The following is a 72089-nucleotide window of genomic DNA, read 5'->3' on the forward strand; positions in this document are numbered from 1 at the left end:
GCATATTTTTTATGAAAAGTCTCATTATTGGTAACAGAGAAATTTGTTTTTGTGTCTTTATCTCAACAAGAGAACCACCCACGATGCGCCACCAGCTCCTGATGTTGCCACCATTTTCCCCAGAGCAACAGATGTTTGTAGCAGCTCTCCGGCACTAATTATCCATCCCAGTCATCCTCTCTGTGTAGTACGTGCACGTGTGTGTGTTGAACTTTCTGTTATGCTTTAACTCAACAACGGTAGGATTTACCAGTAATTATCCAGAAACACACCCCTCTTGCTTCTGCCATTGTCTTGATGTCTCTGCAACATAGCCGTCATTAATCAAGCGATTCAGCGCAGGCCTGAACTGGTTAACCCGCACCGCCCAGCCCTGGTTACTGAGGAAGTTTTCAATTCCCTCTGGTCAATCACAAGCATACAAGAGTGCAACAATGGGATGGTTATGAATGGAAATTAAAATAAAACACAACTATTCAGTGGATTCCAGCATGCGATTTTAACTTTTGTTAGGTGTGGACAAAGAGTTAAATTCGCTGAGTAGGAAGGGTGGAACTGAAAAAACTGGATGGAAACAACACATAGGTTATTTCCTTAGCTTTAATGCTGAAACCTAGACAAGCACAGCACATTGCTGTTTTTTTTACATCTGACCTAGAGCAAGAGGTCAGACAGTTACGAAAGGGGCAGCCCATGTTGCATTTGTGTATGAATAGCTGTCCATTCAGTGGCTCTTTTACAGTCTCTTGAATACAAGTGTTGGCTCCCTTCTGGACAGAATGCAGAGTGCTTGCACTTTTGGCAGCCTTGTTAGGCATCTGTGGTCTCCTTTTTTTTTTAAGGGGACATTTATTGGCAGATCTGTGTCTGGCAAAAATAAGTGTTACCATTTTACTCTTATGAAATGTATTTCTCTGTAATACATTTTTAAAATCACATTTCAGATTATAGTCTAAAATGTTATTCTATTAAATAAATTATTATGTACTAAATCAAACCATTTTAATCAATAAATTTTAATTTTAAGGTAAAATATCTGTAACAAAAAATCTGTATGTGCATAGTCATTCAGTTCTCAAATTTGTTTGCAGCAATAACCACTTTAGGTCCTTTGTGCCATATGACATTTCGATGCGTTTCTGGCCCATTCACTCAGTTGTCCAGTATATGCTTTAGGTTGCTTAGGTAGCCAAACAAATTTCTAAATTGATAGAGAAAATCAAATCAAAATCATCAGAAATCAAAACTTCTTTTTAAGTAATGGCTTCTTTTATATCAGTCTTTTATTTAGTTGCACAGGGAGTTGAACATTTTTAGGGACCACACTAATTCACTATTGTTATTATTGTGTACCTTATTTTGTAACAAATTGTTTTCAATTGAATACAAACTGTTATAATTGATCTTCTTTGAAATGAACTTTAGTTTCATTTTCACAGCTGTCCTGCCCTACCAAAAAAAATGACTGTATTTTTGTATTTGCAGGTTAAGGCCATAAAAAAAGGTTTTATTAATTATTACTAATTAAAATAATTGTATAATATATATGCTTATTTATAATATTAGTATTTGATGACTAATTTGATTCAGTGCCTTAAAATAGATTTTTTTCAGTCTGATTTTTTTTTAAATCTAATTATTTTAATTTCTAATTTAATAAAAAGTAAGCCTCTGACAGTAGAACATATTAATTGCAGTGCTTAAAAATGGGGATTCACTTTTCTTCATCAAATAGCACTTTTGAGCAGTTGGTTGCAAATAAATGCACACTCAATTGCTATTAATGGTTACCTCGAAATATGCCATTTATTTTTCTTCCCAGAAATTAAAGAAAAGAAAGGCACATTATTATCTCTGCTGTGTGTAAACGGTACCACTGTTAATGATCGACAGCTAGAAGCCTAATAATCGAGCTTTATCTTCCTAATGAACGGAGATTAATTATAACCTCAAGGTCTTGTCTGGGAACTCACTGACAGTGCTGAGAGCATTACCAGACTTCCCATGAGAAAAATAAGACTGCAAATAACTTAAAATTCAATTGTTTAGACGACTTACAACAGCAGTCTCAGGTGTGAAAGCCATGCCTTTGAGCTATTAAATAATATTGGCATCGTTCTCGTTTTTGAGCCAGTAATGACTTTTTGTACTGCACTTTCTTCGACGTTGGCACGCTACCATACAGTGTCAGATCGTTATTCTCTCCAAAAGCAGCCCTCGTGCAAATAAACGTTTTTTCGACTTTAGTTAGCAATCTGAAAAAACAAGGAACAAGCAAATAACCGGCAGAAGATTACAACTGCAGCAATGTTCGTTTGCGTTGCTTGTCGACTTATTTGTGCATTAGTAGGCTATAAGTTTGCGCCTGATAAGGAATAGGGGTGAACGGGTGGTCATGCAAACACGACGCATTACTAGTGTGAGAAAAGTAAAGGCGGCATCGCACCTGCGAGCGCGCGGAGTGGAAAAGGTCAACCTGTCCGCCATTGTCCCTTTGCCAAGGTTAGTGTGAGTTAGCAATGAACCTTTAAGTAGGCGATCTATTCCAGCATTCAGGAGAAACCTTGTAGTTTCTCGAAGACTGGAACTGATGTATAATTATTCCTCTGTAGCTTCGATGCTGTTAAGAATTCAGTCGAGCAGTGTGAAATGTGATCTGAATGTGATTAGACATGCAACTGTTAAACGATTGTCTATTCAGAACCAATACAGGCTATCTCTGTAGGCCTATTTTGTTTGGAATTATAATAAAATGAAATAGAAACAATTGGCTATATTTCAGATTACGTTATTTGTAGGCCTACGTCATTTGAGAGTCATCTAATTTGCAATAAAAACAAACAAACAAACAAACAAACAAACAAACAAACAGGATTCAATTCTCTTTCAATAGGCCTAGATTTTTTGTTATGATCATGTATGTAGGCCTATCTGTTTGAAATGTTTATATTTCTATTTAATAATTTGAGTCTATTATATCAATAACCTGAGTCAAACATATTTTAAACACGACGAATTTAATTACGAAAAAACGAATATAAATAAAACATTTTTTAAAGGCTAAATATTTTCATAACATAGTGTGACACCCTCTTTATACAGTGAAATAATAAGATATATATATATGTATATATATATATATATATATATATATATATATATATATATATATATATATACATATATATATATATATATATATATATATATATATATATATATATATATATATATATATATATATATATATATAGGGTATATACATACATACATATAGCCTATTGTAAAAATATTGTAAAAATACAAAAATACGCTATTGTAAAAATACAATTTTCCGTAGGCTTTATCAATCCCACCCTCGCTTATATTGTTTACGTTGTCGTTTTTTTATTTTTATTAATATCGTTCTTATTGTAAACTATTCGGTAAACATAAATTACTTTTACAAGATCAATTTTTGAACAAATCTTGTGTAGACGATAGCCTAGCCTATATATGATCGACTGATAAGTCGTAAGAGATCTGAATTTTATGGCTTGATGTTGAAATAAATGCATGTGCAGTGAATTAATTGGAATGTATTGTAAGAGTCTCAAATATAAGGGCATCCAAATGAACCAATCAGAGAGTGTTTAGGAGGAGCATGCTAGAGCGCGAGACAGTCAAAAACAGATGCCTGCTCGCGCTCCAGGCATAACGTTGCGTTACGGGTATTATAGAGCAACAGAATATCCACCACAACTGTCATAAAGATTTAGACAACATCACCAACGGTCAGGTCAGTGGTGGTCTAAGTAAAAGTTAATTGTAAATTTAGGCATATAGTGTGAAGAAAAAAAAGGAACTCTTAAACTCATTAACGTATTTGAGCTCCTATAGCCTATACTTGACAGTTGAAGTTCGGCTCCATGGATAAGTCGAAGAACTTTCGAATAGACGCTCTGTTGTCAGAGAGCTCTCAGCGGATAGTTCGCGAGGATTCCACGGGACTGTGCAATGAAGGTACTGACATCGAGCCCGCAATATGCAAACGGACACAAAACTCTCCTACTCGCGCTTTTCAGCTTCAGAACCAGGCATTCAAACCAGGCATGCTAAACATTTCTCACCCGGGATTAACGTCACTTTCTCAAGGGTCTATGCCAGGAATGTATCCCTCACCTATGTACTCCATCACGGCACTTGGAGCGCAGCATCCCACCTTCGCGTATTCTGGTTTCGCGCATCCGTACCCGGACCATCTGAAAGCAGCAGCCGTGGCCGGTTCATTTCCGTTAGAACACTGGCTCCGGGCTGGACTCATAATGCCTCGCCTGGCAGACTACAGCGGTATGTGTCCCTTCTCCATAAGGTTTTCTTTTTAAATAGCCTATATTTTAGAATTAAAAAAAATATGTCGAGCAATGAAAAAGGTCAAATTTATGCCACTATAATGCATGTAATTGTACATTTTTTTCAGCTATGCTGAGTTTCTATTAAGTTTGCTATACATTGTTTGCTCAATGTTTCAAATATATTTAGCCTACATTTATAAAACGTTTTGTATCCAAAAATATAGGTAAAATAACATTACATAAATATGTAACAAATTAATGTTCTCTGCAAAAACAAAATGAACTTGCATGCCATAAATATTTTCTAGCATAATTGAATCAGTATTTACTGCTAACGGAACTATAATGTAAACTTTTTTATTTCAAGTCTTTATAGCATCATAAATGACAACTCCATTAAAACAGCCTTCATCGAAAGGAAAACTATAAAGAAACACTTAAAACGGTCTGAGCTTCATCAATAAAGTTATCTGGTAGCATTTATTGAATTTTCATTAAGTTAATGGTGCTCTCTGGTGTTTTATTGTCCCGCTAAAGCAATATCTCCCAGTCCTGTCATCAACAATAAACCGTAGTAAAGCTGTTATCATTATCTATTAGGGGAGGTGAATATGTTCTTGTTTGCTGCGTCTGCTTGGTGTCTGTACCGTATGTCTTTGTTTTTTGGCACAAGTCTTACACCTCCTTTATCAACAAACTCTCTTTTCAGGGGCACCTCAATCTGGTTTGATTGGAAAGTGCCGGAGACCACGGACAGCTTTCACCAGCCAGCAACTGCTAGAGCTGGAAAACCAGTTCAAACTCAACAAGTACCTATCACGACCCAAACGCTTCGAAGTGGCCACATCTCTCATGCTGACGGAGACACAGGTGAGGAGAGAGCAAAACAATCTCAAATGTATATTTTTGTACAATCTGCTTACGACCCACTGCTGGTTAGGTTTAGGGGCGGACCTTCATACTTTTTTAAATCAAAATTATGTTTTTATACAAATCACATTTTACAAATTTATATGAAATCATCACTTCATAAAATCGTGTCCCATGAAATTGGATTGGGAGAAAAAAGGGATAAGGGGAAAAAAATATTAAAAATCAAAAACATCATTCAAATAAAAAGCTCTTGAATATTCTCAAAAGGATCAACATTTATGTAAATGATTGTGATGTTTTTCTGTATTTTCCAGGTGAAGATTTGGTTCCAGAACAGACGGATGAAGTGGAAGCGCAGCCGTAAAGCTAAAGAGCAGGCTGCACAGCTGGAAACAGATGGCTGTAAGACGGGCAAGAGAGGAAACAAGCCCCAAGACCTCAGTCGCTGCAGAGCACACGATGACGATGAGGATCTGGATGCAGAGGAGGAAGATGATGAAGAAGAAGAGGAAGAGTTCCGAAAATCCATTAACGTAGGTGTGAGCTTAACTCACCCTTCGGACTTCCTGCAGCACAGCTCCGCTCTGAGCTACAGCTCTCATGGCTCTTACTCTGACGACGACCTGGAAGAGATCGGAGGAGACCGAAAGATCAGGCTAGGGTTATGAGGAATTATTGGCATCTGTATATTCTGCATGTCCATTCATGAATTGGACGGCTAACTACATCAAGGTTTAAAATCCAACACCTCAAGACTGAAAGCTGTTGATGTCAAAATTAAGTTCATTGGCGAGGAATATTCAGAAGGACGCTTAATAGTCAAAAATTCTTAAAGGGATAGTTTACCCAAAAATTTAAATTATCCCATGATTTACTCCCCCTCAAGCCATCCTAGGTGTATATGATATTCTAATTTTAGACAAATACAATCAGAGTTATATTAAAAATGTCCTGGCTCTTCCAAGCATTATAATGGCAGTGAATGGCAGCCCAAAATTTGAAGCCCAAAAAAGCACATCCATGCATTATAAAAGTAGTTCACACGGCTCCAGGGAAAAGTGGATCTATGGGTTTGTGTAAGAAAAATGTCCCTATTTAACACGCTATAATGTGTGTCGATTCACTTCATAAGGCCTTTATTAAACCCCCAGAGCTGTGTGGATTACTTTTATAATGGATGGATGCACTTCAAATTTTGGGCTACCATTCACTGCCATTATTATGCTTGGGTTAGCCATTTTATTATTTAACCGGAATTGTATTAGTCTAAAAGAAGAATGTCATATACACCTGGGCCAGGGTGAGTAAATTATGGGATCATTTTCATTTTTGGGTGGACTTTTATAATAATTCATGAAAATGGTCTTCCAGTTTATTTGCACTTAATATTTTTTTTCTTGAAGGCTGCTTGTAAACTGCAAATGTACACTATTTTAAACTAACTTTTTTTCTTATGTGATCAAACTCTTTACATTTTGGTTGAGAAAAAAAAGCTGTTGAACCAAATGAGGAGGCCTTTCCACTAAAAGTCACAGGCTGACACCTGTGCTCATTGGTCTCTTGAACACATTTCGTTTGAGTGGATGCTGAGGAACAGAAGATTGTCCAGAGGTCATCAGTGTCAGCCCTTTTCCAGTAACCATTGACTAAGAAACACTGAGGAACTGCTAAATCCTCAGCAAATATTGAACAAGGGCAAACTGTGAACGGTTCGTTAGTTAGTCCATTAGTTTATGTCATGTTATTGCTGTTGGTGTCTTTAATGTTATTTAACTGTTATAGATTATATATCTAATTTATTTAACTGATATCAGGACTCTGTGTGAAGGATTGTGTGACCTTCAAAAACTGCTGGTAAAATATGTACTCGGAGACAAAGGGAAATAAACAAAATTGAAGATGATTTTCAGGTATTCTCTCACTTGCTGTCATTGAACCTTTTTTCAAGATATGAAAATGCTGCATACAATATTTTTTAACAAATATAAATATATATAGCCTATAGGCTTTCGCATTTGCAGTGAAAGGTTTAAAACTGTAAATGAATATTACCCCCAGCCATCCTACATATTCATCGCCCCACTCTCCTCTCCCTTTTAACCTCTAGCTGACTGAGATGGTGATTAAAGCGCAGATGAATCTATAGTGCATTATAAACAACGTGGGGCCTGATATTTATGGCCTCAGCCTCTCAAATATGAATTACTCAGGGGGGTTTACTGATAGGCAAATAATTAAGTTAATGAAGGAAAAGTAAAATAATCTACTCCTTATGCTGATGTCACCAGGCCATTTAATTTGAAAAGATGAATTACCTCAATGACCAAAAGAGAATTTTTACAGGGGTGTGGTGTAAGGCCAACAATTAAATATTAAAGCAGAGAAGGTGCAGTGTTCCATCTCGGCCAAGCAAGAATTGGACATATTTATATGTTGATTAAATGCATTGCAGTGACGGGAATAAATACCCTGCCAAACCAAAGGAAACTCGAGCACTCAAAGAGGCAAACTGTGAACATTTATCACTCATTTGGAAAACTGCACCTGCATTTCGATCTCACCTGAGGCTACTGTTGAAAAAAAAGAAAAAAGTCTCTCTGTGTGTATAATGTCCCTTAGCTGTTTCCGTCGGCGTTGTCATGGAGCTCGAACACAACTGAACTGGGAGTAAAACTTTCAGCATGGCGAAACAAATAAACCGACACCTTTCTATTGATTTTTCTTGTTTTGTTTGAGATATAACTGCATTAAATAAATCTACTGCGGTAAGTTATGTTTTTAGTAGGCTGCATAACGTAAAAATAACGCGAGTTTTGTGATTGTTGTGGTATAAGGAAATGTTAGCGCGTGAATTTAATACTTGATAAACTGTTTTATTGTTTAGCAATCGAATTTATGATTGATTTGACCAGAATTACAGGATGTATGCAACTTTAACGCCTTGTCAACCAACGCTTGTTATAAATCTAAAACTGAAAACCCACGCTATCTTTATCAATAACATTTCATTTGATGATCCTCTGAGGCAATCACCTTAGCTGTCACTGATTTCCATAAGGCAAATCACTTAAGCTAATAAGAGGTAAAGAAATGAGTGACAGGGTCATACATTTACACCAGCCTCAGTTAACCTCAGTCATATAACATATCCTGCTTTTCCAATAAATGTAAATATCACTTTAGTATGCAGCTGTTTAAAGTAATAGTATTGCCTAATGCATGGACTTTATATTGGACTTTATATTTTCATAATATCAGTCAGACTGTGAAAATTTAGGTAAATCTCTGAAAAAGTCCCAAATCCTTCAGGTAGGCTACTACAGCCATGTCTGGTTAATCTAATTTGATATAAAAGGTACATTTACTATTTTAATTCCGCGAATACAGCACTAATGACCCCTGTTGGTTTTGTTTTAGTTGCAATGTTGACGGATAATCCAGTGAATCCTCTGAGCTCAGGCATCCCCTTTGGAGTCGCACTCAACCCACATAGAAATGTAAGATGTGTAAGGTGTTTTGAAAGTTAAAAATAAGTCTGCTATTTTTGTGCAGAAAAAGATGTCACACTAAATGGAAGTTGATAATGGAACCCACAACATTCTCAGCCAAATTGTAGACAGGGAAATTTAAGTTATAAAACAGTTATAAAACACAACACATATAAAGTACTGGTCAAATGTTTTTGAAAGAAGTATCATATGCTCATCAAACCTTTATTTATGTAATCAAAAATACAATTGTTTTTTTTTTTTTTTTTACTTTTTAAAAAACTTTTTTATTGATCAATAAATCCTGAAAAAAGTATCACATGTTCCAAAAAATATTAAGCATTACAAATGCTTTCAACACTTACGTTTTACAATTTACATTTTACGGTATATTAAAATAGAAAAAAGTTATTTAAAATTTATAGTATTTAATAGTAATAATATTTCATTATATTACAGTTTATTATTCTATATTTTTGCTCAAACAAATGCAGGCTTGATGAGCATAAGAGACTTGTTTCGAAAACATAAAAATAGTAATGTTTTCCTGTATATAAACATAAAACACTGTATTTTTTCAGAATAAAAAATACCTTTACAATTTGTAGTTACCAGTGACATCTAGCTTCTATTTCTTATTCATTCATGCTTATAATTGGTCTTACTTAATCATGTTTCATTTGGTCTGCTGTTTTTAATACATTGACAGATTTTGTATTGCCTTTCTGCTATCTGTCTGCTAAAATACTTTGCTGAAATACACTGCCCTCTGCTGGAGTAAAAAGACAATAGACATTATGATTAGACTACTTTGTTTTCAGAGGGTCTCAAGCCTCAGATCTGGGAGGCTTCAGAAGAAAACCAAAAACTGCTTCTTTGGGGTGGAGACCTGTGCTGAACTGGTCTGGGAGGGCTGGGAGCCAGGACTAGAGTATACCAGATCTCTGTTCCTTACAAGCATTCATAGAAAACTCCAGAAACTCACCTTCAGGTCAGTCCAATTAAAACGATACCTCATTAAATTACTTTTTACATTATTTAAGACAGGTTTACTGGCAAGACGTCATTAGTTTGGGGACATTTTATGGTTTCAAATAATGAATAGTGAAATGTTATTGTAGTTTTAAATAACTGTTTTCTATTTGAATATTTTTTCAAATGTAATTTGTTCCTGTGATGGCACTAAACTAAATTTTCAGCATTATTACTCCAGTCTTCAGTGTCACGTGATCCTCCAATAATCATTCTATGCTGATTTGCTTCTCAAGAAACATTTCTTATTATTATTTATTAATGTTAAAAATAGTTTCTGGTGCTTAAAATGTTTGTTGGAACTCCTATACATTTTTTTCAGGATTATTTGATGAATAATAAGTTCAAATGTAAAAAGAGGAAATTCTATTATCTTTCCTGACACTTTTAATCGATTTAATGCATCCTTGCTTAATAAAAGTATTAACATATTTACAAAAATCTTTCTTGATTCCAAATTTTTGAACATAGTGTTAATACTGACATATTTGTTTTATTTGATCAATTACAGACCTCCTGAGTCCAAGTTCTTCAGCACACCATTTCCTCAATCCATCCTTCTGAGCCCAGGAACATCTTTCTCGCTCCCAGTTACTTTTAAGCCTCTTGAGAAAGTAAAGTTTTATTTGCTTGTGGTTCTGATTTGTTGTATCATTTTAAAACTTGTTATATCATTGAGATCTTATTTGCATGACTAGAAGACCTGTAATGTATTGACATTAATATGCACATCAATATATATATATATATATATATATATATATATATATATATATATATATATATATATATATATATATATATATATATATATATATATATATATATATATATATTCTTACCCTTCTTTTTTGCCTTGCTCTTTCCAGTGTGAGTATGTGGACACTATAGAGTTTCAGGGTAAGGAAGGCACATTCCAGGTATCTCTGAGAGCTGTGATTCCTCATCATGCCCTGGAGGTTCCAGACACGGTGATGCTGCCTCCCTGTGCTGCCCAGCACAGCTCCCAAACCAGTTTCCTCTTCCGGAATTCCAGGTAAAGATGTGTTTGCCTAGCTAAAGGGCATACGGCTTCCACCTAAGGAATATTTCCACTACTCTGTATCTCACAGTATAGTAGTACTTTGGGTATTATTTTATGGGAAACTAGGTGGTCACAAAGGTACCTGATTAATAGAGAAAGTGCAAAGAAAATGCAGAATTTTAAAACCTGTGAATGCACTTTTGTTTGTTTTTTTGCTAGTAAGCTGCAGACAGGATTCAGGTGGTTTGTGGATCCTCCATTCCAGCTGTCCCCTGAGACTGGACAGTTAAAGCCTGGAGAAGAATGCAGGGTTACAGTAGAATTCAAACCCCAGCAGGCTGTATTGTACCAGGCTGAGGCCTGCTGTGCTTTTGGAGATGATGGGGAGAGCAGCTGTACTGTACTTCTGCATGGTCTGTGTGAGTACACTAAGCTTCTGTTTGACTCCAAACGTCAATTAAGGCCATTTACACAGACAAGGCTTAGATTAAGCCAGGATCAGGCCTTAATTCAATTAGGGCATTTAAGTAGATTTTATAAACATGCTTTAGAAAAAAAACACCTGGTATTCGTCTTGAGACCAAAAAAATGGCACTAACATATTTTCAGATATGTCAGCACAAGTTGCTTTTAGTTAAAACACCCCAAACATACATTCTAGCTTAAGCCTTGTCTTTGAAACCGGCCATAAATGTCATAAGCCACGTTTCCACCGCAGGAACTTTACCCAGGAACCAGGAACTTTGGGTGGTACTTGGTGTGTTTTGACCACAGGAACCAGGGTCTAAATGAAGTTCTGGGTAAATATTTCCCACTCCAAACGGCCCTGCTCGCAAGGTAGTACTTTTTCAAAGTTCAGGAACTTTCGAGGGCAGAACTTGGGCGCTGAACATGCTGATTGGTTTAGCATTTTATTTCAGCTGGCATTTTTAAAAGTCTTTTAAAGTTCGGTCTACGTTCAGTCTTGCTCTCTGTCTGATGGCGTGCGTTCGTCTCAGCCATCTCACGTGCAATGTTCGTAATAGCTGATAATAATATACATTGTCATTTTAAATCTAGCCTTACAAGCTTTCTGAATATGCTGCATGCTGCTGAATCTGCATATTAGTGCTCTTTTCTGTCGTTGTTAATTACCTCTTTAGTAAACCTATACATAACCAGCAAAAGCAGCACAGCTTGAATCTCTTCCATACTCGTAATTAATTGTTTTACAGTCTATTTTTCACCATGTAAACGACCTGACCGATTACTTTTAAGTGTGCATCCTTACATGACGTGACAGCGCACGCCGCGCTCATGTTGACAAGAGAGGAAAGTTAATTTTTCTGAGGGGTAAACTTTTTATTTTGTAAATTATGAAGATAATGTTGGAATAATGACACAGCGTATATTGTCCCAGGCAGTTTTTACTTTAACTGCGCCTGACAGAAGATTTTTTTTTTCTGAGATGATTATTACAATTTACAACAAATAAATAGCTTATATAATACTGTATTAGTCCTGGTGGCCGTTAAGAGTTGCTATGGCTACAGTCAACACATTCCAGCTGCTGGGGAAAACAGCGTTGACAATTTTGATGCGGCAGACAAACTGCATGTGACAAAATGATTGCGATTGAAAGTCATCACATGCAAACACCATATCGGTTTAGATAACGTCTCATGTAAACAGTCCACTAAATCTTTCAATCGGTATAAAAAAAAGTCATAATTTTTTGTTCATTTTTGCGGTCGCGCAAAAATGATTACTGTCCGTCACTGACTTGGAGGAGCAGTCACACGCAGTCCTACATCACCGGACTAATTTGCCTAATCTTCACGGAACTTTAGATCGCGGTGGAAACGCAGACAGTTGCAGGTCTGGGGGGAGAAAAATTTCCTGGTACAAATTGTTCCGGGTAATTTAGGTGGAAACGGGGCTATAGAAGATAATGGGTCCTATTATACACCTAGCACAGTGCAATGCCAGGTGCGACGCAAGTGTTTTTTGTTCAGGCCGATGCAGTATCAGCCACATATTTTAAATAGCAAATTAAGTGTTTGTTGGCACATTGCTATTTTGAGGCGACTGAAAATGACTGTGCCATTGCCGACAAAAACCTGGTCAGAATTTTTTGTGTTTTTTAAAGGGCGCGTTGGTGATATGCACCTGTAGGCGGGTGCACAATGTGCACTCTGCTTATTACTCACAGGGATGCGCAGCAGCACACAAACATTTTTAAATATTAAAAATAAAAGGATTCCTCTCTGGAGAAGCGTTCAGTCTTTCCGCTCGCAAATTCCACCATGTAAATAGCATATCCGTCATAGTGCAAGCACACCTGGCTTTTAAAGGGAATGGGAGATGAGACTGATTGCTTTTTTTGCATGTTACGCCCAAAACACACCCATGATTCATTAAGAGGTACAACCCTTCTGGTCCATGAGCCTGGCAATGGCAACGTTTATTTGTGATTTATTTTTTTTTATTAGCAAAAGTGGATTCAGACCACCTGCGCCATGCACTTTATACCATCCACTCAGATTGTTAAAATAGGGCCCGATGATGTATAAAATTTGGTTTTGCAACATTTCAAAAAGCACATTTAGGCCCGGTTTCAAAGGCAGGGCTTAGATTAAGCCAGAATTAGGCTTTATTTACATAAGGACATTTAAGTAACTTTTTTTAAAGGGGTGGTTAAACACGATTTCACTTTTCTACCTTTAGCTAGTGTGTAATGTTGCTGTTTGAGCATAAACAACACCTGTAAAGTTACAACGTTCAAAGTTTAAAGCAAAGGGAGATAAATGTTTTTAAAGTCGGCATGAAACGTAAGTTGAGATCATCTTTTTCTCCTTATTGTGACGTATAGCCGAGTGAAACGTCCTTCGTCCTTCGGGAAATGATTGGATCGTTGAAAGTTGGGCGTTGCTAACAAAATGGAGGCAGATTTGAATGCCCTCAGCGACAGGCATCTGAGAGGCACAGAAACGAGATAGAGCGCGATAGCCCCGCCCCGCGCAATAGTACATGACCGGGAGAGAAGAGAAGTCATTTAGAGGGGGGAGGGGAGGTTAATGTATTTGATTTAAGATTATAAGGGTAAATACAAGCCTGCAGTCTCCCTCTCATTTACTGAAGCTTTCGCGCCTCGATCGCCCCCCGGTGACCGGTCCCAGTATAGCTGCCCCTCTGTGTTTTCTAATGGACGCGAGGAAAACTAAATAATAAAATTACACTTCAAAACATTTTCCCCAAAGTTAGTTTATGTCACTGAAGGCAGTTATCATCACGATGATTTCATTTCAGGTGTTCGTTTTAAAAATAAGTTTAGTTTGAGTTAGTTATTTGATGCTATAAAAACGGGGGTTGTGACGTCATGATTGACAGCTGAGACTGACGGCTTCTCTGAGTGAAGTTGTCACTGAGGCACTAACGGACTTTTTTCGGAATTTTTGGGAGCAGATTAGAGCTTTAGCTTTAATTTCTACATTTCCATAACTGTTTATTTCACACCAACATAATTAATTGTTCTGCATCTGCGAGAGTGTGGGCGGGCTTTTGATATCGCGACTGTACTTCCTGCTTTACTTCCTGCGCTCTACTGCGCAACTCCGGTCCCGAAATCGCTACTGCGCAGACTCGGTCCCAAGATGTCCGCGCAGTGCAAGGCCTCCTGAAAGCTTCAAATCTGCCAAGCGGAAACGGATGATGTCGAGTCGTCCATATTTTTTTACGGTCTATGGGAAAATACATTTTTAAAAATTAATGAAGTGCACAGATAAATAATTTATAGTAAACACTACAATATTACCTATAAAAATACAAATTGTAAAATTTCTTTAAAGAAATCAATTTCTACTAGTTTTAAAAGCCAAATTCCAGAAAAATTACACTACCCATAAATCCTGAAGATTCACTGCTCACAGAACCACAGCAAACAAAACAGGACAAGAGAGTGTACTCCTATAAAGCATTGTGAATGACTAGTCAAGTTAGTTTCCCTACACTCCCAAAATTAATATATATTTGTGAAAAATGAATTAATCATTTACACACATTTAAAAGAGATTTTTTTATTAATTGTAACCATTCACAAAAAAAAAAAAAAAAAATTATATATATATATATATATATATATATATATATATATATATATATATATATATATATATATATATATATATATATATATATATATATGTATATATATATATATATATATATATATATATATATATATAAATTTATTAAATTATGTAATTTTAAGTGCTTTATGGGATAATAGTTAATTGCCTCTTAAAGTACACAGTCTTGTACATTTTGTTTGGCTGATTTTCACATATTTTTTCCTTCAAATAATAGTTTACAAAGCTGAGATTCATATTTGGTTAGGTTCATGGCAAAGAAATACTTATCGATTTAAACAAAACAAAAAAACTAATTAAGTCCCCTTTAGCTGTCACTATTGCACTATATTACAAAAATAATGACTATTCATTGGTTAGCCAAACATATAATGCTGTTTCAAATTCATGCCATTGTTTGAGCCATTGTTGCTATGCAGGAGGAATGTTACTACTGCAGAGCTATAGCGTTACATAGCCGCTCCATATTAAACTGGGAGAAAATATTTAATGTCAAAAAATGACTCACATCACATTTAAATTCCTTTCCAAAGCCAAGTATCCCCACCTCCAAATCGGCTCCATGGGACAGGAGGAATGCTGTAAGGTGCTTGCGTTTGGAAGTGTGGCAGTAGGAGACTCTCTTGAAAAGCACTTTGAGATCTACAACCTCTCCACTGTATGTTTCCTACCACCCTGCTTTCTTTGCTGATTGAATATTTAGACATTACTCTGATATTTCTCTCTCACTCTCTTTTTCCATTAGGTTGGCACAACATTCAGTCTGTCCTGGTTGAGACGACCCCCTCTCCTGGAGTCTGTATTCCATTGTGAGGTGCATGAGGGGAAAATCGCACCACAATCAGTGTTGAAAGTCCCTGTCTGCTTCTGCCCACTCACAGTGGACAGCATAAGTGTAGACTACCTCTGTCTTACCTGTCCTGGGGCTATAAGCAAAGACCTGCTCAAAGTGTCAGGCACCTGCATAGGTACAATACATAGCCCTACAGTAAGAGCTTTCCAAACATCTGCTTATAAATATATTAAATGTGGTTTGATTGTTTTCTTCTGTCCACTATAGGTCCAATAGTTTCTCTAAATACCTCTGTACTAGATTTTGGCTGTGTTGAGGAGGACACAGAGGTCACACACAATGTTCAAATCATCAACTCTTCTGCAGTATTGGCTCATTATCAGTTTGATGTGGACACTGGCACTAGCAGCCATAGTGTGTTCAGTGTTGATAAGCCTTGTGGCTCTCTGCCAGGCAACAGCAAACTTACCTTGCATGTGAAGTTCCGACCACATCACCCTATAGCTTATCATAAGAAAATGATCTGTTTGCTGCTGCACAGGGTATGTTTGTCTGTCTATCCATCTGTCTTGTCTGTCTGCTTGTTGGTTGAATGTCTACACTTTCTTAACTCGTTCTCATTTGATTGATCGTGTAGTTCTGCTTTTCTTATTAAAGGATCCACTGTTTCTGGATTTGATTGGCACCTGTCACTCAGAACAAATGAAGCCAGCCATTTTAAAGCCCAGACACCTGAGCGTCTACAGATTAAATCTGCTACGAGGGCTCACTTGTTACCCTCCTGATTTACTGAGTGCCTTACTGGAAGAACACAGATTAAAACTGGATGATAGCGGTGCATTGCAAATGCAGGAGGTGTGTGTTTGTCCATATGCACTGTGGTGTAACATACACATTTTCTCACATCTAAGAGTTAAGTCAGATTTCCTTTGGTTTCTCTTAAATTCTTAGACCAACACCCTAACCTAATCTCTGTTTCTCTGTTTCTAATTCACAAAAAATGCCCTTAGATTCCAGCAGAGGACACTCACAATTCCGCAGCTCCCTTCAACCCACGTAGTCCTCTGGAGGAGTATTTCCATGTAAATTCAGCACCTGAGGCGGAAACAGAACTTTACAACACCTCAAACCCCACCCGATTCCCTGTTCCCCATGTTACAGTTCAGCCCTCTGAGCTCCTTTTTTATGATGGCCCAGCATCTAAGTCAGTCTCTATCACCAACCACACCAAGGGCAAGATCTGTCTGCTGTGGTCCAATAGAGCCGAATCCCCTTTCTCCATCTCTCCTCTCTCCTGTGAGCTGGGCCCTCTAAAGACCACAGCCTTCAGAGTGACATACAGTCCCAGCCAGCAGAACGTCTTCCATGCAGCACAGCTTGAGTGTTTCACTTTTTACAAGGTAATGTGAGACTAAAGGGATGTTCACACTGACAGTAATCCACGGTGAAAGAGGGACCTGAAGTCATTCATTTTCAACTAACGAATTGACGAAATGTCTTTAAACTGAAAACTATATGCAATTAAGATCTGGTGACTACCAATGTTAGTGAAGACAATGAGAAATTTCTTTGTCCACATTCAGTGAATTTAAAAATTGTGCATAGAAAACCATCACAAGTTTTATTTATGAATAAATTAATGATAGAAGTTCATCTTGTGCATAATATATTATGACTGCCAATTAAATGTGAACGCATTTCCCTAATTTTAGCCAGCACGTGAAGAACATATTTTTTTACCAGCAATATCAGTTACTAAGGAATGTTAAGTAACTGATACTAAGGAATGTTAGTTTGTGATCAGATTTTAAATTAAGACATTCATGAATGTTAAAGCAGTCAGCAGTATTTGCAGTCAACAGTACCCTGCTGAAAAAATCCAGCATAAATCAGCATGAATTCCATGTTGGTTCAGGCTGGTTTATGCTGGTTAGAGCTGGTGTAACAGTAGTTTAGTGCAACAGTAGACCTTTTACTTGACTTGAATTTAGTTTTTGTCATCCCCAGGTTCTGAGGGATCATAGAAATGTGGAGGATCAGACTCTGTGTCCACCATGGTGCCTTACAGTCAGGGTGAGCGGTCAGTCGTTTCAGCCTGGAAAAGAGCACTTCATCCCCAACTTCTCTCTTCAACACCCTCAAGTTGTGAGTCTGACAATGGTGACATCTTTTAAAATAATGGCTGTGTTTAAAAACTGAAAAACACTGCATCTGCAGGCAGCATACGGAGGTAGGAAGGCACATCTGAATCTAATGCTCATACCACATCCTGTTTACTGAGATACCTTCATCTGATCGATATCTCAAGGACGTACAGTTGAATCCTTCACTGCTTGCAAAGTAATTTCCTGATAGGGCAGCAAGGCAACAAGTCAGCTGCCTAAGCTTTTGGACGCAGCCAATATGTATTGATAGAGCATAAATTAAAGATATTGTATGTAAATATACTTTTTACACCATCCATCTCCCTGCAGGTATTCCCTGCACTGAAACAGGCATCATACCGCAGTATTCTCCTGCAGAATACTGGAGACCTGCCATTAATCTTCAGACTGGACCCAGAGGAATGTCCATCCGTATGTGTGCTGCCATCTAGTGGTCTGCTGCCACCTGGCAGCCACCAGATCCTCACATTCAGATGCACTCCATCTCCAGATCACCCTTTCAGTATCCCTCTGACTTTACAGCTGAATGCCAGCCCCAATCACACACAGGTTAACAATGTTAACAGAAGTATATAAATAATATTATGTAGAGTTTCCAGAGTGGTTAAAGCCAATTGGGTGAGTAATGAAACATTTTGAGCAACAGAGAAGCACATTTAGTTGACTAGAATAATCTAGAATCATGAAAATTGTTTCAGTCACTCATTTGCCAAATGGAAGTTTCTAAATATCACTAAAAAGCAAAGATGTAGCATGTTTTGAGGGTCCATTTTAGCCTACAAATGAATCTTTTTGTAGGTACTGAGTGTGGTTGCTGTAGCAGAGAAGCTTTCCATGAGTGTGGAGGAGGGTGGCAGTCTGTTCTTTCAGCCCACAGCAGTGGGCTCCCGCTCTGAGCGAACGCTGCGGGTGAAGAATCTGAGCAGGGTGCCGGTTGAGTTCAAGTGGAGGCTGTGTGGATCTGACCAAAGGTTTCTGACTGTACTGCCAGACACAGGCATTCTCCAGCCCAATGAATCCAAGGTAAGGCTGCAGCGTGGTGTTTTGGGGCATAGTAGTTTCAATATTATTGACTGAAAGCATTTGTTTGTTTTCAGGTACAGACGTGGTCATTTGCCCCAAAGGAGGAGATGATGTACAACATGAAGCCCAGTCTCACGTTCTGGCCTGTCCCAACACCACAATGCAAGAAGTCCCGCCTTACCATTAAAGCTGTCGGATTGGCATCCAAAGGCTCTCTCCAGGTGTGTTGATGATCATGATCATACATCTCCAAGATGTCAGTTAAAGAACCCTTCATTTGGAAGACATCTGTTGTAACATCTGATAAACATTTTTATAAAGCAGTTTTACATGCATTAAATGCATTTTTCAAATAGAAGTCTCTGTGATGTGCGTGTGCTATCAGGGGATATTTAACATAATTAGAGATTGATCTAAATAGTATTTTGTGCTTGAATGGAAATAAGAACATCTGATCATCTGTACAACAGAGTTTGCATTATCAATGACGCAGATTTGCTTACATTTGATAAGTGACCTTTCAAAGAAAAGTTGTGTGGGTTGAATGGGTTGGAAGTGCGCAGTATTCTATAAAAAATATTGTCAACTGTTTGTAACTTTCTAAAATAATGTTTCCCAGGCAGAGCACCCAGTTATAGATCTGGGCGAGGTGCTGGTGGAAAGCTGTAAGTCATTTGAAGTCCCTCTACTGAACAGCAGCTTATGTGCCGTCAGTTACTCTTTGACCACACAGCAAAGTATCACTGATACAGGCCTACTTGAAGACATGACTCAAGATCCTTTGGGTAGGAGACATTTACATTGTTGACTTACTATTCTTTCCTTAAAAATATGTTTAGTGGCATTTCCAGGACTCTGTCTCACTTTAAATGCTTCACTGTATATATTCAGTATGTAAACTACTGTTCAAAAGTTTGGGGTTGGGATGACTGTTTTTTTTTTTTAATACATTTTTACAAAATGTATACTTTTATTAATCAAGGATGTATTAAAATGTGACAGTAAAGACTTACATGGTTATAAAACAAAAATCAATTTGAAATAAATGCTGTTCTTTTGAACTTTCTATTCATCAAAGGATCCTGTAAAAGTGTATCACGGTTTCCACAAAAAATGTTAAGCAGGAAAAATATTTCTCTACTGTTCTCAGCAAATTAGAAGGATTTCTGACGGATCATGTGACACTGAAGACTGAATTAATGGCTGCTGAAAATTCAGCTTTGCCATTAGAAAGATAAACTACATTTTAAAATAAAATAGGAAACTAAATGAAAATTTAATTGTAATAATATCCCACAATATTTTGAAACCAAACTTTTGTCGTGTAGATATTTTATGTAGTACATATGATTGCTGTTCTGTCTGTCAAGTCAATCAAGCTTTCATTTTTTAGTTTTAGAGATGGAGAATGTAAAGGGAACCATACCTGCTAACTGCAGGCTACCGATCCGCTGCACAGTGAGACCAGCTCGCAGAGCCCATTACTGCTGGACCATCAGTTACCACATCCTCAATGCCTCTGGTAGTGTACTAAAAAAATAATGCTGTTTATGGATTAAACTGTGATTTTGTGCTTGCATGGTTAGACAATATTAGATGATATTGAAACACCTTGCATACTGCAACCTTCAAAAGTTCAGCATTGACCACCCTAACCAGAATAAACAACGTGAACCAGCATGAACTCATACTTGTATTTTCAATTGGGTTATTAACACATTTATCATAAAGTTAGTCTAAAATATGCCATTTTGAGCAGTTGAGAGAATTGCACAATATAAAACTTGTTTTTTTCTGGTGGTCAGACTCTGTGGGAGGAGAGCCCCAATCTATATGCCTTATACAGGCTGAGGGAGTGTATCCCACCCTGGAGGTGATGGATGTCCGTAGGTGTGGCAGTGTGGAGGGGCTGAGTAAACTGCAGCTCTGGCGCCTCTTCAATCTGGATGCACTCAACACTTATCTACGCAGAGATCCCAGCCCATCTGAGCTCACCTTCAGGGTGCCCACTAGACACAGGTAATACTTTAAACAGAGTACTGTTTTTGTTACGCTCCAATTAAAGCAGTCATAAATTCAGAGATTTCTTTCTACCCCTCTTTCTTTTGATGTCTATTAAAACCTTCTGCAGTTTTCGACATTGCCCTCCCATCTTCACTTCAGCCATGACGGATTTTAACTTCAGTGCTGCTCCCCTGGGCTTCGACCCCACCAGTATTCTGCTTCTGTTTAAGAACCCAGGAAGTATTCCTGTAGAGTGGTGAGCATCATAACTTGGTCTGCCGATAGTTCTATCGATAGCCGATAGATAGTAAATAAAGTCACACTGGCAATATAAAGAAACGATCAAAATGGTCTCCCTTAGGTCTTTCTTGTTCCCAGAGGACCAACAAATTGAGCTGGAGTACTGGGCTGAGACTGGAGATTTCAGTCCATCTGAGCTCCACCTGATGAAGATTCAGGAGCACAGGCTTTTCTCCATCTCCCCACGCTCTGGTAAACTCCAGCCCGGTCAACAGAGGACAGTGCAATTCACATACAGGTCGGAAATATAAAACAGTAGTGCTTCTGCACTGAAGTGTTGTTTTATGATGAACAGGAAACTAAAAGGCATATGCTTCTCTCCCAGTCATGAATTTGTGGGGATAGATCGTCTTCCTGTCTTGTTGAAACTTTCACATGGACGAGAGATACTGGTGAGATAAGTGGTTATTTTCATTTGCACAGCTTTTAACAAACAATATATGTAAATAATTCTTGATTGTTCTTGGAACTTTTAGCTGAATTTTACAGGAATAACTGTGGAAAGAGATAGACGCTACATTCACCTTTCCTCCAATCGGCACATCTTTGCCCCGATGGCAATTGGTGGGTTCAGTCCCCCCAAACAGGTTGGTAAAGGTTACCTGAATTGATGTCTTTCTTCTGAAAGCTCTCGCAAGTTAGCCTAGAAATCTAGACGCATCCTAGCGGCAGCAAATCTAATCTAGATTCTAGAGAGTCTAGCAACTCTCAATACACTTCTGAGCTGTAAAGCCAAACTCTGGTCGGGCCAATCACATCGTGTATAGAGTCGGTGGGTGGGGCTTAACATAATGATGGCTGAGTTGCGCTTGCGTGCTACTAGTAAACACAGACAGTGACAAACGGCGGTCTTTTGAATCAGCTTTGACCGCTACTCTGGAAGACTTGGAGTTAAGCTTTTCTCTGAGAAAAGAACAAAGAACGGCACTGAAGTCATTCATAAGAAGGGAAGATGTGTTTTGAGTTTTGCCAACCGGATACGGCGAAAGTTTAATCTGTCAACTAGCTCTGCTTCACCTTCGTTGCTCTGGTTGGTTGTAACGTTATCCAATACTGCATGCATGCCGTGCAGAGGGAGTTTGAAAGATAACCGTTTATCCCGCCCCTCGGATTGAGCCCTGTCAATGGTGAGTTTCCAGACCAAACATCTTGATGTGGGTCTGGCTTGTCAGGCTACTCAAAAGTGTGTATATAAATCAGAAACAAGGCTGTCTTTAAAACCTCTTTTGAGCCACGGATTGAAATCTCGAGTTGACAGTTTAACATTTGAGCCCAAGCCTATGTTACTAATAATAAAACGTCACTTTATAACTAGTAACGAAGGAACGCTGATTCGCTTCATTGAAGCTTATTATGTATAGTATTATGAGAGCGAGATGAACTAAACAAGCGTATTAACTGCATCTTATATAGCATTCATTCTTCACTCATGTCACTATTATATCCATTAAAAATATGTTTGAGAGTCCGCTGAGGAAAGCGATATCTTTGTCTTTGTCCTTTTAAAAGATTGACAGTGCTGAAACAACTTCCTTGTTCACTCATAAAGACGGTCTTTGCCGCCATCTAGTGGTTTTATAATGTAAATTTCACTGAAGTCAACTATTGCAATCACTGACGGACCCTTTTACAATACCAAATATGGCATATATTTATATAAAATAATATCTATTGAACAGTAATATTTAAATAAATTACTAAGCTCCAGTAGGCCATACAAGACCTAAGTTAAATATAGTCTCAATATAAAGTTATGAAACTTAATTTTCCCCTTAACCAAAATGTATTTGTTCTGGAACATGTAATAGATTAATAAAACCAAAGATTGCTGGTCTGATATACCCCAAATTAATTATATTAATCTGTGTAACCATTATCTACATAAGAGACAGCGGCAATGTCCCGAAGGACTGGCCGAGATTAATTATAAATTATGCAGAAGGTATATACTATAATATTTTATTGTTATTATTATTATTATAGATTTATATGCTGCTTGCCAAAATGTTTATATAATCAGAAATATGTGGTATATTTTGAAGTACTATCTATCAGCAGGGGCTTACAGGGTTATGCTAACCAGCCAAGAGGGCCTCAAGGTGATTTAAAATTGTTTAAAATAATACAAACCAGGTATTAAAGGTCCCGTTCTTCGCGTGTTTTCGAAGCTTTGATTATGTTTACAGTGTGCAATATAACATGAGTTCATGTTTCACGTGTGAAAAAAAAAACAGTATTTTTCCACACAATTTACTTATCTGTACAGCGCTGTTTTCTCTGTCCTAAAAACGGCCTGATGATTTCCTTGTTCTATGAAGTCTCTCCTTCAGAAACAGGTAATGAGTTCTGATTGGGCCAGCGCTTCCCGTGTTGTGATTGGACAGCAGCTTTTGCTGTATTGAATGTATATAAACTTTGAGTGTTCATAGATTAAGGGGTTCTCCGAATATTGTTATGGAGAATGGTGGCCTTGGATTCAAAAAGGTTGAGAACCTAAAAGTGAATAAACCACAAAAAAACTTTTTATTAATTGTTTAGTTATTGGCAGATTGTCACAGTCATATGCTAGAAATAATCTGTTTTAATATTCACAAAATGTGCTAAATGTTTAATCTACACAGGTGTATGAACTGTATAATGCTGGCACTCTCCCACTGAGGTACCACATTGACACCACTCCACTGGAGGAGCTGATGGAGGAGAACTTCAGTCACCCAATCTTACAGTGTTTGAACCCTGGTGGAGAGATCGAGCCAGGCCACACCGCCCTAGTGGAGTGGATCTTCTCCCCACTGGAGGCTAAAACATACAGTGTTAGTAACTCAAGTCCACAATAACTTCCTCTTGAGTGAAATGGAAATTGAGATAATCTTTTCTTCTCTGTTGTGACATCCAAGAGATACAGCTTCTGGTAATATTAATATGCATAATGTTAAGTGTTTTGGTGTTAAAGTGTTAAAGGTGCTTTGATGTTTTACAGGTGGACATTCCTATTCGTGTGGTGGAGGGGGACAGCATGTTTGTAACCTTTGAGGGCCAAGGCTTTGACAAAAGAGAGGCAGAACCCATTCAAGTACAGGATGGACGTATTACTGTGCCTTGCACACAAAGGATCCCAGTACCTGGACAAGTAAGAAAATGCTTTATGATACAAGCCATAAATAAGACATGTTCCACAATAAACGAAAGCAAGAATATTTTCTTATTGTGTGTGTGTGTGTTTAGGTGGTGTTCCTGTCAGAAGAGAGAGTGTGTTTTGGTGATATCCCAGTGTGCTCTCGAAGTACACGCATCCTTTTTTTGACCAATGTCTCATACACAGACCAAGTGTTGTATAAGTGGAACTTAACAAGCACAGAATGCCAGCAGGTATGTAGATTTGAAGTATTATATCATGCAACAATTTAAATTCTTTAATCTTTTAAATCCAAGTAGGGTTTTTTCTTATTTTTTAAACAATAAAAATACTTCAAAACGAGTGCAAAAGTCATATAAGCCACTTTTATGTTGTTTTTTGGAGCTTGACTGAAATTAACTGTCACCCTGGAACTATAAACTGTCACAGTGTGCAAAAGAGCTGCATGATTCTTCAGAAATGTTCCTTTTGTGCTCCAAAGAAAGAAATGTAATTGATTACATAATATGGCCAGTATACTCCATACATATCACGTGTTTGTTTGTAACCATAGACTGTAACGATCCGTCCTGAGGGTGGTCGTCTTGCACCAGGGGAGAGTGTTCTCTGCATCCTGACAATACATGCCTCAGGCACCCCCGCTTTCTACCAACAAGACCTCATCTGTGAGGTGACAAATCCAAAGATACACTAGTGAACATATAGACACGTATGGTATGCTTATTTGATAAGTTTCATTCAAAAGTTGGGGATCGGTATGATTTTAAAAAAATGTTTATGAAAGAAGTCTGCATTTGTTTAATCAAAAATACAGTAAAAGCAGTGTAATTGTAAAATATTTTATTTTTGAAATTTAAAATAACAGTTTTGTTTTTGTAATACATTTTGAAATGTAATTTATTCCTTTGATAGCAAAGTTCAATTTTCAGCATAATTTCTTCAGTGTCACGTCACGTGGTCCTTCTGAAACCATTCTTATATGCTGATTTGGTGCTCAAGAAACATTATTTATAAATAAATATTAGTGTTAAAAACAATTTGATGAAAATGAAGAAAATTTGATGTTAATCTGCTTAGCCCCAGGGCATCCCAGATTTAGACCACATTGACATGCATTATACAAGCAACGGTTGGAGTTAAAAATCTTAATTTGTGTTCTACTGAAGAAACAAACACACCTACATCTTGGATGCCCTGGGGCTAAGCAAATAAACATCAAATTTTCATTTTTGGATCAACTATCCCTTTAATATTATTGTGGAAACTGATGCGTCAATGTTCCTTGATGAATAGAAAGTTTAAAAGAACAGGATTTATTTGTAATATTTTTTTTGTGTTGTCTTTATTGACACGTTTGATCAATTTAATGCATCCTTGCTGATAATTTATTTATTTTAAAAGTAGTCACAGTGTACTACTGAGTTATGTAACAAAATCATGACTATGCTTTCAATGTTGAGCCAAGGGCACCTGTTTGAATTTTAGGGTTATTGTCTATTATTTGGGGGTTACTATATACTGTAAACGCACCTAAATGTTTGTCGCACTTTGTGACAGATAACACTTGTGAAGATGCTTACACAGTACCACAAAGACCTGCAACAGTGGGAGGAGGAGACAGAGAGACAGAAACATGAGTTTACTCTTACTGAAAAAGACCTGCTATGGACAAAGCAACTGGAAAAATTCACTCAGGTCAGAAATCACACATCTTTAATGATGACAAATCATTAAAGATGTGTGTAAAGCTTTCACATCCCATTCACCATATCAAAACATTTTTTTTTTTACTTCCTCAGGAAGGTGCAGTGTTTGAACAGAAAACTGGCAAAAGAAAATATAAGGTACAGCACAAAGACGAGTCTGTTGTTTACAAGTTATGCAACATGTTAAATTTACATAGTAGCAGTCAGTTAAGTACATTTTATTTCCAAATGAGAGACTGATGATTTGTTCCCATTGTGGCAGACCCTTCCACCCATCCGTAGCAGCAATCAAGCTGTGGCTGGTCCCTCAGCAAGACCCAGTCGCGCTGAACAGCGGGCCCAGCAACAGATAGGCCAGGAAAGGAGGAGACGCCCCGAGCTTTCCCGTCCTACCCTTCTCCATTTGGGTGTTACTGCACGCTCTCACAGCCTCATGGAGTTCCAGACACATTTCCCCACTCAGTTCAACACTCATTACATCAACAGGTACAATGAGGATTTTATTTTTCATTTATACCTCAAGGATTCAGTTTGAGGATTAAACGTAAACAAAGTCTGATGTTTGTTATTATTATTATATTTATTTCAGATCTAGGCAACCAAAGGATTCTCAGTCTGGCACTGGAGAAAGCTGCCATCGTCCTGCCGACCTGTCCCATCTCACTCTTGGTCTCGAGAGAGACGTCATCACACACGTGCTCACCTCTTTACTACAGTATGTCTTATATTGTTTTAGGTATAGACTACCATTCAAACAAAACATTTTTGAAAGAAATAAGTACTTAATAAGTAATAAGTATTCATTAAAAATTAAGCAGTTTCCACAGAAACATTAAAGGTATAAATTAAATGTTGCCCCAAGTTCAAATGGAGCACAAGTGACTTTTTCAAAACCATAAAAAACCTGATCCTAAATTTTTAAACAATAATGTGCATTCTGCAACTGGCCACTGTCTTCCACAGGAGTCTTTTAGATGAGCCTCTGTTCCAGCAGTCTCTGGTAGAGGGCGACACTGAGCAGGTGCCGTACTTCACACAGCTGCGACCTGCTCCTGCCCTCCCTGCGCAAACTCTACCCAGCTCTGCTGCAGGCATCCAGGATCCTGTAGAAATATCCGGTGTGTCCAGCGCCACTCCAGCAAAGACCTACACAGGAAACTGTAGCACTGCAGACAGACCCCAGAGTGAATGTGACCGGGAGTCTCTGAAAGAACTTCAGGAGGAAATAAAGATGAAGGTCCAGGAGTCAATTCGCAGGTGTGCTTTTTGAAAGCAGTCAACATTATTTTTGCAGTTCCAAACTATCTTTCTATCTATCTGTCTATCTGTATGTCTGTCTGTCTGTCTGTCTTTCTGTCAACCAAGTTGGTTCATGATGTCACGCAGGTGGTGGATAACAATATAATTTTTGCTATAATTTACGTACATGAAATCTAAGGACTAATTCTCTTTTTATTTTGCTTTATTTCCAGATTTAATCATAGACTTGTTCTTACGTACTAGAGCATGTACGCACATGCACACTCTTCAAACAGCGCTTTCAATTTCTTGACAAACTAAAAGTAAATTCAATTTGTATACAATATATGAAATATATGTATATTGTTTTGAATGTCAGCTTTTTAATTTTGTTCAAGAGAGTGATTTAAAGGGTTACTTCGGCAATTAGCATATGGCTTTGTATCAGTAGAAACCCAGGAGTATATTTGAATGATATATTCCCCCCGCTCATATCCCCCTGAGACAAGAGATTTATGCATTTTATTTTTGGAAAAAAATCCTCAGTTGATGTAAATATCGTAATTTTGCATCATTGGAGGATTTTTTGCCCAGAGACTTAAGACTACAGCTAGTAGAGGGAGCTATTTACACGTTTTCAACCCATCCAAGGCGAGTGGATAACACTCACAGCACTCAGCTCGCAGCTGCAGGCATTCATGTAAACTGAGCAGTGAAGTAATGTGTACAGTAAGTTTGCGTGTACCGTAGGCTACAGCATTTTCAGCCCTTGTCCCGCACTTCGCATATTGAGAAAATGTCCCACATTTTCATCAGTCTGTTAGTTTTTAATTATCATATTAATAAATGCATATTAATTTATGCAAATAAAGATTCAAATGACCATGAATCAGTGAATCGATCAATGATTCGGATCGCCAATGTCACGTGATTTTAGCAGTTTGGCAGTTTGACACATGATCCAAACTGCTGAAATCATCTTACGGGTGTGGAACGACATTAGGATGAGTCATTAATGACATAAATTTCATTTTTGGGTGAACTAACCCTTTAATTTTCCTACGTCCATGTAACGCTACCGTGAAAGCGAAGGCGAATCATTCTCACCATCTTACATAATGACCAAATAAAAGTATGATATACCCGATAGCACTAAAAAGAGTTAATAATAGTGATGTAAACAACAAACTCCAATGTCAGCCAACGTGTGTTTGCTGCCTGTCAGCGCTTGTGCGAGTATACCGAATGTGTTCATTTCTAGGCTCATTACACTTGAACGATCAAAATACACACATTGTTATGCATATGTCCATAACCTGTAAAAAAGTTTGGGATGTGTCAGTAAGTACTGGATCTGTGCATTAGTAAGTTCCTAAAGTGAAAGCAAACTAACATAGGTCTTGTCTGTGTGTTAATGTTCCACAAACAACAACACAAACGGGGAAGAAGGCACTTACTGTTTACTTATGACCTTACGAACTTACTGTTAACTTACGAACACTGTTTGTAGATATGTATCTTTATGTTGTATTTTTTTTTTCTTATTGTCATTTTGTTTATAAGTATATGTTTTATTACTTAACATTTGCTTGATTAGCCTACTTAATTACTTTAAAACTTTTTACTTATATTAAAGAGCATATTGCTGTGGTTTACTTTTAAGATTTTGGTCATATTTCTGACCCTAAGCAATCGTGCTATTAAAGCCGCACTTGGCTACTTTTGCTCTCGGGGTCCCCCTACAGTTTGGAAAAAATAATGTCCTCAACTACTGTCGTAAGAGCTGTCATCCTACAACAGGGGATGCCATCGCGCGTGCATTTGGTTGACATGACAACCCTGATAGCCCTGAACTAGTGATGCGCGGGTCGTCTCATAACCCGCGGACCCCGTATGTCTATTTAATGGTCGCGGGTGCACGGCGGGTTGTAAAAATATATACAGTGGTGCGGTGCGGGCCAAATAACTTCATAAAAGCGCCCCGCGGGTCGTTGAACACTGCAAGAGGAGTTCAGAGTTCTTCTGGCGTCGTGTGTGAAATGTCTTCATCCCAGGTAACGTTACAGTCATTGGCATATGTTTCAGCATGTCATATGAATATAATTTCATGGGTTTTATTTTTTTCAAATGCCAAATAATCACGATGCTCACGTTTACAAGCCAGCGTCATTATAGTAACGTTAGTCTATTGGTTACCGTTTTACAGAATCTATATGATACTTCAGTTCAATGTTTGAGTGGTAGCTCACCGTAACAAGCATGACAGCATCGGTCGGGCACGCCTCCTTCAGCTCACTCCGACGAGCAAACGCTGGTCACATGTTGATCCTCGTCCTGCCTTTAATCCCATCACTTTTTCATTTCCTCTTATTGCTTTCCTCCAACAAAACCTTTTATTTCTTATTTGTCTCTGCTGCTTCGGACATGACTATATTATCCGACGAACAAAGTTGGGCTCGCACGTCCGAATTTAAGGAAGTGTGGGTGGGGGTGGAAGTGACGTATATGCCGTAAAGCAGTCGAATTTTGTAGTTCTTTTTGTTCTCGGGTTACTACCCGAAACCCGAAGTTTAAAAGTACGATTAAAAACGATACAGACCCCATCAGGCTATGGCAGACGTGTCATTCAACCTATTGTAAGTCGATTTATCATCACAAGAGTCTTAAAAAATATATTATGAAGGTTGAAAAGTTACCTAGTGCTGCTTTAAAGCTAGATAGCACACCACTGGACCAGCCCCTTTTTTTTTAATACAAGACAAGATTCATTCATTTTGTTTGTTTTATTTTGCCATGTGTGACTATTGTGCATCTAACATAATAATATGGTTAATGTGGCATCCTAATTATTTAAATAAATAAAAAAATCACTAATTTATGGAAGTGACCACCACAAAATAAAACACAAAATAATTTTGATCTTAAACAAATAAATAAATTTAAAATGTATATATAGTCAAATCCTGGTGGGGTTGAGCTATAAATAAGTGCCAGTTTACTAATACTTTGTTCAATTTATATAATTTAATTTGCTTTGCAAGTAATTTAGTGATTCTGCATTTTCTTTATATGTTTTTTTTGCGCGATATATGCCTTAAATTTAATTCATAATGGTCTTAAAAAGGTCCTAAAAAGTCTTAAATTTGACTTGGTGAAACCTGCAGAAACCCTGAAATCTAATGTTGCCATTTAAACAACAACTCTTAGTTCTCTCGTTCTTTTCTACAGGTTGCCTGAGTTTTGTGACCTGCTGGAGGACATTTTGCTCAACACCTTGCAGAACTTAATGACGGAGGCTTTCTTGGGTGAGCTGGTGCTGACGACACGACCACGAATCATCGCTCTTCCACCTTCCTCTTCCAGGTTACTTGCATCTAAATTTCAATTTAATCTTTTTCTCTATCCGATTTGCCATTTTTTGCCATAACTTTGTAAGAAATGCACTCAAGTGGCATTGACTCTTGTTTGATTAGCTTAAGAGGTATTAGCTAAGACTTTACTTTCTCATTTTATGTATGTGAACTATAGGAGAAACAGCCTTGGCTCCAACAGACAGTCAGCTGAATCTAATAAGATCAAGGAGCAGTTGCGCCCCCTAGTGACCAGCCCAAGCATGTCTGCCCCGGCCATAGTCTCAAACCTGGAGCCAGTAATGAGCTGTACTGCACTATTAACTTAACACTCAGTATCATTGTATCACATGCATGAGACTGATTCATATTAAACTATATTCAAAATGACAAATCCTGGTGTAAATTCACTGAGTCTCTCCCACCACCACCAACAAATGTATCTTCCAAACTAATGCTGACTCTTGTTGCGCAATGTCTAAGAGTCCATTGAATTCTAAAGCAGTTTGGTTCAAAAGGTGTGGCTGACATGAAGTATGGAGTGTCATTTCTACATATATGTATATACAGTATATATAGACATAAATGTATACATTTTAAACAAATCAGCCACAGATGTTTGCAGTTTTTTTTAATCTGTGCAAGACCTGACTGCCTTGCCTGTGATTAGTCCTAAGGGCATTTAAACTGTGCAGTCACATGGCCAGAGTCGCCCATTATCAAGTTAAGGACACCGTCTGTGAGAAATAACTTCAGCAGCACAAATCTCTGTCCTTGTGCATGGAGGATGTCGGCTCTACTATAAAAATGACCATGAGTATGATGATGCACTGAATTTGAGCTCATTTTTTGGATTTTTTGTTGTTGCTCTAAATGGGTGCCTTTTATTCTGGCTGCTGTCCTATTCATGAAACTACTGAGGAGAAAGATTGCATTTTAAGGTAAGTGACCAGATGCTGGTCTGTTTTTGTCTTGTGTATAGTTTAACAATAGATGTTACTATCACAAGCAGTCAGTATATTTTTTGAGTATTTAAAAGAGATTAAAAAAAATACATAATAATAATGGTTGAATATTTATATTTTTTAATAATATAAGAATAAATATTGACATATTTGTAAAAATTTACAAATGAAGATGTGTTATTATATAGGTGTTTTTTCTTGTATACAGTGCACATAATTAAAGAATGATTCATTATGAATAAAAAAGTACATTAATATCAAAAGCAGTGAGCGATTTAAAAAAATATATTATAGAAATGGTTAATAGTGGGTGAGTATTTAAAAAGAAAAAATATATACGTATTATTAAATATAATTAAAATATTCAATCATAATAATTATTTTATTATTGTTGAATATTTTAATTTAATAATTTAAAGAATAAATATTGTGTGTGTAATATATATATAGGTTTTTCCTTTTATAGAGTACATAATTAAAGAATCATTCACAGTTTAAAAAAAAGGAAATTAACTCCACAAGCAGAATGACTCTCCCCTCCCCATAACATTAAGTACATAATTGTTGAATATTTTAATAAATTTAACAGCTTGAAGAATAATTGTTACATATATGTAAAAATGACAAATATAAGATGTATTATTATACAGATGTTTTTATCTTGTATAGAGTGTACATAATTAAAGAATAATTTATTATGAATAAAAAAGTGCATTAATACTACAAGCGATGAGCATTAAAAAAATTATATATATATACAACTGTAAAATTATTTAGGTATTATATAGGTGTTTTTACTAATATAGAGTACATCATTAAAGAGTAATTTGTAATAGTTAACATTTTTTATTAATTCCACAAGCAGTGAGTGATTTCCCCGGCCATAAAAATGATTAAAAACAAACGTGTTAATGAGTATATGAGAAAAAAAATTAAGTACATAAACATTATGTTAATTTTGTAAATATATTTAACAAAACTTGTTTTATATTTGCAAAAATTACAAATATAAAATGTATTTTTTGAACATACTTTTTTCTTATACACAATAATGAAACCTAAATACTAAATACGAATAATAATGTATATTGTATAGTTTAATTATATTTAATAATTATAAGAATGTTATATATTTGTAAAAAATACAAATTCATATATATATATATATATTTTAACAGAACTTTATCCAGATGTATATGTTTACTGTAGTTAAATAAAGTCTTTTAATCCAGGACCAGTATGTCCAGTTGCAGTCAGACAGCAGTGGGTCATGAACTGCAGGACAGCAGATCTGGAGCTGAGAAGGAGGGGAGGACCTGGAGCAGCACTCAAACCTCAAACTCCACTACTGAGGGGGATTCAGATGCTGAATTAAATACCTTCATTAAGTTGAGGAACAAAGTGGACAAAGATACTGAGGTGAGGAACAAATACACTGGATACAGTAAGAACAAAGTGTGAAAGCAAATACAGAACTAAGTGAATATATATTTTTAGCACCTATGTAAGACAATTCTTTAATATTTTGTGAGTCGCACATAAAAATGGGCATACAAATAACAGCTTACAAAATTCTTGAAATTAATTCAGGGAAATGTGAAGTTTGACAATACTGTAGAGGAGTTTGTGTGTAATTTATGTCATTTTTATTTTATTTTTTAGCTTAATAGTCAGTGGCCTATTATATATAGGATGCCCTGTCACTTTTACCACATTCAAATTTATGCATTCAAACACTGCTGTCCTACATCATCTCACACATTTTCAGATGATCTTATATATTTGTGCATGAACCAATACAAAATCCTGATTCCTGATTAGTGCTTTAGAGCAGATGTGACTGACTTTCTTGTATTGGAATTTGGCTATATGAGTAAATACGCTGGAATTTAGGGCGATGCAATTTGCCAATTTTCTCAAATTGAATTCAGTTCACTCAACTGTACCAGAAAGAGTGATAAAGAGTTCACTTCAGACACAACCCTAAGGTGAGGTGAGGACACTGATCTGGCCCGCTACATTTAAATCATTTTTACTGTAAACCACAAACACATGATTACAGCAGAAATTCTCAGAAATTCTAACTCAGCCGGCATGAAACAGTTGTTTCATGTTAATGTGACGTACTTGTATATCCGAGTGAAACGGCTTCTCAAACAAGAATAAAAATGTAGGGCGGGACTTTGTCCATCGGAATTGATTGGAGGGTTGTGGTTTGCTATTGCTGTGATGTCATGTGAGTGACAGGTTGATCCACCTAAACACATCATCAGAGAAGAGATGTCTGCAAGATGGAAGATATTTTGATTTAAAGGGGTACTTCAGCGCTGGGAAGATGAATCTGTATTTAAACTGGGTCATCGATGCAGTAGAAATGTGAAATTATTTTTGAATTTGGTGCCTTCTAGACTGAGAAAAGACAGAAAATGTATTTTTGTCCCATGGGGATGAAAGACTACAATTCCCAGAATGCTTCGCTGCCCTGTGAGGCCATTCCCAACACCACCAACTTCATTACTGTGACTGAGTTAGAAGACACTACAATTAAAAACTGAACGTGTGTGTTCAATATAATGAGTGAGTCACCGTGCGAGTGTCACAGCCCTGAGCACTAACTGCACGAATGATGAGAGCTGAGGTAATCGCGACTACATTCGCGGCATACATTCACAACGCGAGTTCAGTCTGGCGCGTTTCAGTTCATGCCTTTGCAAGCTTAACTTTCATAGAAATGAATTTGAGAAGTTAAAACACTTACATTGCTCACCATAGCTCCGTTTAAATGATCCTGTCTGCAAGCTGAGCTCTCCCTGCGAGCTGAGTGTAATCGCCCATCCCCCATGCGCAGATTCAAAACATGCGGAAATAGCTCCCTCTGCTGGCTGTAGTCTTTGGCCTCTGGGCAAACATTCCTCCTATGATGCAAAAATCGTAATTTTGCATCATAGGAGGAATTTTTCCAGAAATAAAATGCATAAATCTCTCGTCTCAGGGAGATATGAGGGGGGAAAGCACAATAATTTGAATATTCTCCAGGGTTTCTACTGATACAAAGCCATATGCTAATGGCTGAAGTAACCCTTTAAATATTATAAGGGCACACTGTGTGTATGTGTGTGCATGCGTGTGTGCGTGCGTGTGTTTGTGTATTAGGAATGGGAGAAGCTGAACTATGATATCCACAGTCTGAGGTGTGCTCGTAAAGAAGTTGGGACACGTTGGAAGAAGATCTTGCTCCAGCTGGGTGAGGTGGACTATATTTATTTTATATTCAGCTTTTATTATTAAATATATTTATTTATATAATTTTTATCTGTGTATATATTTTTATATTATTTTATAAGTTGTTTAATAAATAATAAGTTCAAAAGTTTGGGGTCAGTAAGATTTTTTTTTAAAGAAATTGATACTTTTATTCAGCAAGAACACATAAAATGTATCTTAAGTGAAAGCTGATGTAGTGTTACAAAATATTTATATTTCAAATAAATGCTGTTCTTTTGTCTGCTCATCAAAGAATCCTTAAAAAATGTATTAGAGTTTGTACAAAAATATTAAGCAGCACAACTGTTGCTTGAAGCACCCCGTCATGAAGCACGTATTGAAATCAATACAGTGGAGTGACGTAACGCCATAGACTCATAGACTGACGTCATCAGCTAGCAAAATATAAAGCAACAAACACAGTTAGCTTTGTGTGTGTATATATATATATATATATATATATATATATATATATTGTGTGTGTGTGTGTGTATTCTTTATTTTCATATGTATCTGTCATATTAACTGGCTGGAGATTTCTCTTATTAATTTAATATTAATTATCTTGCATACTCTTCCATTTCTTGTCAGGGTGAGAACAGTGTTCATTTTGTGTTTAAAACTCTTAATTATTTAAGCTCATATGTACAATGCACAATGCCAACGTATAATAGCATAGAATGCCAAGTCAAACGTGACCCTTATTTGCCCTTGTAATGGCTGTATGGAAAAGTCCATTATGCATTTTGTTGATCCAGGATACCAGAGGGAGGCGGACTCCTTGCTGACAGTGAACAGACAAACCGTTCGGAGTGACTGGGAGAATGTGGAGAAGGCCAGAGAACTGCTGCACATAGTGTCAAATGAGACAAGCCTCTTCCCCTGTGGACTAAGCAACAATGAAAGATACGTCTTCGTCATGGTAAATAAATGTCTGCATAATAAATTGGACTCATCATCATGATAAACAACAATGTAAAAAGTGGAGTTTATTACTGGATCTATATTACTATATTTTGCTTGATTACTTTATTTTGTCCCAGTTTGAAGGAAAAATTAAACATTTTAATTGTAATGATCATTTCTTAGGACCGCCTGGTGTCTTTGGACAGTGCTGAAGATTTTGTGCAGTTGGCCAAAAAGAAATATCCAAAAATTGAGTCTTGAGATGGAGTTTGGTCTCATTTGCTTTTTGATGCTTAATGGATGCTTGTATGGATGCTTATATGGCAAATATTTTAATCAATAAACTCACTGCTGTCTTGTACTGAGGAATTAAGAATGAATGACAATAAAGTTGGCATGAAATGGGACCTGTGATAGTGTTTTCATCCCAACATACACTGTATTTACAAAAGTATTGGAAACCCCTCCAAATTATTGAATTCAGGGGTTCCAATCACTACCATTGCCAAAGTATTATATAAAGTCAAGCACCTAGGCATGCAGATGCTTCTACAAACAATGTGGACCCTTCCACAAGTCAATTAGCAAAGTGATACATATATAGTGAAGGGTACATGCCGTGGTCACTTCAAGGAAGGATTTTTTAACGTTTATAGTCATGTGACATAGGGTGGCGAGCCCTCGCGATTCTTAAATTCACCATGAAACCAAAATTGACTATTCTTGTAATGTATTTGAGTTGATGTTATAATACCTGCTGGTCGCTAGAGGGCACTCTCGTGCTGTAGTTTGTTGTTCATCGCAGTGTGCTGAGTAAAACAGTCCATACCAGTGCAGTCCAGTCATGTCTCTGGTTCTTTCCATGCATGCTCTGAAACAAAACAGAATGTTATGTGTTAGTATATCATATCGATGCAGACATGATTTTTATTTAATGGAATATTGCAGTTTTTATTATAAATGATTTATCCCGGCATTTCATATATTTTTTTAAAATGTTCCCTCGTAATTTTTAATCAAAGTATCTCTTGCAGTGACATCTCTTCTTTTCTCTGATGTGTTTACTGGCACAAGGGTGGGACAACCTGTCCCTCAACATGACATGACATGCACAGCAAAAGCAAACCACAACCATCCAATCAACTCCCTATGGACAAAATCAAGTCCCACACTACATTTTTGTGCTGCAATTCACTACCATTATAATGCTTGGATTAGCCATTTAAAAATATATATATAACTCTGACAGTATTCGTCTGAAAGAAGAATGTCACTTACACCTAGGATGACTGATTTTATGTACTTCATCAGATTTGCCAGCAGAGGTCAGTCTAACATATTTATTTGAAAATACTTCAATAGTTCAACATGATTTCACCAAACTTTTGAAGAGATGCCAAATCCCATGATGAAGTTTGACTGCAGTGTTTCGTAACCCTCTGCCTGATTATGTCTGTTTAATGTTCTTCTATCAGATAATAAGTAAGTGTGGTCATAGTTTCAGCTGTGCACGTTGACCTATATTGTTGTCTCCTGGGCCTGATGTGAGGGGCCAGAAACAGATGTGGAGCAGAGAAAGAGAGAGATTGAGAAAGCAGTGTGAGAAGGAGGGGTTTTATTATAAATCTTCGGAGTCTTCAAGCTTGGCTTTCTCGCAGTGCTGAAGGCCAGCAGAAACACCTTGTTCTGATTATGTGTGTGTGCGCGTGTGCTCATGTCAGTCGTTATATGTGTGTGAGAATCCTGGCTCTGTTGTCGCGACCCCTCTAGCAATTGCTGGAAATGTTCATCCATGACCAAAAGACAGGTTCCAACTCTCCAGCTTACTTCATCAAAGGATCTGTCTATGAAAAATGATCTGCCCCATTCACTTTCTCACAGACAGAGAAAAATAGGAGCATTTTATCCCTATGAGGGATATGTGATTGTATTTCATAATGACTGTAATTACTGCATGAGTCCAACTTCATATCAGCTTTACAACTGGGTCAGAGTAGAGTACTAAGCAGGGTGTCTGTCCGCTTTTTTCTCTCTTTTGTTTCTTTTTCCACTCTTTTCTCACTCTTCCATTCTCTCTTTCTTAACTTCCTCCCCTTTCAAACCCTGCCACCATTTCTTTAGTGCTTTTTCCACCTTCTCTTTACACAATTCCACAACTGTGTTGCTGAAGCTTATACTGTAAAAATGCCTTTTTAAAGTTTAAAACAAAGATTACTGAGTATGCAAGAAAATTATATTTCAGGCTTTCTACTTTAAATTGCCCTTTTAATGCAATGTGTTATGTACTGTTTCTTTGTAAACTATTCTTAAATTGACTAAAATCACTGTTGCACAATAAATCTTACTCTTTTTCAAGTTGCTCAAATTAGAAGATCTGCTATGCATGCTGTTGCTGCAAGGCAAGGATGCTCTGGACATGCTGCTGTGAGCAAGTAAGACATGCTGCTGCTGCTTAAAGGGTTCCTTCAGCGATTTGCATATGGCTTTGTATCAGTAGAAACCCAGGAGTATAATCAAATGATTGTGCCCCCCCCCCCCCCCCCCCATATGCCCCTGAGATGAGATTTATGCATTTTATTTCCGGAAAAAAATTCTCATATGACACAAATATTGTCATTTTACGTCATCTGAGGATTTTTTGGCCAGAGGTTTAAGACTACAGCCAGTAGAGGGAGCTATTACTGCATGTTTTCAACCCATCCATGGGGAGTGAGATCGCACTCACAGCATTTAGCTCGGGCAGCCGCGGGCATTCATGTAAACGGATACGTAAGTGGAGCAAAGTATGTGTTTCAACTTCTCAAATTAATTCAAGCTAAGCTTCCAAAGGCATGAAATGAAGATGCGCCAGACTAAACACGCGCTGTGAATGTGTGCCGCGGACGCGTTTACCTCAGCTCTCATCATGAGAGCTCATTCAGCTCATTTATGACAGTAAATGTAATCTGACTCGTGTTGCGTTTGTGCCGTGACAATCGCTCGGCGACTCATAATAATTAATAATAATAATTTCACTCACTCATTATATTGAACAGACACGTTCAGTTTTTAATTGTAGTGTCGTTCTCCAACTGAACGGATTATATGAAAATGAATGTGGTGATAAAGTGATCCAGTTATCCAGTAGCGGTGGCTTTGGGAGTTGCCTCACAGGGCAGCGAAATAATGCATTCTGGGAATTGTTGTCTATCATCCCCATGAGACAAAAAATACATTTTCAGTATTTTCTGAAGGTACCAAATTCAAAAACAATTTCACTACATTAATGACCCAGTTTAAATACAGTTTCATCTTCCCAGCACTTAAGTACTAGCCTGGATGCCAGACGAACTTAGCTCCGCCTACAACATTTTTAGGTCGGGCAGATCTGCCCTTGATCCATAGAGGAGTAATTATCCCCGAACAGAAACTGTTCGGACCAATGAAATCATCAGGGTGCAAAAGTTTAACAGAAGCAGTAGAAATGAATGTACAGGTTTCCAGACTGAGTTGGAGGGCGAAATCAAATCGCCGGCAGATCAGGCTGGGTTTACCCAGTCTATCAGTATAATGTAATGTAAGTTGAAATGACTTAAACATCTAAGTTCTTTGTATTTAATTTAAAGGAGTAGTTCACTTTAAAATGAAAATTAATCCCTAATTTGCATACCCTCAAGCCAGCCTAGGTGTATGACTTTCTTCTTCTTTCCAACAGCCATATCACCCTGTAGCCCAAGACTGGTTTCCCACTGAAGCTAAGCAGGGCTGAGCCTGGTCAGTACCTGGATGGGAGACCAACTGGGAAAACCAGGTAGCTGCTGGTAGAGGTGTTAGTGAGGCCAGCAGGGGGTGCTCACCCTGTGGTCTGTGTGGGTCCTAACACCCCAGTATAGTGATGGGGACACTATACTGCAAAGAGCACCGTCTTTCGGATGAGACGTTAAACTGAGGTCCTGACTCTCTGTGGTCATTAAAAATCCCAGGATGTCTTTCGGAAAAAGAGTAGGGGTGTAACCCCGGCATCCTGGCCAAATTTGCCCATTGGCCCCTGTCCATCATGGCCTCCTAATAATCCCCATAACCTGATTGGCTTCATCATTCTGTCTCCTCTCCACCATAAGCTGGTGTGTGGTGAGCGTTCTGGCGCAATATGGCTGCCGTCGCGTCATCCAGGTGGGTGCTGCACATTGGTGGTGGTTGAGGAGATTCCCCCCTTCTATGTAAAGCGCTTTGAGTGCCTTGAAAAGCGCTATATAAATCGAACGCATTATTATTATTTTTATTATTCTTTTAAATGAACAGAATCAGAGGTATATATTAATAAATATTCTGGCTACTCCAAGCTTTATAACAGCAGTGAAAGTCTCTCAATAGTCTGAAACTCAAAAAAGTGCAACCATCCAATATAAACGTGAATTATTACAGAAATTATATTTTCAATTTCATTACCTTTAAGAGGTGAACGCATTAAATGTAGGGTAGGTAGGACTGATCTCTCTAAACACTTTTGTCCAAATTTGTTTAAACTTTCTTATGTCAAAAACATAATTAAAATGTAAGTACTCTGAAAAGAGAGTATAAAAATCGAGTGACTCTAGACTTTTTAATCTGCAATAAACACTGCTCATTATTTTCGTTCGGGACGAAACAAATGATTGGCTTGGGCGACTGTCACTCTCTCGCTACCATGGCAACCACGCTTTCGCTACAGGATCCGCCCACATGTGCTCGCTTGTTTGATTTGAGCAGTTCAAGAGGCAAGAAACCTAGGAAAAATAATGGCAGAGAAACAGCATTCAAAATTCACAGTGCAGGGTTTTGCAGTCAGCGAAGGCAAACAATGCAAAAAAGGAAGACAGGACGAATAAAGACAATGCACAGAAAGTCTTTGGATAAACAAAGAAATCAAACAAGAGTAAATATCTGCGTGGCTTTTCAACGATGGTGAGAACTGAGGACCCTGAAAAACGACTCATTGCTGGCTGTATTTCTGCTGGACAGGTCATCTTTCTATTTGATTATAAAAAATTTTGGTTTATGTTTTCATGAAGCATTTATCAAGAGCACATGAAGCTGCCTAATATAGCTCCTAATATAGCTATATTACTTAGCATAAAGTTACAATGTTATACACTTAGCCATTAGTAGAGATGATAAATACTCAATATGCTTAGCTCAAGTTGGTCGCTGTTGTGCTGAATTTCGCAAAATTAACTTTAGATAACAAAATGCATGTGTAAAAGCTAATACACCACATCCAGGAACTTTTTTTTGAACTAAGTTAGCTTTAGCTACTACAATGCTTTCATCATGGAAACTCTTACATGCAAAACACAGTATATGTTATGAATCTTACACGAAATTCATTTTCATTACAGTATGATTGATGTTATTGGAATAACATGTATCAATGCTATCCGTTTTCTTTGCCTTATAAATATAACTAGCTCGTTACCAAATCAAACTAAAATATATTTTAAACTTTACCAGTGCCGGTATTCTAGCTTGATAGTGAGTACTAAAAGACATCTTATTTGTTTATATTCATACTGATAAAGTTCGATTTTTTTTTTATTACATGTGATTCTGACATGATGTCACTACATGCACACCGCTTGTCTCAGGTAAATAATGCGTCTTCCAGCTGAGGCCGGTGTAGCGTTCATGTATTTTGGGGGCATGGCTTTGGAAAGAGCCCAGAAGGGAGAAGGTGGATTGAATGGAAATAATAAGCTGTCTTTAAAACAGTTGTGAGAGGTCTACAGACACTCAATTTTTATACTTTCTTTTTCAGAGTACTTACATTTTAATTATGTATTGATATATAAAGAAAGTTTAAACAAATTTGGAAAAAAAAAGTTTTTTTAAACCAATTCCTACCTACCTTATCTTTAAGTGGGTTGCAGGCTTTTTTTCGTCCTGAACCCATTCATGCTAAATAATTGAATAATCACACACCACAACACAGGACATGACTTACAAGTGTAATATTCTCAAGTATGACTAACTCTGGAAACTTTATTTGCTTACTGGAAACCAAAATATTCAATTACTAACAGAGTTTACCATATTCTCATCCACACCAAAACCAATGCCTGACTGATCAAATAATAGTGCTGCAATTATGCAATTTACTGTCAAATTTCCCAATAATGGCAAAAGCACCAACACCAACAGCAAAATAAAAAAAATAAAAATTGGTGTACATCCAAAAGTGTCCAAATACTTTATAGTGCCACTGTATATGTGTATAATACCATTATGTGCCCATGTAAGTGTGTTTAACAGACTATGGGGGATGTGAGAATGGTTTTCTCATCATAAGAACACTTGGCAAAGAGAGCAGCCAGACCTGTCTCTCTCTCTCTTCCTCTCTCTCCCTCTCTCTCCCTGCTCCGCTGCCCAATGAGGTAAATGGACCTGGAGCCAGACATCTCTCCCTTTTCCTTATAATAAGGATTTGAGGGATAAACTAGAGTGGCATAATGTGTTAGTTTTAGTAGAAAGTAGAAAGTACGCAAGTAGAAATACAAACATTTTAGATGAGCAGACAGACCAGGAGCCAGACAGCAGCTGAGCCTTTATTTTAAAACTTAAATCTTTAAAATAATTTTATCAGTAGTAATTTTCCCTCTTTTTTTGTAGTTTAGTAACTATTTTTGCATCTAAAATGTCTCATGGCTTGGTTAATTTATTTTCTAAATTAATGACCAACAAACATGGGCTTCTTTTTCTTGCCATTTCAATACAGAATTTTCTGCTTACTTTAAGAAGTTGGCTTCGCAAAGTAAAAGTAGGCTACTAAATAACAAAAAGACGGTCTCATGAAGGTTCATATCAGTGTATGACTACCACGTTTAAAACTTATTTGTTAGCATAACCAATAAAATCTTAGAAAACAAAAGTATATGGAGTCCCTCAAGGCTCTGTTTTAGGGCCAGTGCTGTTTTGTTTTAATTTAAAACTCTATATAGATCTGTGACTGTAAGCCTAAATAGATCCCCGAACATCGCCGTTAAAGGTTTCTATAATCAACTTTTGAGAGGAGCTTTCTGTGCCGCATACTTTCCACCATTTTCTTTATTGAGAAAGGAGGGAGGGATTTCTAGGCAGGAGTAAGAGACAGTTTTTTATGTTAAATTTATTTCTGAAAGGAGAAAAAAAATTCTTGCTTCTGCCCCTGATCCCTGCTTCTGCTCTGAGGGGGCCACACAGTATTTCCTTTTTGAGGGAATCCATTCTGTGGCTTAAAGCCATCAATGATTGGACACTGGCCTCCTATTGGCTAACTTAGTGGGTTCAATGAAATAAATAGATGTCAGTCTTTTCGAAAGTTTCTTTACTGTCCTCCTCCTCATGAGGCTCCAGCATGTTAGGGTGATATCTCTCTATTGAAAGTTAAAGGTTTTGCATCACAGTGAAAAAGAGGAGCTTGTAGTCCCAGGCATGTTGGATCACAAACAGATTTATTACTTCTGAGGTCAAAATGTGAAAGGTCACTGTAGGTAAGTAAAAATGCTCCTTATCACATGTGTAAATCATTCCAAATACTGCTTATTTTCCCCAGCCTGCTATCTTTAATGAACTCTTTACGTCATTATACAAAAATTCATGCTTAGATTTGATTTAGATTTTTTTGACTGAAAAACCAAGGGAAAACATTTAATAATGGCCATAACTTATAAAATCAGGAATAAAATAATTACAATGACCATTGAGAAAAGAGTACTTATTATGGATATAACATACTAAAATATAATATACTTAATATACTTATTTGCAAGTTCATTCAAATTAAATCAAAATGTATTATAGGTTAAATTCATATTAAATGGAATAATCTGAACTTTAGAGTGTTTTTGGGACACCTTTATGTAATTCCATGACTAAAATAATGACTAAATTTTGTCTTTGAAATATGATTAGTGTATTGCCAAATGTTCTGAAAAGGATTTATAGTAAACTAAAATATACTTTGTCATTTCTGTTTAAAATGGTATGTTGTATGTATTAAATATGTTTATAAATTACACATTAGTAATGATGAATTTGCAGTTGAGTAAAATATATTAAATGTAATATAGAATTACACTCTTAAAATGAATTACAGAGTTAAAATCGAGTATAATGTGCATTTTTATGTTAGTCAACACATCAAAATAAACGTAGGCTACTTTAAATGACAAAATAATTTGATTTGATTTAAAATTTTAATTTGATTCTAATAATAAATTAGAAACATTTATGAAAGTGTACTTTCTTTAAATAAAGTGAATTAATATTACTTTCATTACTTAATAGGCAAGATTTTTGGATTAAAATATCCAAGAACAGTGTTATTTTGCTGACTTGTATGTTTAAATGATCCCAAATGTTTCCAAGAATGTTTAAATACAGAGAAATAAGCAATTTTAGAATTTTAACCAGGACACGGGTCATGTTTCGTCTATCAATGACATCATACCTGCCTTACCCTTGATTTCTGAGGGATTTTTGTTTAATTTAGTAGAAAACATGGAAACACCAAATATGCTTTATGTGTTTTTTATACAGGTGAGCAACTGTCTGGATTCATTCATCGACAGAAAACGAATCATTGTTATATAGCTCAACACAGTTAGTCTTATTCTTTAAACCACATTTCATTTATTTACAGCGAGTCCCATGTTTTACCATGCCTAGCATCAATCGAGCTTACTGCGTTGTGCAACAAGTGCCTCATAATAGCCACAGAGTTATAATATAACTTTACACAAAATCACGCTGTCAAGCTACCCCTTTGTTTTGAATAAGCGACCTTCAATGGCCAAACTTACATATATTGGCTTTAAAGGGGGGTGAAACACTCAGTTTCAGTCAATCTCATGTCAATCTTGAGTACCTATAGAGTAATATTGCATCCTTCATATCTCCGAAAAGTCTTTAGTTTTATCATATTTATAAAAGAAATATGGGCTGTACCGAGTCTTTCCGGAAAAAAACGAGCGCCTGGAGGCGTATCGTGTGGGCGGAGCTAAAGAATGACGAGCGCAAACAAAGCGGTGACGTCCTCAAGCGTGGAGAAACCCAACGCTATCTCAGCTAATACAGATAATGATCCACAATCAAATCTGAGGGAGAAATAAATTGAACAGGAGAAACGGCAACATCAGGATGTCCGTCTCTGTGGTATGTACTGTATTTAGGGGCCTTTGTGTGTCTTTACGCGCAGTTTATGAAGACATGATTCGGTTTATGGACTATTGTATGTGACTAACGTTAGACCTTAGAGGTAGTAAGCAAAACGGTTTTGCACGTCAGAGTCAGAATAGTGTAACGTTATACAGAACAACAATGGAGTAACGTTAACCGTTAGCGCATTTGAATGACGAAGCACGCGATCCTATCATTTACTGATGTTTACTCACGCGATGGTAGCCAACAGCAGAGACATTTGAAGTTGATTTACTGACCGGCTGCTTCCAAGGACCGAACCTTTATCGCTGGGACCACTCTGTCAAAAACACACTTCTTTGGTATGATTTGGTGAAGTCCTGTGACAGCAGTTACCGTGGAGATCCACTTTGCGACGCGACTGAAGCGATGCCTTGAAGCTTCCCGTCATTTCTGCGTTCAAAGCGGTTCAAATGCAGCGCTGCCTTCCCGGAATGCTGTGCTGAAGCGTTGAAGTCGCTCGACGTCACCCATAGGAATAAAGTGGAGCGCGGCGCGTCATAAGTGTTCACGGACGACTGGATCTGCACCTGAGAGACTGTTTACAGCGTGCATTTCCTCTCTCTCCCTCTAGTTACGCGCGCGCGCACCCTACCGGGAGAAGAGCCCGTACGGCCCATACAAGGACCTTCCGATCTATTTAACGTCAAGTAGACCCATACTCGAAAAAAACTCGCCGAAACTTGTGAGAAACCGGAAGGAGTATTTTTAACACAGAAATACTCCATCAAACGTCCAACATTAGTTTTTGAAACTTTGTCTATGTTTAGGATGGGAATCCAAGTCTTTAAAGGTGTAAAAAGCTCAGTATGCATGAAACAGCATTTCACCCCCCCTTTAATATCAATATGTGCAAGTACAGGTTTTTAAAAAATAAAATTTTGAAATGCCTGAAAAGCAGATTTCATAAAATTAGCAATCTTTTTTACATGGGTTAACATGAGTATGGGTATACAAAAAGAATGCCAATGTATTCTAACAGCCCATACACATTTGGTTGCAGGTATTTTGTCTGGGGACATAAATCATGATAAATCTACAATCTACTTTGCTGTTTCCTTCCTAAACAACACAAGGGTCAGGTCACTAGACTGAGGTAGGATAACCAACTTTAAATCAATCCAGTTGACTCCTGTGTTGTGTCCTTATCTACAGCCTTGCTCTGCTCTGTTTTATCTCACCACAAGACACTCCACAACCTAAACTGACCCCTTTGGCCAAGCTCACTCTACCCCCTCTAGAAACGTTAGACTTATCTGGGTCAGTTGACGTAGCCCACGAATGAAAGCCATTATGCTCTGTTCCCGTGGGACTGGACCATACTGAATCTGAAATTTTGCACGTAAGCACACTGGCATTGACTCGTCCAGTGTTTTTCATTTCTGATGCTATTCACTGATTTAAACAGTTTGCTTTAAGCTGCTTTGAGGGGTGAAACAGTCTTTTTTGGAGCAGAGCAGAAATCCAGATGTGCTTGGAGGGTGAAATGTGCAGTTATGTCACAAGCGCTCAGGGAGAGAGAGGTGAGCAGAGAGATTTGTTTAAGAGAGAGGCCCTCTGAATAGAGATAAACATTCAGAAGAGAAAGCTTTACTGCCTTTTGCATCCAGCATGGCATGTGCTTGAGATATGTGTCAGGTTTGAGTTTTATTGTGTCTGTAGTGACGGTAATGTGTCTGTTGACCCCTGGTGATCCGTCTTAAACAGGCAAATGGACAGCAGAATTGTAAACAAATTCTCATTGCAAAGCTGTGACAAGCAATGTAGAGTAAAACAGCTCATTTATTTTTCCAGTAGCCATATCTAGTAACTTCTAGTAGTTTTTACTGTAATTTTGATCAAAAAATGCAGCATGGTGAGCAAGGACTTTTTCAAAAACATAAACATTTTTGACTGACCCCAAACTTCTTAAAGCAGCACTAGGTAACTTTTCAACCTTCATAATATATTTTTTAAGACTCTTGTGATGATAAATCGACTTACAATAGGTTGAATGACATGTCTGCCATAGCCTGATGGGGTCTGTATCGTTTTTAATCGTACTTTTAAACTTCGGGTTTCGGGTAGTAACCCGAGAACAAAAAGAACTACAAAATTCGACTGCTTTACGGCATATACGTCACTTCCACCCCCACACTTCCTTAAATTCGGACGTGCGAGCCCAACTTTGTTCGTCGGATAATATAGTCATGTCCGAAGCAGCAGAGAAAAATTAGAAAGAAAAGGTTTTGTTGGAGGAAAGCAATAAGAGGAAACGAAAAAGTGATGGGATTAAAGGCAGGACGGGGATCAACATGTGACCAGCGTTTGCTCGTATATAGATTCATATAGATTCTGTAAAACGGTAACCAATAGACTAATATAATGACGCTGGCTTGTAAACGTGAGCATCGTGATTATTTGGCGTTTGAAAAAAATAAAACCCATGAAATTATATTCATATGACATGCTGAAGCATATGCCACTGACTGTAATGTTACCTGGGATGAAGACATTTCACACGCGACGCCAGAAGAACTCTGAACTCCTCTTGCAGTTTTCAGGGGAACTGTTAGAGCTGCACCGACCCGCGGCGCCACTTTTATGAAGTTATTTGGCCCGCACCGCACCGCACCGCACCACTGTATATATTTTTACAACCCGCCGCGCACCCGCGACCATTAAATAGACATACGGGGTCCGCGGGTTATGAGACGACCCACGCATCACTAGTTCAGGGCTATCAGGGTTGTCATGTAGTTGTCATACCACAGTAGTTGAGGACATTATTTTTTCCAGACTGTAGGGGGACCCCGAGAGCAAAAGTAGCCAAGTGCGGCTTTAAAGGGGATATAAAATAATGATGTCCCCAGAGTGTGTATGTGATGTTTTAGCTCAAAATACTCCACAGAACATGTTTTATAGCATGTTAAAATTGTCACTTTTTGAGGGTGAGTAAAAACGTGCCGTTTTGTGTCTCTTTAAATGCAAATGAGCTGCTGCTCATGGGGCGGAGCTTCAAGAGCTCCAGTTAACAGCTCTGATTACCTCAGGCAGACAGTCAATGAAACTGTTCAGCCTTTTATGTTCAAACCAGAGTCGGACAATGATGGAAAGACTCCATGACAACATGTAGAATGCACAACCCAGGCTCATTGGAAATACGTTACTCTGCCTACATTTTTGCAACACCCTAATTATGCACTTTTTGGGTCAAGCGTCCACCGGAGGCGCTAAGTGGTAATATTTTTTCTCCATTCCCTGACTGATCTCATAAAATGGCATATATATGACACGCCAATTCGTATGCCATTTTGGCGTGCTATCAAGACGCATAATCGCTTTTTAGCGTGTTTATCAACGCCGTTTCATTCTATCCCCCTACACTGCCCCTAATCCTAAACCTACCCAACACACACACGCACGCACACACACACACAGCCCCTAAACCTACCCATCACAAGAAACATTCTGCATTTTTACATTTTCAAAAAAAACATAATTTAGTATGTTTCTAAATCCATTTACCTTGTGGACACACACACATATTCAGACACATTTTGAACGCGTAGCTCAAACCCTTCCCTAAACCTACCCATGTGTATTATAAAAAACAGGATATAACAGGCAGATACGACTGCATACATAATTTATTCAGAAAGTACAAATATTCCAAGTGTTCCGAGGCCAAACGATTGATTTGTGTGAAGAAAATCCCGAAAAGCGATCAGTAACGTCGAATCCATCCGCCAAAGATTAATAATACATTTCAAATATTGCCGCCGGAAGAAACGTCACATCAGCTTTGACAGCATTGGCTGTCGTGTGTCTTGTGACCAATTGCGTCATTACGTCAGCTTCGATTGTAAAATGCCATTAGGTGTGTTCGACATCGGCTGCGGCTGGATGGATGCGATCGGCGAGAGTAGCCGAGTGTAGGCGGGGAGGAGCTGCAAACGGAGACGTGAAGTCGGACACTTTCTGCTTCCCGTGGTGACGCTTGAGCTGTGTTTGCAAACTTTATCACAGCTGAAGTTAAATAAATGCAATATTTCTCAAATACACAGATGTTTCAAATGATATTTTCATCCAATACTTTATGTACTGTTTAATAAAGCGTCTATTTGGACAAGATTAAAGTTCAACATATAAACCACACTATCAATGAAGTGGTGTCAACGGTTTTTATCAGTTTTAGTTTGATAAACATTACAATATAACATCGCGACTACATGAAAAGAGGTTTTACTGTTATAAATAAATGATTTGTGAGCATTAGTGTAACATAAGGTTTTAGAAAAAACATGAAACACACGTGGTCGCTGTCATGCGGTGAATCGGCCAATCGTGGATCAGCTGTGTCGTCATCAGAGCTCGAGCAGCCTCCTGCAGTCCCCCTTGAGAATCTGCAGAGGCTGCATCAGCCGGCTGCTCTCGAATCGCTCTCGCGGTACTTTGTTGACATACATCACAGTCACGTGCCGTCGGCGCTGTCTCAAGTCGGACAAAATTTCTAACCGGCATGCACTGCTTCAAGTCAGCCGCCGATCGGTCTGCGCATCGCTAGGTAAAGTCGAACAAGCCTATTGTGTCTCGTAAACGATCGCGTCATTCAACTTGTTGTGTATCATTTGAATCAGAAATATGAATGAACAAGACGAGTGCGTGTGTGTTCTGTTCGCAAAGGAGCGCGATCATCATTTTAACGACTAAAACATTAAGATCATCTCTGTTCTTCACATGAAGATATCGTCTGACTTCAGAAGACTTGTAATGCAACATGAGTTAATACTTTTATACTGTTTTTTGGTCAGTTTTTGCAATAAATACATGTGACTGTACATTTATTTCTCTGTTACTGTTATGTGTTTTATATTGTTGTTGAGAGTTGGTAGGTTTAGGGTAGGAGTGGAGTTAGTTACTCCAAAATATAAAATTATGCTATAAATATTCATTCTGTGAGATCAGTCATGGTGTCATGTTGTGCATCTGGAATGGAGAAAAAAATATTACCACTTAGCGCCTCCGGTGGACATTTTACCCAAAAAGAATGCAACAGGACGTTTCTGAATGGTTAGTTGATGAATTTATGTTGCTGATGTGGAGTTAACTCTCTTTACGTCATTGATTATTAGTATATTCCGTGCTGATAATCGCATTCTCACCCCCTTTGTTGCATGTTCCCAGGGCAGGGTTTATGTAAATTTCAGGGTTAGTGATGTCACCAACCAGGGAGGAAGTGTACCCGTTTTCTTTTTTAAGGAACAATAGTGCATTTTTCCTCATTCATTTAAAAAAGTTTATGTTAAGTCTTGAACCTTTGTAAAGGGTAATATACAATATAAAAGGGTAATACACTATTATAATTCTAGAATATGACATGTTAGAGGTTTATTCCAAAATATTCAATATACAACAATACTTTGCAAAGATGGATACTGTAGACACTATGTTATGTAATTCATTATTCTTTATTAAGATCAGGGTATGCATAAACAGTTTAGAGTTATGAAAGGAGTCTTTGGTAAAAAGAAGTTTGTTAAATCCTGATCTAGTTCCCCATCTATGCAATGTTAATCTGACTGTGTCAGTTCGCCTGCAAAACTAATGCTCAATTGATTGTGTGTATGTTACCATGGAAAACTGGATCTCACCAAAACTGACTCTGTGACCTTGAAATACCAAACCATCGTGTATAACAATAACATCGTGCTGACAGCAAGAAGAAAAAAACGCTCGGAAAGAAAGGGAGAAATTCAGACTGCCTCATAATAGGATAAAAAGAATAGCACTTTCAAAAACATCTAATTACCCATGAAGGCACACATGAAACAAACAAAATAAACTAAATTTAAATAAAAATATGTATTATTATTATATGTATATATATTTTTTGACTTCCCATATTTAGTTATTTAATTTTTTTTTTTAATTTTTTAACAACGAATATCCATTTGCTATGATTATATTTTATTTATTTATTTATGGAAATGATGGTGACAGTTTTGGTTCTTTGTGTTAAAGACTCTTAGTTAGAAGTTTTTTTTTTTCCTGGTTTCCTTCTTTGGCTGCATCCGAAATCACATACTCTCTTGAGTAGATGCTTATTTTTAATAAGTAATTACTTCGCGGCCGCTCAAAAAAAATAGGCTTTTTTTTTAACAGCCAATAGCGTTTCATTAATATACAGTTTGACTAGAGCCTTTCTGTTTGGTAAAACCAGTTTCCTCTAACCGTTTACCATCATAATCTCCTCCATATCGCTTTTAAATGCAGAACTCTGTGCAGAATTCAAATGGTTCCGATATGTTTTGTTGTCTGCGCCGACTCGTGCATATGATCTGTGCTGCGCTCTCGTGTCTGCAGTCTAACTTTAGACCAGAGCCGTTTGTGTGTTTGCTGCTGCATTCACCTCAAATGAAAGCATATTTACTAGCCTGGATGCCAGCCGAACGTAGCCCCGCCCCACAATTTTTTTTAGGTCGGGCAGTTCGGTCTGGCCTCGCTCCATAGAGGAGTAATTATCCCCAAACAGAAACAGTTCGGACCAATGAAATCATCAGGGCCGGCTTTAGACAAAGACGGACAGATGATCAACAGTAACGTAATCATGCACGTCATCAAAGGGGCTTGGATTATATTTGTTCAAATCCTAAACGGAGAGCTTGTTTGTATATGCATTCACCTTCACAATTTCTCTCAGAAATGATGATCATATTGGGTAAGTACTCTGTGTATCCTTAAATTCTTCATTTTTTTTACAACACCGGCAAAGACTGTTTATTTCAGTATGCGTGCAGACAGGGTTGCCAAGTTTTTACAACAAAACCTGCCAACTACTAGCCTTAAACAATAGCTTTTCAGGGGGTTCTCTGGCAAAAAATGTTGTTTGGGGGGTAAAATGTGTGTTATTTTGGCAAGGTTGCTGTTAAAATTCGCACTCATGGGTCTATATATCACATAATAGTCGCTTCAACCCGCGGACATGGAAAACAACCTGTGGGAAAAAAACCGCGGACTTGGCAACACAGTGCAGTTGAGCTCTGTTGACGTCGCTCCGTTGCTCTGATTGGTTGTGGCTCTATCCAATTGAGGTCTTTCCTGGTTCGGTTAAAACACGCCCCATAATCACAGCCCAATGGAGCAGTTTCAGACTCATATTCTGAATAGAATTGAGTATGACCCCGTCAGGCTACATATATTTCCACTGAATTGTTTCCTATCGCATATAAAGTGTGCTATGTGCCTTTCACCATATAGAAATTAGTAAATGTGTGTTAACAACTGACTGATTTCAGCCGCAACTTCAGCAGCGTAGGCTTTATATTCTAGAGAGCATTTTGATTGGACAGAAGATTGGATGTCTGCGATGATGTCATCAAAATCTGTAATTTGTTTTAACAGAAGTGAGAGACTGTAAATTTTAAATGCTCCTAAATGCAAATGTTGTCATTGCTTTGGACCATGCCAGCTTATTCATAACTTTAAGGCTAACACAGTCATATTAAAAGCTAAAAAACTTCAAAATCTAAAAAATCTTATTAAAATTACCATCATTTCCATAAAAATTAATGAATGACATTTTGGACATTTGTGTGAAATGAACTTCATAGCATTTTTCATTGGATATAATTTCCTAAATGCACAAATTTTATTTTCACATTAATGGGGACAAAAATTGTTGGTTGTGGCAGAAATTATTTGACAATTCTGTAAAAAACCAAAACAACAACAAAAACTATAAAGGTATTATAAAACGGACTAAATTAAATGTCATAGAAGAAAAAAATCAATATAGTTTAAATGACATCTTCCTATAACAATGAAACTAAAGTTTTAAATTGAACTTTTTCAATAAAAATCTAACTCTGGGAAACATAAAAGTGCCCCAATTTGAAAAAAACGCCAAGATATCACAGACATATACACAGCTGATTTCACTTATGAGTGAACGCCCAGGCCTGGCAGGCTGGTAGAGGAAGACTGTAGAGGAGCTCAGTGTGGTGGATATAAGGCTATAATTGAACAGGAATCTTCCTTTTATGGTATGATTTATTCGAGCACATTAAAGCATTGGCACAGTACAGTCAGATAATTAGTGAACTCAGCAAGATACTTTAGTGCATCCATTACAGGAACGCCCCACACATTACTTCTGCTATCAAAGAAAAACAAATGTGTGTTTTATTATGAAGTTCAAATCAATTTAAATGTATTTGTATAGCTCTACAATACATAGTTTCAAAGCAGATTTACAATTTAGTGTAATCTGTTATCAGAGAAGACTGTGTCAAAGTAATGTCAAAAAATATTTAGCGTTAAATGCTGTTCATAACATTTCAAGCTAAAAATAATCATGTGCTTCTGATTTATTAAAACTGAATATTAAATGATTTGGTCTAATTGATTGAGTTATTTCCAGTGTTTATTTTGATAAATTATAAAAGCAAGCACCGGTACTTTGTTTTAAGCTTATTAGAGACATTGAGGCTTCTGTATTTTACTGGAAATGATGATGATTGCATAGACAGGTTAGGTTATATTTCAAGGCATGACATCTTTCAGCAAGATCTAATCTTTCTGCTGTGACCTTTTGCCTGGAGGCATGTGTTTGGGACAGACAGAAGCCCATATTGACTAATTAAGTTGTTACATGACTGTTACCTGTTGACTTTTATCTTATAGACAGCTCTATATTACCTTGAGCTGTCAGACAGTGACTCATATACTGACATCATCAGCCTGAGGATAAAAAAAAACTCTGTTGACCCTACAGAAACATCCCCCATTTTTATTAAGTAAACTCTCTCACAAGTCACTCTGTGTTCCGCTATAATTTTAAAGAAAAAAGTTAATTTAGAAAAGAAAAGATTTGAATTTTTTCTTACAACAAGTTAGTGCAACCTAATCTACACTGAAGTAATGTTGCACTGATGAGGCTTTCACTGCTGAATTCAGTGAATGATTTGTCAGACTGATTCAAAATTGTAGCTCAGACTGTTGTAACTAAAATTGGTAAATCTCATCTTTGTGCAGTCCATTTTTTGGAGACAGAAATGAAATTACCTAGTTTCTGCTTTCAGATTTTTCAGGAAAAATAATTTTTTCCAATGATTAGAGATGTAGCACAACCAAACAATTATTTGTCACGTTTATATTGCACAATCTACTTCACAGTTAAGCCAGATCATGAACCCAGCAGCTTTCCTAAGGTGCAGAATCTTATATACCCTTGCCCTTGCAGTCAAACTGCAGGGGGAGACCCTCCAGCAAGTGGTCGCGACTCCAAACTTCCTACTCCGGGTCACCTGATGGATGCAAATTTTGCTACAGTGTAAGCTTGTATTTGAAATGCAACCCTCCCTGTTCCCCACTGAGCAGGCAAAAGTGGCCTTTAATACTTCTCATCTTACCGGCAGGGCGCCCCAGTGGGCATCGACTCTGTGTGACAAGGACAGGCTGGTCTTTAACTCATCTGGAGCCTTTATGAGTAACTTCCAGGAGGTATCCAAAACCCCCGTAGAGAGATCGAGCACAGGGTGACCATTCCGTGGTAGAGTACTTCCTGCTATTTAGGATCCTAGCCGCCTCAAGCGAATGGGACGAGCCTGCTCTTCTTACCATATTCCGTCTGGGACTTCGGACTGAGATCCAGATTTAACTGGTTGGGAGGAATAAAAATATGGACTTGGAGGAGGATATTTGTATAAACATCCAGGTGGATGAATATCTTTTTTTTTTTGTCAGATTGGACATCAGGCACCACAACCTCCCTTGGGGAGAAATCCACCCATTCTTAGTCCCTGGAAGAGCTCCTGCAGCTCAGTTTCTCTCATCTACCATTCACAAAATGGCAGAATAGCCAAATGTTCAGTGTCCCAGAATCCTTAAAAATCCCCTTACATATTCAGGGTCCCTGACCAGTCCTGATACAACTATTAATACTTCCTCTTTAATTGATTCTGGTTCTGCAGAAATTTTTATCTCCCATGCCTTCTGCGCCACTCTTTTAAGATCCCTGTGAGTCCCTGTCTGGTGCCCCTGCCCATTCACTCATTGGATATCAAGCCTCTGCGTGGGGGAACCATCACCTATCAGACTGACCTGCTCATCCTGCACGTTGGAGCCCATCAAAGAGAAACCATCCCTTTCCTCATCCTAGAATCCTCCACTGCCAATGGCATACTGGTGCTGCAATGGCTGAAACACCCTAACCTTACTCATTACTCATTATACAATTTCATGTCTTTTTGGAGCTACCACCACTTAGAGTCCCTCCAGGGACATGGATATCAACATTCCCCCAAACTTTCCAGTTGCTCCCTCATCGCCCTGGGATTGTGCCATTGTTCTTCTCCCAGGAATTCTCCTCCCCTAAGGACTAATCTATCCTCTCTCTCTCCCTGAACAGAAGGTAATGAAGGAATACTTAGAGGAGGCTCTTCCCAAGGGCCACATGCATCCTTCTATCTCTCCGGTGGCTTCAAGCTTTCTCTATGTGCCCAAAAAGGAGGGTGGTCTCTGCCCCTGTAAAAATTGGCCATGAAGTTCCAAGGCGGCAGGTAACAGAGGCAGTGGGTACTTGAACTCGATGGTGCTGTCACCGAGTACTCTGTAATGTTTACAGGGGCAGAGACCACCCTCCTTTTTGGGCACAAAGAGAAAGCATGAAGCTGCCGGAGAGGTAGAAGGATGCATTTGGTCCTGGCGAAAAGCCTCCCTGATGTATTCCTCCATTATACTCTTAAGCTGGCTTGGCAGAAATATTGGTGGCCTAACATTACTGCAGACAGAGGTAGCCCAATATTTGCAGTCTTGCACTGAGTATACAACCTTCAAAGATCCAAGTTCTTTCCCTTCTGTTCAAGCTTCATCCATTTTCTGTTCCTAAATGGCCTGGGTCCAGCATTGGAATGGGATTCATAACTGATCTCCCATCATTGGACCTCAACACGTGTTCTTGTAGCAGTAGATTGATTCTTCAAGGCCTGCTGCCATATAGTAAGATTTAAAGCAAATCCTGTTTCAAAAGAATAGCTTAATTGTACCTCAAATTATGATTAGCTTGTAGCTTGACAAGCAACTTTACAATCATGCTGGGAACTATAGTCTTGCCTCTGGCATTGCAGACATCACTATCCAGTATACTATGGTAAATATTGTCTCAAAAAGGCTAAAAAAAGGCTTTTTATGTACACATAAAAATGTTCACATTTTGGGCTTATAATGGCAAAGAATACATGTCCATCCTGTTTCACAAAGATACACTCACTTTGTTTGGCCTTGTCACTGTTACTACAGTCTTTTTCTGAGAAAGTCTACTTGTACACTCCATTTAATCTCATTGCTTGTTTTGGAGAAAAAAATTACGATTTAAAATAGATCTTATTTGGGATTTTACTTCCCCTCCACATGTTTGCATTCCACAATCATAACCCACACTGTCCAGACTTTCATACACCATTGATTCTCTCCAAACTGTTGTATCCATCTTAACTCTCACTTTATCCATTACTTAAAATGCCCGCTACACACATTACCATATAAATTCTGACCACTGGCTTGCTGAAATAGTCTTTGACTCAGGTCACAATGACATCAGGGGGAAAACACAAAACTATGATCAACCTTGTAACCATGGCTACAGCCAGACCCTTCACTGACAGACCTTGGTCCTATGAGAGACATGCTGGTCTAATGGGACCGGTGAGATGCTTAGGGAGCCTGCAGAGCTCTATGATTGTAGCTCAACCACATTTGAGGAGTTTTCTCAGACTTTAGCCAGGCAATGAACCCACAGCTAAGTTAAGTTTGATCTATAAATACCAATGGAAGTGAGACAAACATGTAGGGCCAAGATTTCCCATCAGGCAGCATTGAGTGTGTTGTCAATGTATGTTGTAAGACACACCCATGTTGCTAAGGCTTCAGTAGTTGATAAAAGGGTAGTGTGTAGTCAAAAAGGGATGTGAAAAAAATTGTAAAAAGTAGATTTCTAACATTCAAAATATGATGATGCAGTTTTATTTCAGGGAATGACTACTCAGAATGAGTCAGAAGTTAGTCTACAAGGTCTGAATTTTCCTTCACCCAAAAACAGCTTTTTCATCATTTACTCACCCTCATAACATTCCATATTGACTTTCTTTCTTCTGCAGAAAACAAAAGACCACTCTTTCATGGTCACTCTTTTCCATGCAATTATAATAAATGAAGATTGGAGCTTTCAAACTTCAAAAATAACCAAAATGTACAAAATATAACTTTTGCACTGTAGTTCTAAGAATTAAGTTTTAAGAACTAACCATCAGGGTGGTTCCCCGAGAACTTAAAGTTCCCTTAGGGCCATTTTCCTGGTTGCATTCACACCGTCAGTAGGAACTCTGAAGTGACGTAAGCTACGCTTGACTAAATGGGCAATTATCAGGAAAATTAATAAATTATTTATACTATAAGTATTTTTTAAATAAGGGGTAATTATCTATGTAGATACAAGGTAAGTTGTGATTGTTATTCCATGTAGTTACAGGTTAAGTATGAATCTACGGGCTGTAAATTAAAGTGGTGTTTGTTCCCCTCTTGTTTCATGTAGTTAAAGGGTAAGTGCAATAAAACATGTACAAAATCTGATATCACTCGAAAACATTTATTTGAAAAACAACTTAATTCAAAACAGACTTACGACACTTCTTATTCATTTTTAAAAATAAACTTTTCATTTCAAATAATAACGTCCTGACAGAAAGAGGCACATTTTGTCCCTTTTTTGTTTCTCTTGCTTGGCTTCTCCTGCTTTTGTGCACTTCTTCTTTTGTCATTTCTACTGATGGATCTTAAGAGGATCATCTAAATCTCACATGAGAACTGGCATCTCCTAGTCTTGTTTGTTTCTCATTGCTATTATCATATATTATGCATACGTATGTTAAATCCAATGTTGCTAGCTGAGCAGTAATAGGCCTTAATAAGCATGTTTCGCTTGGTCCCCTTGAAATTGCGTTGGATTTTCTTATTAAGGTAAAGGTTGAGAGTTCCATTTATCAGTGTTCGTTGAGTTCGTTTCTGGAGTAAACATATAGGCCATAATGACTGCTAAAAAATGGCGAGTGTTGGTGTTTTGCAAATGTTCGACCAATCAGCATGCACTTATGTAACTGATGTAGGAGCTAAATTCCCCCAAAAGGAGTTCCTAGAAGTCAAATCGTTCCTAAAGTGCCTGCGGTGTAAAACGGCAAAATCCGAGTAATTCTGCTAATAGTTCTAGGAACTATGAAAAGGTTCCTCCAGAGTGAAAGCCCCTTTATTTTTCTCTGAAAACCTTGACATCCCCCCATGCTCTTCTTAAAACATTTATGAATGTATATAAGAAAAGTAATTATATTAAGATTCTTTAGTCTTTTAAGTAAGTTCAATACTGTTCTCAAAACTTAATGATCTTAATGATTTCAGAAACAGACTTTTTGAAATTCCCAGAGGTTAACAGAAGATTATCAATGAACAACAACATAAATCTTGCCTGTTCTCCAAGCAAAGCTATTGCGGGACTTTAGACATTTTTTAATGGTACTTTCAGGCCCCGATCACACAGAACGCGTTTTTCAGGTTTGAAAACGTGAGGCGCACTGCACTCCCTTTTTTGGTCGGCGTTTTTTCATTCAAAAAAGAGCAGTGCGCTTTAATGTTTCTAGGCAACCAAGTAAACACCTGTACTGTCAGTCAAATCAATGTAACGGTCAACACAACGGAAGGCCCGCCACTTCATTCATTTGATTGGACAACAGAAAATAAGCGCGATGACGTTGCACGCTTTTGCGCTCAGAGTTGACTTTTTTTCAACTTCATGCACTCGGAGCGCTCCTTCAAAAATGCGAGGCGCAGCAATCGGTTTAAACGCGAGGCGCCCAGGGCGCATAAGCAGCGTGCATAACGCTCTCTGCCAACCGAAATCCATTCAAAAAAGGCGCCTCTCGCTGCAAAAATGCGTTCTGTGTGATCGGGGCCTCATGCTGCTTTACATTTATTTTTGAAGCATTTCAGGAAAAAAGTAACCCAGAAATCGCTGACCATGCAGCACAATCTTCAGTATTTTATGTGTTCCATAAAAGAATGATTTATTAGAATGAGTAATTTTAGGGTGAACATTTCCTTTAATTGTTTATTGTTACAACCAGCCATGGCTTGTCTGTAAGGGCGAGGGAACAGAGGCCCATTAAAATATTCATCCAAGACATAGACTCACGTCTATAAACTGAATAATACATTTTCAGCATTCTGCAACAAATATTTTTCAGATTTAAACTTGGAAAGTGAGCGGGTATATTAAAATTTAACAAACGGCTTCGGCATGGGCAGCGAGCCAGGGGCAGAGTCCCCGAGCCCTCCCCAGCTCTACAGCACCCCACAATATTCCAATGTATATCTGTGGTAAAAATGGAACTGCAGCATGCTCTAATTCAGAGCCATTGAGGCAGATTTCAGGCTGACCTGTTTATTTTCACGCTGCCTTACGTGAACCTCGCTCTAGATCAAGATGACATCAGTCGGCTTCATCTATGTGTATGTTAGTCTGCATCAGGTCAGTTATTAGTTGGCATGTCTGTTCTTTCTGTGGGGTAGCGTATTAAAATAATAAAAGTATAAATCCTTTAGCTTAAACGTGCTCATGTCAATAGCCTTTATATAGTTCTGTTGTGTTTTTTTAATGTTTGAGAATAGACATGGAAATAGAAATTTTTTCTCCTTCACTGGAATTCCTCTAATTCGTCTCGGGTTATGAATATAACCCATGTTCCATGAGAGGGAACGAGACACTGCGTCATCGTAGATGACACTTCGGGGAACGCCCTAGCATGACGCACTGAAGCTTGAATGTAAAAAGGCCAATCCTGATTGGTGTTGCGTCATGACGTAGTGAGTGACGGCATACCCGGAAGGTACAAAGGGATGCCGGCACAAGCAGAGTTAGCTTACTGCAATGAAGCGAGCACTCTGGCGATAGGTGTGGCTACGAGACGCAGTGTCTCGTTCCCTCTCAGGGAACATGGATTATATTCATAACCTGAGACGTTCCCTTTATCTAGGGAACTCGCACTGCGTCATCGTAGATGACACTTCGGGGAAGGAGTACCCACTATGCCACACCCATTGTAACCCCCTGGTGTGAAGCCAATTTTGGGCACACTCAGGAGGTGTCGCTGGGAGGTGCAGACTATGGGTGCTTTCACATCTCTAGTTCGGTTCATTTGGTCCGAACCAAGGGCAAACAATTATACATTGTTGGATTTTTCAGCTTTTTTGATTCCTTTTCACACCACACTGATTGCTTTGGTCCGAACCAGTTGAAACGAACTAAAACGCAAGCACGTGACAACATCCACATCACTCATTGGCCATGGTGTATTTCCTAAACTGCTTTTCGATTGGTCAGAATTTTTGGTGTGGGAAAATTCCAACAGAAGAGGCAAAGCCAGCAAACTATAACGCTATGAAGAGACGACTGCACGGGCTGTTTTTTTTCCTGGCCATAATCTACTACACTGTGTGTATTTACCACAGTATGCAAATACCTTTCTATAATGACGCGCGGATGCGACGTGAAAACAACGTTCTAATGCACTGCAGACGGCGACCGCGCATCGCTCGTCACTTCAAGCGGAGGCGCGCATTAATTATTAACTCTTGACATGCTCATCTTCCGAAAATATTGCTAACGATCTATCAGGTAATAATATCATGCACACAATGTCAGCACAGCTAACTACGGCAGCTGGTTCAGTCCAAAAAGGATCCGTACTTTTGCAGTTGGTTCTGTTCGAGGTCGGATCACGTTCTCACCACAAACGAACCGCTCCAGAGTTCGTTTGAAATCGTACCGAGACCACCTCTTCAAGGAGGTCTCGGTACGGTTGTTTGGTGCGCTTTTGGTGCGCACCCGAGTGCGATTGCTGCTTTCAGACCTGACCAAACGAACCGCACCAAAGAGGGAAACGAACTCTAGTACGATTCAACCGAACTAAATGAGGCAGGTGTGAAAGCACCCTATATTGCCTAATGAAGGAGTGAGGAGTGGCCCACCCGGCTGCTTCGCAGACTTCCTGCAAAGAAGCTCCCGAAAGGTGGGCTACTGAGGAGGCCATGCCCCTGGTAGAATGAGCCCTCACGGCTATGGGTGAATTCATATTGCGCACCTGATAGGCCGTGGCTATTGCCTGGACAATCCAGTTACAGATTGTCTGTTTTGCCGCAGGCAGCCCTTTCTTGGGTGGACCAAAACACACCAACAGATGGTCTGACTTCCTTCACTGGGCAGACTTCTCCAAGTAAATCCTCAATGCCCACACAGGGCAGAGGTGAAGTCTGCTCTCTTCCCCGTCACATGAGGTGGGGGATGGAATGCATGGAGAACCACCGACCGTACCGTGTTTGATGGTACCTTGGGTACATAGCCCGGGGTCGGACGCAAGATGGCCTTAACTCCGCCTTGGGCAAACTCCAAGCAATTTGGCGTGATTGCCAACGCTTGGAGGTCCCCCACTCTCCTCAGAGAAGTGATGGCAAGGAGAAAGGCCACCTTGAGTGTGAGGTTCTTGGCCTCAGCCAGCTCCAGTGGCTTGAAGGGGGTCACAGCCAACCCCTCGAGCACTACTGCCAGGTCCCAGGTTGGAACCCTGGAATGAGCCACAGGCCTCATCCTCTGCACCCCTCGTAGGAACCGTACAACCAAATGGTTCCTTCCCAGTGGTCCCTCACCTATCGGTGTGTGGAAAGCCCCAATGGCTGCCACGTACACCTTAAGTGTGGATGGGGTAAGCCCGGCGGAGAAACGATCTTGGAGAAACTCCAGCACTGAAGCCACTGCGCAGTTAACTGGGTTCACCTCATGTTTTCTACACCAAGTGGAAAACACATCCTGGTGGATAGATCTTTGGAGCGGAGCAGGGCCCGACAACACCTGCTGACAGACCCACCTCTATGAGCTGTGCCCCCTCAGACTCATAGGTTCCATAATTCTGGCTGGGGGTGGAATATCATGCCCCCTGCCTGAGTCAGCAGATACCTCCTCAGAGGGATCTGCCATGTAAGGCCGTCTAGCAGGTCTATGATGTCAGAGAACCATACTCTGGACGGCCACCGGGGAGCTACTAAAAGCAGGCTGACGCCCTCCCGGTGGACTCACTCCAGAACTCCTGGGACCAGAGCAATCGGGGGAAATGTATACAGACGCAGCCTCGGCCACATCTGTGTCATGGCATCCAGGCCCAACGGAGCTGGATGCCTGAGGGAGAACCACAGTGGACAGTGAGACTTCTCTCGAGACGCAAACTTCCACTGGGCCGAACCTCTTGCATATGGCCTCCACCACCTCGGGATGGAGACGCCACTCCCCGGACCTCAGCCCCTGCCTCGACAGGATGTCTGCTCCCTGATTTTGGTCCCCAGGGATGTACATCGCCTTGAAGGATGACAGTTTCCCCTGGGACCACAGGAGGACCTGATGCGCCAGTCTGTACAGAGGGCGCGACCTCGGACCCCCCTGATGATTTAGATACGATACCGCATTTCCAAGCAATTGAGGTGCCAGGATAAATGCTGGGTCCCCCACGGACCTCTTACAAAGCGGCCTTCCATGACCGCGCCCCAGCCAGTAAGGGATGCATCTGTTGAAATGGTTTTTCAGCAAAAGGATGCTCCCAATACTGGCCCTAGGGACAGAAACCAAGGTTTCTTCCATATGATGAGGGAACTAAGGCATATTCGCGTTACCCTGATCATATGGAAGGGATACCCCTTCGGTGAAAACCCCTTGGTCTTCATCCACCACTGTAGGGGTCTCATGTGGAGCAGGCCAAACTGAATCATGCTGGACGCCTCTGCCATGAGACCCAGCAGTCTCTGGAACTGCTTGACAGTGAGGCTGTGGCCTAGCTTCTCTCTGGAGACTTCCGCTAGTAAAGTCTTGATACGTGCGGGAGACAGTTGTGCACGCATCGTTACCGAGTCCCATACGACTCCCAGGAACATAGTCCTCTGGGAGGGCATCAACACACTTTTCTTTGTGTTGAGTCTCAGCCCCAAGCACCTCATATGGGCCAGAACGGCATCTCAATGCCGAACCGCCATATCGTACGACCTGGCCAGAATGAGCCAGTCGTCAATGCAATTGAGTACACGGATGCCCTGGAGTCTTAGCGGAGCCAGGGCTGCATCCATGCACTTCGTGAAGGTGCGAGGTGAAAGAGCTAGGCCAAAGGGAAGAACCCGATATTGGTACGCTTCACTCCTGAAAGAGAACCTCAGGAACTTCCTGTGACTTGGAAGGATGGAGATATGGAAATATGTGTCCTTTAGATCTATCGTGACGAACCAGTCCTCGAACTGGATCTGACTCACGATGGCTGGAAAAGTGAGCATCTTGAACCTTAATCTCCTCATAGACCGGTTCAGATGCCTGAGATCTAATATAGGACGCAACCCCCCATCCTTCTTGGGGACTATGAAGTACCGGCTGTAGAACCTGAACTCCCTGTCTGGCGGGGGAATGTGTTCTATCGCCCCTTACCAGCAGAGACTGTACTTCCGGCCCCATTACACCCACGTGCTTGGGACCGACCACCATCCAAACCACCCCTCTGAACTTCAGGGGAGGGATACTTAACTGTAGTCTGTAGCACCGTTCTACAGTGCACAGGGCTCACGCAGAAATATTCGGAAGGCATGACCAGGCGCTGAGATATTCTGCTAAGGGAACCAGCCTCTCGAGGCCGGTCTCGGGTATCATCCGCGCCTCCCCCCTGACCCCTAAAGCGACTGACCGGCAGGGAATAGTCGAGGAAGATTTTCGGTGTGCAAACGCAGTCGCGGCTCTGCCGCAGGTCTTGTTAGAGACGGCTAGAGTAACGTGCGAACGCGGGATATCGATGTGACCCGGAGCACTTTTGACTGCAGGAGCACAGCATCGATTCCCCGAGAGCTCCGGGAGGAAAACGATCTCGTTGTTCCACACCGTGGGGGACAGCTCTCAGCGATCCAGCTGCAGCTAGGACCGCTTGGAAGCCTTCTTAGCCTGAATGACCTCCCTCAGGTCGGCCTTCAGCTTTGAAGACTTCCCACAAGAACATCGCTTCTTTTGCCAAGCTCCCTCAGGAGGGGCACGAGAAGCAACGCTCTGCTTTTGCACCTCTCGGTGCAAGGAGCTTGGTGTCGGCTAAGACTGTTCACTCGAGGCAGTCTTACTAGAGGAGCCCCAGCGGCGAGGAAGGAACTGACTAAAGGCGGCCGCCTGTTTCTTCACCTCCTGAAACCTCTTGACAACAGTGCTCACAGCGCCGCTGAAGAGGCCAGAATGTGAAACTGGGGAATCAAGGAGAAAGGGTCTATCTCTCTCCCTGATCCCCGACAGGTTAAGCCAGAGATGTCTCTCCGCACACACCACACCAGCCATAGAGCGGCCGATAGCACAAGCCGTCTCTTTAGTGATACGGAGAGACAAATCTGTTGCCTTTCTAAGCTCAGTGATATCCTCTGGAGAGGGTCCCTCGCCTTCACCGAGCTCCTTTAGTAGGTCTGCTTGGTAGGCCTGCAGAACTGCTAGAGTGTGCAGACACCCACCAGCACGACCAGCCGCACCATATGCCCTGCCCACCAGTCTCGATGTTTCACGGCATGGCTTCAAGGGCAAAGCCTGGGCCTTTAATGATGCAGTGGTCTCGGTGAGAGGTGGCCGCGAGCGCCTCATCAACCCGTGGCAACGCTACATAGCCCTTCTCAGCCGCTCCCAGCACGTTAACAAAATCTAGCACTGGGGTGTAGTTAAGCGGGCTGAAAAGGGCTTTTCCCACGATCTACACAACTCATTGTGTAGATCAGGGAAAAAAGGAAGACCCCGGCGAGGAAAAAGTGTTCATCCAGCTTATTTGGTGGCTGGATGTCCACTTTTTCTTGTGAAATCTAATTCAGCTTGGCCACAGCGTGAGTCAAAACCTCCACTAGCTCCTCCATAGCAGGTGTGTGGGGATCCTCGGAATCAGACAGCCTAAGCACGTGGTGGGAGAATCTCTTAATCGTCAGATGAGGACGAGGAAGATGCCTCAACAGTCCCTAGTCCCGCTGACAGATCCATCTGCGAGCCCCATGATCTGCGGCGCCACGCTGCCTCAGCAACCGTGGGCCCAGAACCGCGAGGCTGGCCGGCCTCATCGAACACGGCCAGCCGCGAGTGCAGCACTCTCAGTGGCAGCTTATCACATTCACCGCAGGCCGCCTCCTCGAGAGCGGCCCGGGCGTGCTGCACACCGAGGCACTGCACACATTGCTGGTTTGTGTCCGTGCCCAAAATAAAACGCGGACGCACACACCGTCTGAACTGCTCGCTCGCCATTCTATTTTTCTAAATACAATGTTCCCTACGGGAAAAAAAAAACACCAAATAGATGACAAACAGAGCTCTAACGCTGAAGAGCAGAAAGCTAACTCTGCTTGTGCCAGCGTCCCTTTGTACCTTCCGGGTATGCCGTCACTCACTACATCATGACGCAACACCAATCAGGATTGGCCTTTTTTCATTCAAGCTTCAGTAGTGTCATGCTAGGGCATTCCACGAAGTATCATCTAAGATGACGCAGTGCGAGTTCCCTCGATAAAGGGAACTGGTAATATTTTAAAACAACTTTCAGTGGCAATACTGATGCAATTATAATATAGCATACTATGCGTGTGTCGTGTTCAGCGAATACAATATAAAGCTTACAAAATGTTTATCATAAACCAGCGCTAGACCCAGAATCTGCCCTACCTAAGGTCGGGAGCTGCTACTGGCTACAACACTCTTTAATTTCTCACATTGCATACGTGACCCATGATTTATGAGGTTTCTGGGATGGGCATACGTGAAGTATTAATAAATAGCTCATATAAATAATAATAATAATATAGGCTATTAATGAAAAATGTGAAGCCAGAGAAAATGAATTGGCTAGTTTTATTCTAAATCTGACTCATAGGCATTGGGCCAAAACTTTACTCATACAGGAAGTATTACCCAGGCTCAAGCGTCTGTCTTTGACTTTTTTTTGGTACATTCTGCAAAGAATTTCCCAAAGTCTGCAGAATATCCATGACTAAACTCCGTAATCCCTGTACTAAGGGTTTTTCCCACACACACACACACACACACACACACACACACACACACACACACACACACACACACACACACACACACACACACACACACACACACACACACACTTTTATCTCTGATTCTGTCTTTGCTGTATCTTTCTCTCCCACTGTCCAAACTCCTAATGTTGACTTCAACTTGAAACCCTAGTCCTCCATTTATGCTGCTTCATCCACCACTCTTAATTCTCACTTTCCCTTTAGTCTCTTTTCATTTGCCCCTCTCACTCCTTCATCTTAGATTATCTTTCTGTTTTTCTTTTCTTCACCTCACCCCCACGCCCCCTCTGTACACATGCAGGCAGGGCCTCTACTTGTATTTCATTCATCACAGCCTGTATGTAATCGATTAAAGAGACAGGGTCACCCTCCTCCGTGCCAGCAATCAGGCCTTCACGCTTTATATTTCATTATTTTTTAAGCAAACCCTAAAAAGCACTCTAAAAATATTTATGTGCATGACATCAGCCTCGTCTTTTCACTCTCCAGCCCACATTCTGCGAGACGCTGTGGAGAAGAATACGGAATGTCCTGTGTATAGACACACAAACCTCATAAGAGGAATAGCAGGAGTGTCTTGTGCTATGGTGTGGGAAATTATAGAATCTCCATAAACAATAACGGCAGTCAGTGACAGCCGTGTCTGAGTACATGTGTAAGTCTTTTAGTATGGCTTTGTGTGAGTGTATATTTCATTAGGGGGTCTGCATGGTTTTACTTCACACCAGCGCAAATATCTCCACGCCATGTATGTGTGCTGATAATAACTGCCATTTTCGGCCTGTTTGATGACTCTCCACGGCTCTTTGGTCTGCTCCAGAATTCAGCAGTGGAACATAAAGCACTGAGGTATGATAAGTTTAATGTAACTGCTGTCAACAGTTGTGATGTGCAACAAATTGAAGACATGGTTCTCTGTAATGAGAAGGGGTAAAACAAAGGGTTTGTTCTACGAGGAACCCTTTTATGGAGAAATAACTCGTTAAGTTCAGAGTCAAGTCAAGTCAAGTCACCTTTATTTATATAGCACTTTATACAATACAGATAGTTTCAAAGCAGCTTAACTGTGATAACAAGAAAATATTATTAAATGATGCAAACAGCTATTCAGCTGCTCAGAAAATAAATAAATAAATACTGTCAATGTTCAGCCAAAGTCAGCTAAGTATTGATTCATCTCCAATTTAAAGATCATCAATTATTAAATGATTTCATTTAATTTATAAAGCATTTCTGCAGAAAACAAGCGCTGTCATCGTCCAACTCAGTTCAGTTCAATAGTGTTAGTGTAGCCAAAACAATTGTTGAATATTAAGTGTCCCCAACTAAGCAACCCAGTGTGGTGATAGTGGCAAGGAAAACAAACTCCAAAAGGTGACAGAAAGGAGGAAAAAACCTTAAGAGAAACCAGGCTCAGTTGAGGGGCCAGTTCTCCTCTGCATCACAGGTCAGAAAGCAGATTTCTAGCTTACAAATATTTAATCCAGTTACTTTTGCTGCAAGATCGGGTTCATCATGCCAGTATGGAGACGAAGATGGTCATAGGTTTGTGCAGAGGACTTGTCTGGTGGTCTTTGCTGGGGATCTATAAGAATGGTTACAGTATGAGGGTCAATAATATTCCAACACCATTCCATCAGAACCAGATTTAGCTTCTTGAGCAATTTGAACTGTTTGATCGGACCACACAGGCCAGCCTTCGCTCCCCACATGCATCGATGAGCCATGGCCGCCCATGACCCTGTCACCGTTTGATACTGACCACTGCAGACCGGGAACACCCCACAAGAGCTGCATTTTTGGAGATGCTCTGACTCACTCGTCTAGCCATTAAAATGTTTGGTTACACTTTATTTTGATAGTCCACTTTAGACATTCTACTAACTATAAGTAACTTTGCAACTACATGTCAGCTAACTCTCATTAGAGTATTAGTAGACTGTCAGTAGACTGGTAGGTTACGGTTAGGTGTTAGGGTTCGGGTTTGTAGAATAAGTAGAATTGTAGTTGCCAATGTACTTAGAGTCAGTAGAATGTCTGTTGGGGACCAACAAAATAAAGTTTTAGTAAATATTAATCAGACAGTCTACTGATACTCTAATGAGAGTTATTTGACATGTAGTTGCAAAGTTACTTATAGTTAGTAGAATGTCTAAAGTGGACTATCAAAATAAAGTGTTACCAAATGGGTCCCTTGTAAAACTTGCGCATTTTTCCTGCTTCTACCACAGCTTTGAGGACATACTGTTCACTTACTGCCTAATATACAATGCATCCAGAAAGTATTTACAGTGCTTCACTTTTTCCACATTTTATGTTACAGCCTTATTCTGAAATGGAATAAAATCATATTTTTCCCTCAATTCTACAAACAATACCACACAATGATAATGTGAAAGAAGTTTGTGTGAATATTTGCAAATGTATAAAAAAAAACATGTACTAATCACAGCCTTTGCTCAGTACTTTGGGCAGTTTCTCCCATTCTTCTTTGCAGGACAGGATGGGGAGTGTCAGTTCACAGCCATTTTCAGATCTCTCCAAAGATGTTCAATTTGTTCAAGTCTGAACTATGGCTGGGCCACTCAAGGATATTCATTCCTTTGTTATCTTGGCTGTGTGCTTAGGGTCGTTGTCCTGTTGGACGATGAATCTTCGCCCCAGTCTGAGGTCCAGAGCACTGTGGAGCAGGTTTTTATCAAGGATGTCTCTGTACATTGCTGCATTCATCTCTCTTGATCCTGGCTAGTCTTCCAGTTCCTGCTGCTGAAAAACATCCCCACAACATGATGTTGTCACCACCATGCTTCGCTGTAGGGATGGTATTGGCCCAGTGATGAGCGGTGCCTGGTGTCCTCCAGACAGGACACTTGCCATTCAGGCCAAAGAGTTCAATCTTTGTTTCATCAGACCAGAGGATCTTGTGATCTTGTGACCTTCAGGTGCCTTTTGGCAAACTCCAGGCGGACTGTCATGTGCCTTTTACTGAGGAGTGGCTTCCATCTGGCCACTCTACCATACAGGCCTGATTGGTGGAGTGCTGCAGAGATGGTTGTTCTTCTGTAAGTTTCTCCTCTCTCCACAGAGAAACGCTGGAGCTCTGTCAGAGTGACCACAGAGTGGCTTGGTCACCTCCCTGACTAAGGCCCTTCTTCCCCGATCACTCAGTTATGCTGGGCAGCCAGCACTTGGAAAAATCCTGGTGGTTTCAAACTTCTTCCATTTACAGATGATGGGGGTCACTGTGCTCATTGAGACCTTCAAATCTGCAGAAATGTTTCTGTACCTTTCCCCAGATCTGTGCCTTGATACAGTCCTGTCTCAGAGGTCTACAGACAATTCCTTGGACTTCATGGTTTGGTTTGTGCTCTGACATGCACTGTTAACTGTGGGACCTTATGTGTGTGCCTTTCCAAATCATGTCCAATCAACTGAATTTACCACAGGTGGAATCCAATCAAGTTGTAGAAACATCTCAAGGATGATCAGGGAAGCAGGATGAACCAGGGCCCGTATTTATCAAGCTTCTCAAAGTGCTATTTTAGTCTTAAGTGCTGAGGATTCTTGAAATTTACTCCTACTTTCAAACTTAAGTATAAAAGCAAGTAATCAAATTTCTTAAAGCTAAGAATCACTCTTTGTCTCCCAGTTATTTAAGACAGCTCCAGAGGTCTCTCAAGTGGTTAGGAGTTGCCAGTAGGGGCTTGAGATGGCGCTGAGGAGACAGAGACATGCGCAAATCTTTCAATAGAGGGAGAATGTGTTTGAAATATTTGACGACAAATAGTTAATAAAACAGTAACGTTTGGACATAGCAGACATCATATTTTTTAGCGCTGGTTAATGTTGGGTTGTATAAAAAATTAAATTACTCACTGTTTGAGTTATTTAGCAAGCAGTAGCTATCGCTTCTTCCTCCTGCCATGTCGGTTTTCTTTTGGAATCCATGGTGGTTGATTATATAAAAAATCTAGGCTATATAGGCAGATCATTTAACAGCACACCATTTTAAAAAAATTAATTAAATGGATGAAAACATGTTTATCTTTCATTTAAAATGTGTATATTATAATGTATTCTCTTGAAAACTCTTTATTGTCAAATGTGTATTGGATGTAAACTCCTCTTAGGAATTTCACCATTCAATGTGAATTTATCTGAGAATATTCTTAAATAAGGACATCTATTCAGTGATTGGTTCATGCCTATGACATCATCCAAAATTCTATTTGTGGCACAGCAAAGTGTCGCAAATCCACTCTAAGACTAGCACTTAAGATTTAGTCGTACACTTTACTTAAAGTATGATTGGGACGCTTAATAACTAACTTTTAAGCGCAGCTTTGAGCCAAGAATTTTTTTACTCTTAAGTCAATTCTTAGCAGTGTTCTTGTGAGTAATTCTAAGATGTTTGATAAATACGGGCCCTGAGCTCAATTTTGAGTGTCATGGCAAAGGCTGTGAATTCTTATGTAAGTGGTTTTAAACTTTTTTATTTTTAATCAATTTGCAAAGATTTCAAACAAACTTCTTTTACATTGTCATTATGGGGTATTGTTTGTAGAATTAAAGAAACATATAATAAATTGAATCCATTTTGGAAAAAGGCTGTAACATAAAATGTGCACAAAGTGAAGTGCTACGCATACTTTCTGGATGCACTGTATCCCACCCACTAACATGTGCCGTGATGAAGAGATGTCAGTGGTCATAATGGTATGCAAGTATTTGGAAATTTGCATGACCCTTTTCATAAAAAGGGCAAATTATAAGGGATAAATGATCTTATTTGTTGGTAAATGGAAGCTCAACCGTAAGAGTTTTGGGTGAATATTTCAATGGAGGGTGAAAAATAATACAAAATAAAAAATATTTTCATTTGTATTCCGAAGAAAAACAACATTTTTAAGGGTTTGGAACAACATGAGGGAGTAATTGATGACTGTCCCTTCAGTAGATTTTGTTGTTGTTGTTCTTCAAATGAAAATTTCTTCTTCATTATGATATGTCAGTCAATAAAGAAATAATAAAAAAATCTTCATCACAGAAGATTCAAGTCATTCCGCCGTTCGACAGCCTCTGTGTTTAATAGTAGCACGCAAGCGGAACTCTGTCATCACTATGTTAAGCCCCGCCCACCGACTCTATATACGATGTGATTGGCCCGACAAGATTTTGTTTTTTACAGCTCAGAACTGTATTGAGAGTTGCTAGACGATACTCGCAGCAGATTAGATTTGCTGCCGCTAGGGTGCATCTAGATTTCTAAGCTAGTAAATTCCAGTAAATCAGACACATCTCAGACAAGTGTTCAGCATGAGGAAAATTAAAAAAGAGAAAAAAATGAGAGAAAGAGAAATATCTTTTTCCCTAATACTTTTTCACTTCCCATTAAAATTAACAATTAATGCAGGTACTTTCCATCAATGCTATTTTGATGAAGTTGAAGATCACCAGTTCCGAAGGGACAAACCCATGACCTGCTCCCTGAAAGGCCAGCGCTTTCCATGGTGTAGGTTCTTAGCAAAGGAAATGTGCATGGAGACTGAGGGGGTGTTGAAGATGGACATCAGGGACTGTTAGCATCCTGTCTGCACACCATGGACTGAGTCACGCACAGCTTGTTATCACTCTGCAGCTTACCCTCTTGCCACCTCTGAAAGCAGTCCCTATCAGCATCAGCTCATGTTACCCAAATCAGTCGAGTAAATGGCCAGTAAATGTTCGAGTGGGCTTCTTACTGTATATGATTCATCTGTTTTTTAGTTGGTCACCAACTCTCACACAAGTGCCTAAGTTTTTGCCAAATGTAAAAAGCCACAGAGGTTACCACATCGTCTGGTGGACATCCTGTCCTAAACTCCCATGACATTTTTTGGTTTTGAAGATACAGTTTCAGACCAAATGTACACTATATCAGACATGACTTGCTATTTATGTGACTATTTTGTATGTAATGTAACTCCCAGACATTGCTTATTGCTTTATTGCCCCAATAATATACAAAATGTA

General features: G+C 39.2%; 3 protein-coding genes across 3 annotated transcripts; all 3 read left to right on the plus strand.

The window, feature by feature from the left end:
• Window positions 1–3630: 3630 nt before the first annotated feature.
• mnx2a (motor neuron and pancreas homeobox 2a) lies at window positions 3631–6283 on the plus strand. Its single transcript, XM_067443503.1, has 3 exons — window positions 3631–4329; window positions 5044–5204; window positions 5522–6283. The coding sequence occupies exons 1-3, from the start codon at window positions 3909–3911 to the stop codon at window positions 5873–5875; spliced, it is 936 nt and encodes a 311-aa protein (XP_067299604.1). The 5' UTR covers window positions 3631–3908; the 3' UTR covers window positions 5876–6283.
• Window positions 6284–7836: 1553 nt separating this feature from the next.
• cfap65 (cilia and flagella associated protein 65) lies at window positions 7837–30979 on the plus strand. Its single transcript, XM_067443469.1, has 33 exons — window positions 7837–7972; window positions 8625–8704; window positions 9517–9686; window positions 10239–10341; window positions 10597–10763; window positions 10971–11170; window positions 15412–15536; window positions 15624–15846; window positions 15939–16213; window positions 16329–16526; window positions 16682–17071; window positions 17679–17816; window positions 18146–18385; window positions 18635–18859; window positions 18934–19080; window positions 19479–19644; window positions 20253–20381; window positions 20665–20878; window positions 20991–21119; window positions 21225–21401; window positions 21489–21555; window positions 21640–21750; window positions 23785–23976; window positions 24144–24293; window positions 24389–24532; window positions 24853–24969; window positions 25857–25994; window positions 26099–26143; window positions 26268–26491; window positions 26595–26720; window positions 26969–27262; window positions 30473–30607; window positions 30773–30979. The coding sequence occupies exons 2-33, from the start codon at window positions 8630–8632 to the stop codon at window positions 30921–30923; spliced, it is 5385 nt and encodes a 1794-aa protein (XP_067299570.1). The 5' UTR covers window positions 7837–7972; window positions 8625–8629; the 3' UTR covers window positions 30924–30979.
• Window positions 30980–31498: 519 nt separating this feature from the next.
• On the plus strand, window positions 31499–35990 carry LOC137075855 (melanoregulin-like). Its single transcript, XM_067444807.1, has 5 exons — window positions 31499–31535; window positions 32792–32978; window positions 34713–34803; window positions 35582–35745; window positions 35913–35990. Exons 2-5 carry the CDS (start codon window positions 32799–32801, stop codon window positions 35988–35990), a joined length of 513 nt encoding a protein of 170 aa, XP_067300908.1. The 5' UTR covers window positions 31499–31535; window positions 32792–32798.
• Window positions 35991–72089: the final 36099 nt, after the last annotated feature.

This window comes from Pseudorasbora parva, chromosome 5 (assembly GCF_024679245.1).
Source record: "Pseudorasbora parva isolate DD20220531a chromosome 5, ASM2467924v1, whole genome shotgun sequence".
In the NCBI taxonomy this organism is placed as follows: Eukaryota; Metazoa; Chordata; class Actinopteri; order Cypriniformes; family Gobionidae; genus Pseudorasbora; species Pseudorasbora parva.

Bases quoted from the DNA above. Each gene is read 5' to 3' on its own strand.
- mnx2a (XM_067443503.1), top strand. From the start codon at position 3,909: ATGGATAAGTCGAAGAACTTTCGAATAGACGCTCTGTTGTCAGAGAGC. The intron at 4,330-5,043 runs GTATGTGTCCCT...CTCTCTTTTCAG, and splicing joins TCGCCTGGCAGACTACAGCG to GGGCACCTCAATCTGGTTTG. The intron at 5,205-5,521 runs GTGAGGAGAGAG...TGTATTTTCCAG, and splicing joins TCATGCTGACGGAGACACAG to GTGAAGATTTGGTTCCAGAA.
- cfap65 (XM_067443469.1), top strand. From the start codon at position 8,630: ATGTTGACGGATAATCCAGTGAATCCTCTGAGCTCAGGCATCCCCTTT. The intron at 10,764-10,970 runs GTAAAGATGTGT...TTTTTTTGCTAG, and splicing joins TTCCTCTTCCGGAATTCCAG to TAAGCTGCAGACAGGATTCA. The intron at 11,171-15,411 runs GTGAGTACACTA...TCCTTTCCAAAG, and splicing joins TGTACTTCTGCATGGTCTGT to CCAAGTATCCCCACCTCCAA.
- LOC137075855 (XM_067444807.1), top strand. From the start codon at position 32,799: ATGTCCAGTTGCAGTCAGACAGCAGTGGGTCATGAACTGCAGGACAGC. The intron at 32,979-34,712 runs GTGAGGAACAAA...TTTGTGTATTAG, and splicing joins AAGTGGACAAAGATACTGAG to GAATGGGAGAAGCTGAACTA. The intron at 35,746-35,912 runs GTAAATAAATGT...ATCATTTCTTAG, and splicing joins AAAGATACGTCTTCGTCATG to GACCGCCTGGTGTCTTTGGA.